Source organism: Diceros bicornis, chromosome 33 (genome assembly GCF_020826845.1).
Source record: "Diceros bicornis minor isolate mBicDic1 chromosome 33, mDicBic1.mat.cur, whole genome shotgun sequence".
Taxonomy (NCBI): domain Eukaryota; kingdom Metazoa; phylum Chordata; class Mammalia; order Perissodactyla; family Rhinocerotidae; genus Diceros; species Diceros bicornis.
The window spans coordinates 24,728,126-24,797,417 of NC_080772.1; the positions used below are offsets into that span (position 1 = coordinate 24,728,126).

General features: G+C 38.8%; 2 protein-coding genes across 6 annotated transcripts; both read right to left on the reverse strand.

Moving 5' to 3' along the window:
- Nucleotides 1-7,298: 7,298 nt before the first annotated feature.
- On the reverse strand, nt 7,299-55,301 carry C33H8orf89 (chromosome 33 C8orf89 homolog). 4 transcript variants are annotated; one of them, XM_058528880.1, is made up of 5 exons: nt 54,267-55,301; nt 34,173-34,339; nt 32,229-32,382; nt 29,255-29,310; nt 7,299-7,563 (listed from the first exon to the last, which is right to left on the reverse strand). In XM_058528880.1, exons 2-5 carry the CDS (start codon nt 34,297-34,299, stop codon nt 7,415-7,417), a joined length of 486 nt encoding a protein of 161 aa, XP_058384863.1. In that variant the 5' UTR covers nt 34,300-34,339; nt 54,267-55,301; the 3' UTR covers nt 7,299-7,414. The 4 variants fall into 4 exon arrangements, 3 of the variants coding, with proteins under 3 accessions (XP_058384863.1, XP_058384862.1, XP_058384861.1); XM_058528879.1 differs by lacking the exons at nt 7,299-7,563; nt 29,255-29,310 and adding an exon at nt 29,322-30,191 and having other exon boundaries at nt 54,267-54,419; nt 54,518-55,301; XM_058528878.1 differs by lacking the exons at nt 7,299-7,563; nt 29,255-29,310 and adding an exon at nt 29,322-30,191.
- An 8,973-nt stretch (nt 55,302-64,274) lies between these two features.
- Nucleotides 64,275-68,262, reverse strand: RPL7 (ribosomal protein L7). Of its 2 annotated transcripts, none has more exons than XM_058528884.1 (7): nt 68,201-68,262; nt 67,282-67,393; nt 66,803-66,969; nt 66,134-66,271; nt 65,900-66,009; nt 65,395-65,604; nt 64,275-65,059 (listed from the first exon to the last, which is right to left on the reverse strand). In XM_058528884.1, exons 1-6 carry the CDS (start codon nt 68,245-68,247, stop codon nt 65,396-65,398), a joined length of 783 nt encoding a protein of 260 aa, XP_058384867.1. In that variant the 5' UTR covers nt 68,248-68,262; the 3' UTR covers nt 64,275-65,059; nt 65,395. The 2 variants fall into 2 exon arrangements, with proteins under 2 accessions (XP_058384867.1, XP_058384866.1); XM_058528883.1 differs by lacking the exon at nt 68,201-68,262 and adding an exon at nt 67,989-68,059.
- Nucleotides 68,263-69,292: the final 1,030 nt, after the last annotated feature.

Consider the following 69,292-nt stretch of genomic DNA (forward strand, 5'->3'; position numbering starts at 1 on the left):
TCATCACCAACTGACCTCTAGCTCTGACATTCTTTCTCACAAAACAAGATGCTTCTCAATTCACGCTAGGTGCTGGGCACAGCGCCAGGCACTAGAGACACAGAAATGAGTAAGAAGTAATTTCTGCCTTTGAGAGCTCAAATCTCAGATATGCCACTTTACTAGATGTACGACTTTGTTAAGGAGACTGAGAAGAAGTGGCTAGCTCTGGAAGCCTCCTCAAGGAGGAGGGAGAGACCAAGTATGTCAAATGATGCTTGATAGGTCAAATAAGATAAGGACTGAGAATTTTCATTGGCTATGGCTACATGGAGGTTACCAGAAACCTCAACAAGAGCTGTTTTGGTGGAGTGGTGAGGGCAACACCCTAATTGGAGTGGGTTTCAAGAGAGAAAAAGAGTCAAGAATGTGGAGACTGAGTGTAGATCACTCTTTAAAGGAATTTTGCTGTAAAGGCAAACAAAGAAATGGAGCGGCAGATCACAAGAGGTTTGCTGGCATGTTTGTTTAAGACAGGAGATTTTGCAGCAAGTTTTTACACTGGTGAAATGATCAAGTCAAGAGGGAAAATGTTGATGATTTGGGGATACAATTGCTGGAGTGAGAGGAGATAGAGATGTATCTGGTGCACAAGTGAGGTGGCTGCTCTTAGGAGCGTGGATAGTAAATGCAGGCAGACTACAGAAGCAAGTAGGTTCATAGGTTCATAGGTAAGTGAAAGGACGTTCTCTTCTGATTGCTTCTATTTTCTCAACGAAATAAGGAGGAAGGCCATAAGCTAAGAGTGAGAAGTTGCAGAAAGACACTAGTGATTTGAGGAGAAAAGAAAAGGCGTGTAATAGTCACCCAGGGGAATGGAGTGGGAATGCGTTGACGGGGGATTGTAAAGTTGGCTTGTAGGAATGATTCAATGAGACGGCAGATGAAAAGCGTTTAGCACAATGCCCTGAATACAGGAGACACAAAAAAATTAGTTATTTTTTAGTTAATCTGCTGATGACCATGATGTGCCTATAAACCAAGTGTTTTGAGAACATGGAGGAAGTATCCCCTCCCAGGAGGACTGGGCAACAACATCCCCAGAGGCAGTGAATTAAGAGCTGGTCTCAAGGAAGGGAGGAGGAACAATGTAACAATTAAAGAACACTCTGTGCTAAACCTAGTCTACTACTGGAAGGAACTAGCTGGTGGCCTGTTTTTGTAAATAAAATTTTATTGGAACATAGTGATGTCCATTCATTTACAGATTGTCTATAACTGCTTTCATGCTACAATGTCAGAGTTACGTAGTTGCAACAGAAACTCTACGGCCTGCAAAGCCTAAAATATTTACTATCTAGCCTTTTACAGAAAAAAAAAGTTTGCAGATCCCTGGACATAGAATTCTATAAAGAGTGATTGTAGACCTAAGAAAACAAACTGGAGACACAGATAATATCATTACAGAATGAATAAATTAGAAACAGCAAGCAAGAAAAGAGATGTTGGCTGGAAACAGAATTGCTGACCTAGAAGAAATCGCTAAAATCATCCACAGCCAATGCCGCTAGAGGAGAAAAATACCCCACAGATTAAAGCCTTTGGAAAGAAAACAGAAAAATATTGACAAATCTTATTCTCCAACTCTCCAGATATTTAGAACAGATGAAGATGATCTCAAGAATAGCTGGTGCTCCTGAAGTAGAGAACTAAAAAATACGGAACAAAGCGAGTAAGTATTAATGATATACTAAAAGAAAATTTCCCCAAAATGCAGAAAGAATTGAATCTGCAGCCTTGAAAGAACACACCATGTTCCAGGAAATTTTAATCTAGGACGACCCACAGTCAATCAGATTCTCATTCAGTTTCAAGAATCAAGAAAATCTTCGGATATCCAGGCAGAAATTGCAAATAATCCACAAGGGATAGAAATTGTGAAGAATCAGATTTCTCCGTGGCAACAATCAGTGCCAGGATACAATGGAATAATGTCCATAAATCTCTGAAGGGAAGAAAAATGGTTATTTCAATCTCTTAATATTCTTCATCATCTCTCAACCTTAGAACAGTAGTTCTCAGACCTAGCTGCACATTTGGACCCCTTTAAAAAACTACCCGTATTCAGAGGCCACGCAAACCAGCTAGATCAGAATCTCTGGAAGTAGAGCCTGGACAGTGGTAATTCTCAAAAACTTACCAGGTGACTAAGTGCAGGTGATTCTATGGCAGGCTACTCAAAGTGTGGTCCGTGGATCAGCAGCATCAGCATCACCAGGGGGCTTATTGGAAATGCAAATTCTCTGGGCCAGCTTGGTGGCGCAAGCGGTTAAGTGCGCGAGCTCTGCTGTGGCGGCCCGGGTTTGCCGGTTCGGATCCCAGGCACGCACCGACACACCGCTTATCAAGCTATGCTGTGGCGGTGTCCCATATAAAGTGGAGGAAGATGGGTATGGCTGTTAGCCCAGTGCCAGTCTTCCTCAGCAAAAAGAGGAGGATTGGCAAATGTTAGCTCAGGGCGGATCTTCCTCACAAAAAAAAAAAAAAGAAAAGAAACGCAAATTCTCACGTCCCACCCCAGACCTATAGGAATCTGTATTTTAACAAGCTCTCCAGGAAATCTGGATGCCTGCTTAAGTTTGAAAAGGCTTGCAGAAGAATTTTTTTTTTAACATTTTTTTCACTTGATTGTTATAAAGACTTGCTGGTTCTGATATATCTGATATCAAGAAAATCTTTAGATATCCAGGCAGAAATCACAAATAATTCACAATGCAAAAAAAAATTGTGAAGAATCAGATTTCTCCATGGCAACAATTAATGTCAGCATACAATGGAATAATGTATGAGTTATTTATCCCATTTATCAGGGTTAATTATCTTTTGGTGTGGTGAGATTGTCCCTCAGAAGATCGAGGAATAACCCTTTATAAGTGTGAGTGACCGAGGGAAACAGAGGCCAACCCTAGTGGAGAACGCCATTCCAGTCCAGAGGGCTCTGTCTAGTACTGATGCATATTCCTCTGCAACAGTGATAGCATCTGGACACTTTTTTGTTAACTCATCTTTAGAAGACTTCAGGTAGGTTTTTCTAAGTTGACAAATGTTTTAGATCAAAACCAGAAGTTTCTTGCAGAGGAATTTTTTAAGAAAGAAGATCTCTTTTAGGAAAGAAGATCTAGATCTAGACTTAGAGATAAATCTAAAGATGGATCTGAATATAGATTTATAAAATATAATATTTTAAAATTAATAACATTTGGATTTTAGCAATGTCTTCAGTTTTAGGTTTCTTTTTCTTAAATCTGAGTAAAATTAAGTTGACTAACTTTATTTAAATATAGCATGCATAGAATGATCCCATTATAATAAAAGCATTTCTCTATCTATCTGTATACATGCAGAGAACGATGTTCACCTGATGTTATCTATGAGTGGTGAGATTTGAGGTGCTTTTTAAACCTTCTTTTTGTACTTTTCTACATTGTTGAAATTTCTAAAAATGTATATTATTTCTCCAAAAATACTAAAGTGATTTTTCCAGTAAAAAAAAAACAATAGTCAATTTATTAATCTGACAAAGATGTTCAGGATCTGTGTACCAACTCATGTCAACCAACTTCACAGACACTGTGAATCAGAATCACAATACATTAATTAACCTACCCATTCCTAGATCTGGGACATGTCATCCTCAGAAGGCATCTGCTTTTCGGTGCTTTTCAGAAGGCATATTATAAACTCAGGAGTCTAAATTACATATGAGAAAGTTGCTTGATGACCACAGAATTAGAGAAAAGGCAGTGAGTCTTCTTAGGAAATGTCTTTGAAACTATCATTGACTAATGATTTGTCTTTCACTGAAGTAATTATTCTTTGTAACGAACTGTCTTCTCACCCTAAAATCAGGACTTCATCTTCCCATCCTAAATATTTATCATAAGGTACAATTTCCCAAGATTATGATTGATACTGTTTACACTGGAGGAATTTCCAAATCACAAATGCAAAAGGTCATTTCTGGCAAGATTGTCTTCAATCTCAAACATAAATTTTAAATCCATGGTAGCTACAATATCAGAAGTTGACATCTCATCCTTATCTCTAAATCTAGAGTTTATCTTACTTGAAGGTGATCTGAGCCTTCTGTGTGCTAAATACATGCTGGTTTTTCTAAAAAATTCATGAGAAACAAAAAGAATAAATGCAATGTAAGGAAGTAGAGCCTGTGTTTTTTTTTTTTTTTTTAAGATTTAATGAAAAACTTAAGTAAAATTAAATTCAATCCAAGGCTAAAAAGGTGATTAATTATTGTCAGCCTATCTCGTTTATTAGAAAGAAATAAACATTCCTTTCTTGAATTGGCTTGAGTTGAACTCTTTCATAGGGCAGATGGGAGCAGGGGGGTCTTTCCACTCTGTTAGTATAAATGCTCAAAGATGTGTTAGTGTCATAACTTAAGAACCCAACTCAATAGTAAGAGATATTTTTCTGTGTATAAGTACTATCCTCCTTTAAATTTTAAGTAACTAAACCATAACGTGTCAACTAAGTTTAAGTTTTAAAAAAATTATTATTCTGTTAAGTTTATGTATATGGGCTTTGAATCCTAGTAGGTTAGAATTCTGGTTCTCCTATTGTCTAGCTAGAGACCCAGTGTAAAATAAAGACCCTTTATTTACAAAACAGGAATAATAGCACCGACCTACTTTTTGGGGTTTTCTTAAGATTTACAAATAATATTAAATGTCCAGAGTACACAGTAGGAGCTCAATAAATGAAATCCATTTGACAATCAAAGGTGTTTAGAAGTACTCATCCAAAAAAGAGTTCATGAAATTTTTGTTTCAGAGTACTTTTCCTCCTGTTTCCCATTTCTTAAATCATTGACCACACTTAGAGTGGGTGATCAGAAGACAGAAAAGGTACAGGTAATATCTAAATCATTCTTAATCAAAATTCAGATCTAAGTACAAACATATCTATTTAAGTTTGTTTAGTTATCCCCCTAGGAACTAATGCATCATGATAATGCACACAAACACATATTAAGAGTGTGTTTTATACATTGATATAAAGCATGCAAGGACATGGAATAATTTTCATTCTCCCACATCTGTGATGGTTTCTTTTTTCTTCTTCTATTTTTATCTTCTTCCTATTTCCTCCCATTCCTTACAAATTTGGGCTTCTTTCTCTACTTTATTATCAGAGAAAACACAGTCTTTGCTATGAAAATGTTTCTCAAAGTTCTAACTCTAGGCAGTATCATTTTCCCAGAACTACATAGCTTCTTTTCAACTACCTGTTTGGCAAGTGCGGACGTCCTGGTGGCGCCTTAAAGCGAATATACCCAAAGTTGCATTCATCCTCTTATTCCCCAAAACTAGCATCAACTCCTGATAACCTTATGTCTAAAATCGAAAATGAGCTGGTTTTGATTCTTCCTCTCTTCACACCCTGTATCTAATCACTTGATCTTAAGTCCTTTGCCTTCATGTCCTCATTATCTGGTCTCTCCTCCCCAGGCCTGTCTCTATCTTTCTACTGAGAGAGCCTTACCTCAATTTTTACAAAAACCTCCTAACTGGTTTCCCTACCTCCAGTATCCTCCCACTACAATCTAGCCTACAAATTATACCTGGATGAATCTTCCTAAATCACAAAAACAATAATTTACTTTCATTCTCAAAAATCTCCCATTGTGAACCAGAGGAAACTCGTGCTTGGCATCTGCTATTCTCTACCAGATAGTAAGTTATCTTTTTTTCGTGTGTGTGCGAAGAAGATTAGCCCTGAGCTAACACCCATTGCCAACCCTCCTCTTTTTGCTGAGGAAGATTAGCCCTGGGCGAACATTTGTGCCCATCTTCCTCTACTTTATATGTGGGACGCCTACCACAGCATGGCTTGATAAGCGGTGCATAGGTGCGCACCGAGCCCTGGTAGAGTGTGCAAACTCAACAACTATGCCACCGGGCCGGCCCCTCAAGTTATCTTTTGAGCCCTATCGCCCTCTATTCTCTTGACCTTGAGGTTGTATAAATGAATGGCTCCACAAAGCCAGATCTAGTTTTCACAGGTACTTTTCTTTGGGCTACACATTGGCTTTATAAATTTTAAATTAGTTACTTATTTCGAATTAGTGGCTAACATTTACACCTTGGAAAGTTCAACATAAAAATCCAGAGTCTGGTTTCGCACGAAAAGTGAGAATATTTGGCAACTTTGGGCCACCATTCATGCATGACACAAAGGGCTGAAGGTAGGCAGTGAGTTTCCTTTTAAATGGAGAAACATGCCCCAGTTTACCTTCACCTGATTGGTGTCACTCAATCCGGTCCTGGATTGGTGCCTGTAGGTATGTGAATTTATGACACTTGCCCTATACTCACTAGCTCTAGCCAAGTGCGTCATTCCCAAATGCATGGTGTGTCTTTGCTTATGTTATTCCATCTTTCAAGAAATGCCCTCTCTCTCCATCTTTCCTGTCTTTAAGGCCCATTTCAAACACTGCATCTTCCATGAAGCTTTCTCTGACCCTCTGGATGTTACTGCCTTGTTCTTGAACCTCTGTAACACTCTGTGGTTCTCTTATGGCCCATATCCCCCTCCACTGGATCACAGTCACTGGTATCCTTCATTCTCCTTGTTTCTCAGGGAGGTGTATAGACAAACACTTCTCCCCCACTCCTCAGGCTTTCTTGAGGAAGGGTTTTCCTCCTGACTGAGACCTTCTTCCTCCTCCCCACAGAGATGGAGTAAGCATCTCCCCACCCCTTTTCCCCTCCTGGATCTGCCTGTCTACACGGTGGAGATGCTTTGTTCTGCTTGGCAGTAAAGGCCCTGGTTCCGCAGGCGAGCCTGAGGTTGTCGGCACTACGTGGGCTGTACATTCGCCCACTTCTAAAGTTCAGTATTAGGAGGCCACTGTCGCCACACATTGAAGCCAGGATTTCCCTTCCAGGTTTTATCAGCAAACAAAGCTAAGATTTTCATCTGCTTGAATATTTATCTCACAACTGTTTTCAAACTCAGACAGGGAAAAGGAGAGGTTCAAGCTGGGTGCCTTCTAACCCCAACAATAAGAACTCACTGTTTCTTGAATCTTCTGCAGCTCCTAGCAAATGTCATTGTACAGACAGGCACTCAAAAAACATTTATCCAATTGAATCAAAAAATATAATCAATGTGCATAAAATTCATGGAATAAAATTTTTCTTATGCTTATGTCCCCGTAAACCGTAACTTAAATGTCTCTTTGTGATGTTAACAAAATACAAATTATTCTGTATGTAACATAAATATTTATTTCCTATTTACATTTCCATTTGTATGTAAATAATTGCACATCATATCACATATCAAAAAAAAGAAAAGAAAAAAATATAAACCTTAAAAGTCAGTGAAGAAAGATCACACCGTCTGATATTAATCAGCAGTCTCGTAGCTCTCGTTTCTTGCCCTTTTTTGATTTTCTGGTTGTTTCTTGACGAATGGTATCATACTCCAATATGGCCATTTTGGAAAGTCTCTGTAAGTATTGAGATGATGCTCCAGTGAGAGGATCGCTGAAGCCAGAACCTGTGAAGAAAAAAAGCTCAGATATTAAAATTAAATTAAGCCACATGAATGATATTCTCTAAAATACAGTGCAAACAAAATCTCCATTCATCAAGTGAACACTAAACACAACTAGTTCTTCACAGAACACATTCTTTGAAGCAGAAATGCCACTGCTTACTTTCTAAAATGACTGTGATAGCAAGTCCTCTCAAAAAATATTTGACTAAAAGAAAACTGTAATGCTTGTATTTAATTATATAAAACTAAATCTGTGTCTGTAATGTGCTTCTTAAAACATAGGATGGCTGTGGAATTTATTCCAAAGTAAGAGGCACAATCTCCATAACTAACTTGTTGCATACTTTATACGCTTATCAAGTAATTTTCTCCAAATAAAACCATTTCTCATATATGCTAAGTGAAGTAAAATAGTAAAATTGTAATGTAAAATAAGTCATTCACTAACCGAAACAGCATTAATCAAGCTTCTAGTATAGAGTGGTAGTAATAATAATAATAGATAACACTTAACTGAATGACCTCTCTATGTTGAGTGCTCTTCATCTATTTCATCCACACAACACTACGAAGTAGGTAACTAGTACTATCTTGGATTACAGATTTAAAAAAGATTTATTAAGGCTAAAAAACTTGCCTGAGGGCAAATACCCAGTAACTGTTAGAGGCAGGATTTGAACCGGATCCATCAAATTCAAAGTTTCTATGTAATTGCTACATATTGCCCTAACTATGTAAATATGTATAAATACTTCTATTTAGAAATACACAAGCCTTTGAAAATAATATAATGATCCATATTGCTTTAAAATACTATTATTTAACTTCAAACAGTTTCAAGTGTCAAAAAAGCTGTGTTCAGTTCTCCAACGTGGTTATCTTTTGTTTGTTTTGTTTTATTTGAGCGTGTAATATGAATGGGAAGTTGAGAGAGAGAGAGAGAGTCGAGGGAAAGAATACGATCAGGATTCCTGTTCTTAGCAGCACAGTGGACTCGACACCTAGAAAGACCCTCTAGCTACAAATTAACTAGATTCTAGACATTAAGCAAACCTCAAAAAACTTCAAAGAATTGGTATCATACAGACTAATGCAATTAAGTTGGAAGTTTTTAACAATCAGATAAATTAAAAATTATCAAATATTTAGACACTTTTATACACATTCTAAATTATTTATCAGTCAAAAAAGAAATCATAATAAACATTAAAAATACTGGTAGCTAAATGATAAAGAAAATATTACAAAACTTGTGCGATGCAGCAAAAGTTGTACATAGTTTTATACCTTAAAATTCTTATGTTAGAAAAGAAAGCTGAAAATTAACAATCTAGGTATAAGATATACATTAGGAAAAGAATAAACCCAAAGAATATGGAAGGAAAAAGATAATACAGAAAAGAGGAGAAATCAATGAAGTAGAAAACAAACTTACCATAAGAAAGACTTTTAAAAAGATAAGAGTTCTTCATTGAAAAGACTAATAAAAAAGGAAAGCCTCTGGTGAGATTAATCAAGAAAATAAAGCAGAAGGAACAAATAAATAATATTAGGAGAAGAGTGACAGAAGTACAGATAGAGCAAAGACTAAGCTTTATGCCAATAAATTTGAAAACTTAGATGAAAAGCAAAAAATTCTAGAAAATATAACTTACCAAAATTGATTGAAGAAGAATTAGAATGCCTTAAGAGTCCTAAAATTAAAATGATTGAAACAATATTAAAAGTTTCCTCCAGAGAAAACAAATGACCCAAATGATTTTACAGATGAATTCTATCAGACTTTCAAGAGAGAGATCATTCCAATTTTCGGGCATATCCTTCAGAGAGCAGAAAGACTGGAATACTCCCCAATTCACTCCATGTAGCCATTATAATCTTGACACTGAATCCAGACAAGGACAGGACAAAAAGGAAAATTAGTGGCAATCTCACTCATTAACATCACAGAAAATCCGAAACAAAATACTGGCAAATTAAATACGGCAGTACATAAAAAGATAGTAAATCATGCCTATATTGGATGTTTCCAAGGAATGCAACAGTGTCTTAACATTACAAAATCTACAAATGTTATATTCTTCACATTGAAAAATTAAACAGAAAATCACATGATCATCTCAATCAATTCAAAAAAAAATTGATAAAATTCAACTCTCATTTATAAAAATAAAAAAAAACTCTTAGCAAATTAAAGAGAACTTCTTTACCTTGATAAAGGATATCTACCCAAAACCTACAGCAAGCATCATTCTTAATGAGAAACATTAAAGGCATTTTCTTTAAAATCAGAGACAAGTCCAAAATGCCTACTGTTCTTTCATATTCACCATTGTATTGGTGGTCCTAGCCAGTTTAGTAAAATAAGAAAAATAAAGACATTGGATTTGGAGAAGAAACAAAACTGACATTATTCACAGACAATTATGATAATCTACATAGATAACCCAAAATTTTATATATATAATTATATATATATTACATTTTATATATATATATATTACATTTTATATATATATAACTGGAAATAATAAGAGACTTTAGCAAGGTGGATGGCTGTAAGAACAAATTGCAAAAATTAACTACATTTCCAAATATCTGCAATAGAAAGTTAAAAATTTTAATTAAAAAAGAATTGTGGCAGACTACTAATTATTCTTTCAAAACTTTATATTCTTTCTTCCACAACAGAATTTTAGCTGAGCACATGGCCATCCAGGTAGGGATTACATTTCTCAGCTTGCTTTGGAGCTAAGCATAGCCTTGTTAATAAGTATGGACCAGTGAGATATGAGTAAAGGTGCAACTTTCTGGTTATGTTTGATTTAAATTATAATCCTCTTACCCTAGATTTCTGTTCTTTCTTCCTTCCCTTGGCTGGGATTCAGACATGGCAATGACCCCCTTGCAAACAAAGACAAAACCCTACAGGTTGGTGAAGCAACAAGGTAAGATGACTCTGGGTTCCTGAATGACAAGACAGAGTAGACCTCACTAGCTTGGGCCACTCACCTTTGGAAATTAGAGAAAAATAAACTATCTTATTTAAACCACTATAGTGTGGAGGTCTTTTTGTTTCAGCAGCCTGGGCTGCTGTTAACATTCTTGTACATTTCTTTTGGTACACATGTGCACTCAGTTCTGTTGGGTATATAACCAGGAGTAGCACTGCTGAGTCATAAAGCATGTATTTTAATATATACTGCCAAAGAATTTTTGAAAGTCATTATACCAATTGACACTTCTACTGGCAGTAATGAGCATTCCAATTGTTCCCATCCTTCCTAGCACTCGGTACTGTCAGTCATTTTCATTTTAGCTATTCTGGTAAGTGTCTATGGAGTGTAGCTATTTCTGGTAGGTGGTATGGAGTTGTAATCTTAATTTTCTTGATAATAAATTATGTTAAGCACCTTTTAATACGCTACTGGCCATGTGAATATCCTCTTTTGTAAACTCCCTATTCAAGTCTTTTATTCATTTTTAAACTTACGTTTTCTTATTGATTTGTAGGAGTTCTTTATATATACTGAATATGAGTCCTTTGCTGGACATATATAATTGCAAGCACATTCTTCCACTCCACAACTTGCCTTTTCACTATATTAAATAGGTCTTTTAGTGAAAAGAAGTTCTTAATTTTAATGAAGCTCAATTTAATAATCTTTCCCTTTTGATTAGTGCTTTTTTTGTGCCATATTTAAGAAATCTTTGCCTGTCCCAAAGTCATGAAGATATTCTCCTATGTCAACTTGTAGATTCTTTTTCTTTCACATTTAGGTCTATTATCTATCTGGAATTGACTTTTGAGTACAGTGTGTGATAGGGGTCAAAGTTCATTTCATTCCACATGGATATTCAATTGAAAAGACAATCCTTTCCTCAATTCATTGTAGTGGCACCTTCGTTGTAAAATCAGGTGATTACATATATGTGAATCAGTTTCTGGATTCCCAATTCTATCCCTTTAGTCTAATTGTCTGTCCTTGCACCAATACCACACTGGTTTAATGACTATTGTTTTCTTATAAGATATCTGATAACTGATATCTGATAACATAAGACCTTCATCTTTGTTTTTACCTTGTTGTCTTTGCTCTTCTTATTCTTTGTATTTCCACATAAATTTTAGAATTGCCAGATCAGTTTCCACCTAAAAAAAGCCCACTGAGGTTTAATTGGGATTGCATGAATCTAGAGATCATTTAGTAGAGAATTGAGATCTTTAAATATTGAGTCTTCCCATTTATGGAAAAAGTATATCTGTCTATTTAGTTAGGTCTTTAATTTTTCTCAGTACTGCTTCATAGATTTCTGTGTAAAGGCCCTGCACAACTTTTATTATGTCTATTCCTAAGCAATTGAGATTGCTTGGTGCAATTGCAAATAATATCTTAGAATTTTATTTTGTAATTGCTTTTCCTCATTTATAGAGCAACAACTAATTTTTGTTTATTGACTTACTAAATTGATTATTAATTCAAATAATTAATCTAGAATGTTTTGGATTTTCTAAATATCCAATCATGCCATGTATAAAAAATAAGTTTTCAATCCATGTATCTTTAATTTCTTTTTCTTACCTTATTCAACTGGTTAAGGATCTTTAGTACAATGTTGAATAGGCCATTTGTCATTTTTATATCTTCCTCAGAGAAATATATATTCAATTTGACCATTTTTGGTCATTTTCTAATTTACATTTCTTTGACCATTTTCTAATCAGGTTATTTTTTTTTTGTTATTGAGCTGTAGAAGTTTCTTATATATTCTGGATATTAACCCCTAATCAGATATATGATTTGCAATTATTTTCTTTCATTCTGTAAGTTGCCTTTCACTCTGTTGACTGTTTCCTTTGATACGCAGAAATTTTTAGGTTTGATGCCATCCCATTTGTCTATTTTTTATTTTGTTGCCTGTACTTAGGGTGTCATATCCAATAAATCATTGCCAAATTCATGTCTTGAAGGTTCCCCGTTTTCTTCTAGGAGTTTAATAGTTTTGGGTCTTATGTTTAGGTCTTTAATATATTTTGAGTTGATTTTGCATATGGTGTAAAATAGGGTCCAATTTCACTCTTTTGCATGTGGATATCTAGTTTTCCCAACATCATTTGTCAAAGAGACTGTCCTTTCCCTATTGTGTGGTCTTGGCACATTTGTTCAAAATCATTTGGCCATATATGCAAAGTTTTATTTCTGGACTGCCTATTCTTTTCCATTGGTCTACGTATCTATCATTATGCCAGTACCATACCATCTTAACTACTATTAAGTATGTTTTGTAGTATGTTTTCAAATCAGGAAGTAGGAGGCCTCCAACCTTGTTCTTTCTCGATTGTTTTGGCTATTCAAGGTCCTTGAGATTCCATACGAATTCTAGGATAGATATTCTATTTCTGCAAAAAATGTCATTGGGATTTTGATGGGGATTGCATTGAATCTGTAGATTGCTCTGGATAACATGGACATCGTAACAATATTGTCTTTCAGTCCACAAGCGTGAGATGTCTTTCCACTTATTTGTAACTTATTTGATTTCTTTTAGCAATATTTTGTAGTTTTCAGTGTATAAGTCTTTAACCTCTTTGGTTAAGCATATTCCTAAGTATTTTATACTTTTTGATTCTATAGTAAATGCAATTGTTTTCTTAATTTCCTTTTCAAATTGGTCATTGTTAGTATATAGCAATACAATTGACTTTTGAGTGTTGATTTTGTATCCTGAAACTTTGCTGAATTTGTCTATTAGTTAAAACAGTCTTTTTTGTGGAATCTTTAGGGTTTTCTACATACAAGACCACGTCCTCTGCGAACAGAGATAATTTTACTTCTTCTTTTCTTATTTATACGCCTTTTATTTCTTTTTCTTGCCTAATCGCTCCAGTAGGAACTTCCAGTACTATGTTGAACAGTAGTTACGAGAGTGGGCATCCTTGCCTTGTTCCTGATCTTAGAGAAAATGATGTCAGTCTTTCCCCATTTTACTGTAATATTAGCTGTGGGCTTTTCATATATGGCTTTTATTACATTGAAGTAAATTTCTTCTATTCCTAGTTTGTTGACTGTTTTTATCATGAAAGTGTGTTAAATTTTGTCAAATGCTTTTTCTTCATCCATTGAGATGATCATGTGGTTTTTGTTCTTCATTCTGTTAATGTGATACATTATATTGATTTATTTTTTGTACCATCCTTTATTTTTTGAATCATCTTTGCATTTCAGGTATGAATCCCACTTGGTCATGGTGTACAATCTTTTTAATATGCTGTTGAATTCAGTTTGTTGGTATTTTGTTTAGGATTTTTGCATCAATACTCATCAGAGATATTGGTCTGTAGTTTTCTTTTCTTATTGTATCTTTGTCTGGTTTGGGTATCAGGGTAATGCTGGCCTCATAGAATTAGTTAAGGAGTTTTCTCTCCTCTTCAGTTCTTTGGAAGAGTTTGTGAAGGATTGGTATTAATTCTTTAAATGTTTTGTAGAATTTGCCAGTGAAGCCATCTGATCCTGGGCTGTCGTTGTTGCGAGGTTTTTGATAAGTGCTTCAATCTCCTCACTAGTTATAGGTCTGACCAGTTTTGTATTTCTTCATGATTCAGTCTTGGAAGATTGTATGTTTCTATCAATTTATCCATTTTTTTCTAGGTTACCCAATCTGTTGACACATAATTGTTTATAGTAGCCTCTTATAATCCTTTTTATTTCTTGACATCAGTTATGTCTCTTCTTTCATTCCTAATTTTAGCTATTTGAGTCTTCTCTCTTTTTTTCTTAGTTAGTCTAAGGGTCTGTGAACTTTGTTGATCTTTTCAAAAAAGTAAATCTTGGTTTTGTTAATTTTTTTTCTATTCTCTATTTCATTTATCTCTCCTCTAATTTTTATTATTTCCTTCCTTCTGCTAATTTTGGGCTTAGTTCTTCTTTTTCTAGTTCCTTGAGGTGTAAGGTTAAGTTGCTCATTTGAGATCTTTTTCCCTTTTTTAATGTAAGCACTTACTGCTATAAACTTCTCTCTTAGCACTGCTCTCACTGCAACCTATAATTCTTAATATGTTATGTTTTTGTTTTCATTTGTCTCCAGATATTTTATAAATTCCCTTGTGATTTCTTCTTTAACCTATTAGTCGTTTAAAAGTGTATTGTTCGCTGTAGGTTTTTTGAAGATACTCTTTATCAAATTAGGAAAGTTCTCTTCTATATCACAGTTGGCTAAAAGTGTCTTTAATCATGAATATTGAATTTTATCAAAATATCTTTTGCATATCAAAGTGAACATAAGAGACTTCTCCTTCATTCTGTTAATAAGACAAATGACACCAATTGTTTTATAATGTGGAACCAACTGCACATTCCTTAGACAAATCTGACATAATTGTGTCGTATTATCCTCCTTAAATATCGCTGAATTTGAGTTGATAATGTTTTGTTTAGAACTTTTATCTCTATTTTCACAAGACAGATTGGTTTATAATTTTACTTTCTTATAATGCCAAAGTCAGGTTTTGGAATCAAGGTTATGAGCCCTCAAAAAACGGGTCATTAAGTTCCCTCTTTTTCTATTCTCTGGAAGAAGTGATGTAACATTGCTTTTTTAAATTAAATGTTGGAAAAATTCACCAGTGGCACCCTCTGAGCTGAGAGTTTTTTGTTTGTGTGAAGGTTTTTAATGAAGGATTCAATTCTTTAATAGAGACAAGACTATGCAGATTTTCTTTCTTCTTGTGTCAATTTTGATAAGTTGTTTTTTTCAAGAAATTTATCTATTTTATCTAAATTGTCAGATTTATTGGCATAGTTATTCACAGTGGCCTCAATATCTTTTTAATATCTACAGGACATGTAGTAATGATTTCTTTTTCATTTACGATATTGGTAATTTCTGTGTCTCTGTGTGTGTGTTTCTCTCTCTCTCATCAGCCTTGCTAGACATTTATCAATTTTATTCAAATTTTCAAAAACTAACTTTTGGCTCTGTTGATTTTTCTCTATTGAATATTTGTTTTCTACATTGATTTCTGCTCTTTATTATATCTTTCTTTTATTATCTTTGGATTTAATATGCTGTTCTCTTGCTAACTTCTTAGGATGGATTCTTAAATCATTGACTTTAAGCCTTTCTTCTTTTCTAATACATGCACTTCATACTGTAAATTTCTCTATAAGCTATGGTTTTGCTGCGTTCCGCAAGTATTGATGTATCATATTTTCATCATCATTCAGTTCATATGTAATTTCCATTATATTTCTTCTTTGACTCATGGGTTATTTGGAAGTACATTTCTTAATATCCAAACATCTGTGGGATTTTATAGTTATCCTTAGTTATTGATTTCTAGGTTAATTCCACTGTGGTCAGAGAACACGCGCTATATGATTTCACTTGATATTTGTTTTAAAATCTACCATAATGATTGTGCATTTGTCTATTTCCTTTTCAGTTCCATTACTTTTATCTTTATGTATTTAAGTCTATGTTATTACAGCATACAAATTTCAGATGGTTAAATATTTCTGTTGTATTAACCCTTTTGTCACTGTGAAATATCATTCTATCTATCATAATACTTCTTGCTTTGAAGTCTATGTTGTTTGATGTTAGTGTAGCTACACAAGCTTTCTTTTGGTTAGTGTTTCCATGGTTTATATTTTTCCATCCTTGTACTTTTTTTTTTGGTGAGAAAGATTCGCTCTGAGTTAACATCTGTCACCAATCCTCCTCTGTTTTTGCTTGAAGAAGATTAGCCTTGAGCTAACATCTGTGTCAATATTCCTCTATTTTGTACGTGGGTCACCACCACAGCATGGCTTGATGAGTGGTATAGGTCCATGCCCCAGATCCAAACCCACGAACCCGGGCTGCCGAAGCAGAGCTGGACTTACCACTACACCACAGGGTCAGCCCCCATACTCATACTTTTTATTTTCTTGCCTTATATTTAAGGTGTGCCTCTTGTAAGAAGTATAAAGTTATTTTTCTCAGTCTGATAGTCTTTGTTTGTTAAATTGAAATATTTAGTCTACTTATATCTAATGTAATTATTATGTTTAATTTTATTTTATTTATTTTTATTTTTTTTAAAATTTTTTGTTTATTGCAGTAACTGGTTTATAACATTGTATAAATTTCAGGTGTACATCATTATACTTCTATTTCTGCATAGATTACATCATGTTCACCACCCAAATACTAATTACAACCCATCACCACACACATGTGCCAAATTATCCCTTTCTCCCTCCTTCCTCCCCCCTTCCCCTCTGGTAACCACCAATCCAATCTCTGTCTCTATGTGTTTGTTTATTGTTGTTATTATCTACTACTTAATGAAGGAAATCATATGGTATTTGACCTTCTCCCTCTGACTTATTTCACTTTGCATAATACCCTCAGTGTCCATGCATATTGTCACAAATGGCTGGATTTCATCGTTTCTTATGGCTGAGTAGTATTCCATTGTGTATATATACCACAGCTTCCTTATCCATTCGTCCCTTGATGGGCACTTAGGTTGCTTCCAAGTCTTGGCTATTGTGAATAACTCTGCAATGAACACAGGGGTGCAGTATCTTTACGCATTGGTGTTTTCATGTTCTTTGGATAAATACGCAGCAGTGGAATAGCTGGATCATATGGTAGTTCTATCCTTGATTTTTTGAGGAATCTCCATACTGTTTTCCATAGTGGCTGCACCAGTTTGCACTCCCACCAGCAGCGTATGAGACTTCCCTTCTCTCCACATCCTCTCCAACACATGTTGTTTCCTGTCTTGTTAATTATAGCCATTCTGAAGGGTGTGAGGTGATATCTCAATGTAGTTTTGATTTGCATTTCCCTGATAGTTAATGATTTTGAACATCTTTTCATGTGTCTGTTGGCCATCTGTATAGCTTCTTTGGTGAAATGTCTGTTCAGGTCTTTTGCCCATTTTTTAATTGGGTTGTTAGATTTTTGTTGTTGAGATGCATGAGTTCTTTATATATTTTGGAGATTAAGCCCTTATCAGATGTATGGTTTGCAAATATCTTCTCTCAATTGTTAGGTTGTCTTTTCGTTTTGGTGATGGTTTCCTTTGCTGTGCAGAAGTTTTTAGTTTGATGTAGTCCCATTTGTTTATTTTTTCTATTGTTTCTCTTGCCCAGTCAGACACGGTGCTTGAAAAGATGTTGCTAAGACCGATGTCGAAGAGCGTACTGCCTATGTTTTCTTCTAGAAGTTTCATAGTTTCAGGTCTTACATTCAAGTCTTTAATCCACTTGGAGTTAATTTTTGTGTATGGTGTAAGGTAAGGGTCTACTTTCATTTTTTTGCATGTGGCTATCCAGTTTTCCCAACACCATTTGTGGAAGAGACTTTCTTTTCTCCATTGTATGTTCTTGGCTCCTTTGTCAAAGATTAGCTGTCCATAGATGTGTGGGTTTATTTCTGGGCTTTTGATTCTATTCCATTGATCTGTGTCTCTGTTTTTGTGCCAGTATCATGCTGTTTTGGTTACTATAGCTTTGTAGTATATTTTGAAATCAGAGAGTGTGATACCTCCAGCTTTGTTCTTTTTTCTCAGGATTCCTTTTGCTATTTGGGGTCTTTTGTTGTTCCATATAAATTTTAGGATTCTTTGTTCTATTTCTGTGAAAAATGTTGTTGGAACTTTGATAGGGATTGCATTGAATCTATAGATGGCTTTAGGAAGTATGGACATCTTAACTATGTTAATTCTTCCAATCCAAGAGCATGGAATATCTTTCCATTTCTTTGTGTCTTCTTCCATTTCTTTCAGCAATGTCTTATAGTTTTCAGTGTACAGCTCTTTCACCTCTTTGGTTAAGTTTATTCCTAGGTATTTTATTCTTTTTGTTGCAATTGTAAATGGGATGGTATTCTTAGTTTCTCTTTCTGCTACTTCGTTGTTAGTGTATAGAAATGCAACTGATTTTTGTATGTTGATTTTGTATCCTGCAACTTTACCATATTTGTTTATTACTTCTAAAAGTTTTCTGGTGGATTCTTTAGGGTTTTCTGTATATAAAATTATGTAATCTGCAAATAGTGACAGTTTCACTTCTTCATTTCCAAATTGGATCCCTTTTCTTTCTTTCTCTTGCCTGATTGCTCTGGCTAGGACTTCCAATACTATGTTAAATAGGAATGGTGACAGTGGGCATCCTTGTCTGGTTCCTGTTCTTAGAGGAATAGCTTTCAGTTTTTCACCATCGAGGATGATATTAGCTGTGGGTTTCTCATATATGGTCTTTATTATGTTGAGGTACTTTCCTTCTATACCCATTTTATTCAGAGTTTTTGTCATAAATGGATGCTGTATCTTGTCAAATGCTTTCTCTGCATCTATTGAGATGATCATGTGATTTTTATTCTTCATTTTATTAATGTGGTGTATCACGTTGATTGATTTGCGAATGTTAAACCATCCCGGCATACCTGGAATAAATCCCACTTGATCATGGTGTATAATCTTTTTAACGTATTGTTGTATGCAATTTGCGAGTATTTTGTTGAGGATTTTTGCATTGATGTTCATCAGTGACATTGGTCTGTAATTTTCTTTTTTTTGTGTGTTGTCCTTGTCTTCTGGTTTTCGTATCAGGGTAATGTCAGCTTCATAGAATGAGTTAGGGAGCTTCCCTCACTCCTCAATTTTTGGGGAGAGTTTGAGAAGGATAGGTATTAAGTCTTCTTTGAATGTTTGGTAGAATTCACCAGGGAAGCCGTCTGGTCCTGGACTTTTATTTTTGGGGAGGTTTGTGATTACTGTTTCGATCTCCTTACTGGTGATTGGTCTATTCAAATTCTCTACTTCTTCTTGATCCAGTTTTGGAAGGTTGTATGATTCTAAGAATTTATCCATTTCTTCCAGATTGTCGAATTGGTTGGCATATAGCTTTTCATAGTATTCTCTTATAATCTTTTGTATTTCTGAGGTGTCTGTTGTCATTTCTCCTCTTTCATTTCTGATTTTACTTATTTGTGCCTTCTCTCTTTTTTTCTGGGTGAGTCTAGCTAAAAGTTTGTCAATTTTGTTGATCTTTTCAAAGAACCAGCTCTTGGTTTTATTAATTTTTTCTATTGTTTTTTTGGTCTCTATTTCATTTATTTCTGCTCTGATTTTTATTATTTCCCTTCTTCTACTGATTTTGGGCTTTGTTTGTTCTTCTTTTTCCAGTTCCTTTAGGTGCATTGTTAGATTGTTTATTTGAGATTTTTCTTGTTTGTTGAGATAGGCCTGTATTGCTATAAACTTCCCTCTTAGAATCGCTTTTGCTGTATCCCATAAATTCTGGCATGTAGTATTTTCATTTTCATTTGTCTCCAGGTATTTTTTGATTTCTTCGTTGACACAGTCGTTGTTCAGTAGCATTTTGTTTAATCTCCACGTATTTGTGGCTTTTCTGATTTTCTTCCTATAGTTGATTTCTAGTTTCACACCGTTGTGGTCAGAAAAGATGCTTGGTATTATTTCAATCTTCTTCAATTTATGGAGACTTGTTTTGTGGCCTAATATGTGATGAATCGTGGAGAATGTTCCATGTGCACTTGAAAACAACGTGTATTCTTCGGTTTTTGGATGGAATGCTCTGTATATATCTCCTAGGTCCATCTGTTCTAGTGTGTCATTTAAGGCCAATGTTTCCTTATTGATCTTCTGTTTGGACGATCTATCTGTTGGTGTAAGTGGAGTGTTAAAGTCCCCTACTATTATTGTGTTACTGTCTATTTCTGTTTTTATGTCTGTTAATAATTGCTTTATATATTTAGGTGCACCTACATTGGGTGCGTAGATATTTACAAGTGTTATATCCTCTTGTTGGATTGTTCCCTTGATCATTATGTAATGCCCTTCTTTGTCTCTTTTTACAGTTTTTGTTTTAAAGTCTATTTTGTCTGATATGAGTACTGCTACCCCAGCTTTCTTTTCATTGCCATTTGCGTGGAGCATCTTTTTCCATCCCTTCACTTTCAGTTTGTGAGTTTCTTTAGGTCTGAAGTGTGTCTCTTGTATGCAGCATATATATGGGTCTTGTTTTTTTATCCAGTCACCCACCCTATGCCTTTTAATTGGAGCATTTAGTCCATTGACATTTAAAGTAGCTATTGATAAGTATGTACTTACTGCCATTTTTTAACTTTTTTTTCCTCAGTGTTTTAGTAGTCCTTCTCTGTTCCTTCCTTCTTCCATACAGAATTGATGGTCTCTTTAGTTTGACCTCTGTCTGAAAGCTCTACTCTTTAACTCCCCTCCTCCCTCCTTTTATGTTTTTGATATCATATCTAACCTCTTTTTTGTGCATTTGTATCCATTACCCTCTTATCATGGAAATAGATAATTTTTCCTATTTGTGGTCTTCTCTTTTCCCCTTAAATCAGTCCCTTTAACATTTCTTGTAGCACTGGTTTCTTGGTGACAAACTCCTTTAATTTTCGCTTGTCTGGGAAATTTTTTATCTCTCCTTCCATTTTGAATGATAACCTTGCTGGGTAGAGTATTCTTGGCTGTAAGTTTTTTCTTTATAGCACTTTAAATATATCATGCCATTCTCTTCTAGCCTGTAAGGTTTCTGCTGAGAAGTTGGCTGATAGCCTTATGGGGTTTCCTTTGTATGTAACTTGTCTTTCTCTTGCGGCTTTTAGGATTCTCTCTTTATCTTTAATTCTGGACATTTTGATTATGATGTGTCTTAGTGTGGGCCTCTTTGGGTTTACCTTGTTTGGGGCTCTCTGTGCTTCCTGTACCTGGATGTCTGTTTCCTTCCTTAGGTTAGGGAAGTTTTCATCTATTATTTCTTGAAATAGATTCTCTGCCCCTTTGTCTCACTCTTCTCCTTCTGGAACACCTATAACATGGATGTTAGTGCGCTTGATGTTGTCCCAGAGGTCCCTTAGACTGTCCTCACTCTTTTTAATTCTTTTCTCTTTTACCTGTTCAGCTTGGGTAATTACTTCTAGTCTTTCGTCCAGCTCACAGATCCGTTCTTCTGTATCCTCTACTCTGCTGTTGAGTCCTTCTAGTGAATTTTTCATTTCCAGTATTGTATTCTTCATTTCTGATTGGTTCTTTTTTATATCTTCCATTTCTTTGTTGACATTCTCACTGAGTTCATCTATTCTTCTCCCCACATCAGTGAGCATCCTTAACAGTCTTAGTTTGAACTCTCTGTCAGGTAGGTTGCTCATTTCTGTTTCACTTAGTTCCTTTTCTGGGGTTTTGTCCTGTTTCCTTACTTGGAATGTATTCCTTTGCCTCCTCATTTTGCCTCTTTCCCTGCGCTTGTGTCTACGTATTAGGTAGGTCAGCTATGTCTCCTGCTCTTGGATAGGTGACCTTATGTAAGTGATGGCTTAGGAGGCCTGCAGTGTGCTTCCCTCAGTTCTCATTGTTCCAGGGGTGACCCCTATGTGGGCTACGTGTGTCCTTCTGTTGTGGCCTGTTTGCTCTCCCTGTAGGCACCCAGGGAGGCCGAGTTATGCTCCTGGCCAGCTGTTATAATGCTCAGCTGCTTGTAGTTGTTGTGGGCCCTTCAGTCTCTTTATCAGGTGTGGGGAGCCCCAGCACAGTTGGCTGCAAGTTCTAATACCACATTTGTGTTGCAGTATTTCTTTTAAGTGAGTAGGCCCCCCATGTGGCAGGTTGTTAGGCTCAGGGCCTTACAACTGCTATAAGCCTCCAGTCTTTAGATCTCTTGTCAGCTCTCTGAGGATTGCAGCTGGGTGGGGCTGGCCTCAGGCATGGGAGCACCCAATTGTTTCAGGCTTTGGAAGGTGGGGCAAACCCCCTATGTGGGTCCTTGAGGAGCACAAGTCTTCTGCAGCTGACAAGCCCTGCCGCTCACAGGTCCACACACACAGTCAACACAGTCCTGCCCTGTGTGTGCGACCCGACCTCCCGAAGCGGCCCCAGTCTCTCCATGGCGGGAGCCCCACACACTCCACCACCGCCCCACACTCTCCACCCGCTCCTTGTGCACGCCCTGCCCCACTGAAGTCGGCTCAGTTGCCAGGCTGCAGAGAATCCAGTCACCAATCTATGCAGGCCCACAAGTTGCCTGAGGGCTTGTTGTTGGGTGGGGCCAGTCTCTAGGGTGGGCCGCCTGCCCTGGCTGAGCTGGATTAAATCGGTGCTCTAGCGGGTGGGGCACACCCTGGGCTAGCAGGCCTCAGGGAGAACTCCAATGGCGTCTGTGTCAGCACACCCACACCAGGCCAGACAAATGGCCGCCGCCAACGTCCCAGTCCCTGGAGAGGTCTCACCTCTCACCGAGATGCACTCAGGGCCTATCAGGTGAGTCTCTTTTCACCAAAGCACTGTGCACCTTTCTTTCTGGTGATTTTAGGTTGCTTTCTGAAACAGGTGAGTTTGCACGTGGGCCCTTTAAGAGCCGGTTTTAATTTCCTTGTGAACCAGCTTTTCTGGGGGTATTCCCCAATGTTTTAGTAGCAGACAAAGTCAGATATTATGCCACTCGCCTCGATTGTGCTGGGTCCACAAAATGCCCACAGCGGGGGTGCTCCCCGGCTCAGGGGCCCGCTCCTCCAGGGAGGGCTGCGTACCTTTGGGCTGTTCCTAGGCGGCTGTGAGGCGCTGCAGCTTGTGAAGGCGGCGTTTTTCCTCTCCAGAAGGGAGTTTCTGCCTCTTCTACCTCAGTTAGGATTGTCCATTGTTGCAGGAGTTCCTCTTATCCAGTTTTCAGTTCTGTATCAGGGGTAATTTTTCCACGAGTAGTTGTAAATTGGCTGTGTCCGCGGGAGGAGGTGAGTTCAGAGTCTGCCTACACCGCCATCTTGACTTCCTCCCGTTATGTTTAATTTTAAATCTTCAATTCTGTTAGTTTTTTTCTATGTTCCTTTTTTCCTCCTTTCTTGCCTTCTTTTGAAATGATCAAGATTTTTTTATTATTCTATTATCCCTCTATTAGCTTGTTACTTGTATTCTTTTATTATTCTTTTAGTGGTTACCATACAGATTATCACATGTCTCTGACATATTACAATCTACTTTAAATTAGTTATTTTACCGTTTTTCAGATAATGCAAGAATACTTCAACATTTTAACTCCATGTATGCCCCATCCCACCTCTGTGCTATTATTGTCAAGTATTTTATTTCTACACATATTTTAAGCTTCATAAGACACTGCTACTGCTACTGCTTCTCATTCCTTCCCGAGTTGTTGTGCTTCCATCTTGTATCGTTACTTCCTTAATATTTCTTTTAGTGCAGCTCTGCTGACAATGAATTCTCTCAACTTCTATTTGAATGAAAATGCCTTTATTTCACTTTTACTTTTAAGGATATTTTCACTGGGTATAGAATTTAAGTTTGGCAGTTATTATCTTTCAGCCATCTTTGAAAATGCCATCCCACTGTCTTTTTCCTTCCATTGTCTACACTGAAAAGTCACTTGTATGTCTTACCAATGCTCCCTTGAAGGTAACATATCTTCTCTCCTTTTTTAAATATTTAGTCTTTTTATTATAACGTGGCTGCTGTGGTTTTTACTTATCTTTATCCTGCCGAGGGCTCATAGAACTTCTTGTATCTGTAGCTTGGTATTTTTCATCAGTTTTGGAAATTCTCAGCCAGTTTGTAAACACTGCTTCTGTCCCACTCCTCTTTCCTCTTATTCTGGAACTAGAATTACACATGTGTAAAGCAGTTTTATCTTATTACATAATGTCTTGCACACTCTGTTCTGTATTATCTATCTTTATTCTCCCTTCACGTTAACTGGGTATTTTCTAATGATTTATCTTCCATTTTACTAATCCTATCATCTGTTGTTCATTTTTCTTCCAACTGTATTAAGGTATATTTGATAAATAAAAATTGTAAATATTTAAGGTATATAACATGAGGACTTAGCATATGTATACGTTGTGAAATGATTACCACAATTAAGTTAATTAACACTTTCATCACCTCGCACTGTTACCCTTTTTTGGGTGGGGGGAGGTGAGAACACTTATGATTGACTCTTTCAGCAAATTTCATATATAATACAGTATTATTAACTATAGTCACCATGCTGTACATTAGATTCCCAGAACTTATTCCTCTTATAACTGGAATTTTGTATACTTTGACCAACGTCTCCCCATTTGCCTCAACCCCTAGCCCCTGATAACCACCATTCTACTCTGTTTCTGTGTTTGATCTCTTTTTTTTGTTGTTTGTTTTAAATTCCATAAATAAGTGATACCATGCAGTATTTGTCTTTCTCCATTTGGCTTATTTCACTTAGCCTAATGCCCTCTGTGTTCATCCATGTTGTCACAAATGGCAGGACTTCCTTCTCTTTTAATGGCTAAATAATATTCCACTGTGTATATAAACCACATTTTCTTTATTCATTTATCCATCAATGGACACTTAGGTTGTTTCCATATCTTGGCTATTGGGAATAATGCTGCAATGAACATGGGAGTGCAGATATCTCTTCAAGATACTGATTTAATTTCCTCTGGATATATACCCAGTAGTGGGATTGCTGGATCATACGGTAGTTCCAATTTTAATTTTTTGAGGAACCTCCATACTGTTTTCTATAACGGCTGTACCAACTTACATTCCCACCAACAGGGCTCCCTTTTCTTTACTCCCTCGCCAACACTTATCTCTTGTCTTTTTGATAACAGCCATCTGACCAGGTATGAGGTGATATTTCATTGTGGTTTTGATTTGTATTTCCCTGATGACTAGTGATATTGAGCATCTTTTCATGTACCTGTTGGCCATTTGCATGTCTTCTTTGGAAAAAGTCTATTCAGGTCCTTTGCCCATTTTTAAATTGGGTTATTCGGTTTTTTGCTATTGAGTTGTAGGAGTTCCTTACATATTTTGGGTATTAATCCCTTATAAGATATATGGTTTGCACATATTTTCTCCCTTTCAGTAGGTTGCCTTTTCATTTTGTTGATGGTTTCTTTTGCTGTGCAGAAGCTTTTTAGTTTGATGTAGTCCTACCTGTTTATTTTTGCATTTGTTGCCTGTGTCCTAGCATCTGTTAAGTCTAATCAACTATTGTATTTTTCAGTTCAAGAATTTCTATTTGATTCTTTTTTATAGATCTAATTCCTGATGTAATTTTTCATCTTTTTCTCTATTATCTTGAACATATTAAATATAGTTTTTAAAGTCCCTGTCAAATAATTCCAATATTTGGATCATTTGTAAGTTTGCTGCTGATGTCTATTTCTTCTCTTGGTTTTTGTCATTCTTCTATAAACCTATAGGGTTCTGGTTCATCTCATAGTTCTCCAGAGAGAATTTAATTTTCTTCTGGCAGGCAAGACTAGGTTTTAGGCTTTTGTAAAGCTAGCGTATTCTTGGTATGCCTTTATTTATAGTGTTTAGCCCTTCAGGAGTTTCAGCTGAAAGCCTGGGGTGTTTACCAAGGGCTCTCCCTGTTGGTAGGTCTTAAACTCCCACCTGTGTCTCCCCAGCAAACGATAAGCTACTGAAATCTCTGCTCACTTCTTTAGCATTCAAGAAGCTGTTTTCTGCTTGACATCTTGAAATATTACCCAGCATACATGCCACTTAGGAACAGACAAACATCTGTTGAGGAAATTGCTCACAGCATTTTGGGCTCACTTCTCTGCAGTTATTCCTCCAGGCTTTCAAGTCCTGTTGGAAATGGTTGCTCCTGACACCTTAAAACAGTTGCTTTTTAATATTTTTATCATTTTTATATTAATAATAAATGTATAATATATAACTTTTTATACTTTATATTATTTTTATATATTATAAAATATATTTTTATTATATTTTTATAATTAGATCTTATGCTAATTCTTGGTGGTAAAGTTTGTCTGATATAAGCTATTTCGTCATAGCCAGAGATGCAAGTTCTCTGGGCCGTTTCTTTGTTTTTGTTTGTTTGTTTATTTATTTTTTTTTGTGCGGAAGATCAGCCCTGAGCTAACATCTGATACCAATCCTCCTCTTTTTGCTGAGGAGGATTGGCCCTGAGCTAACATCTGTGCCCATCTTCCTCTACTTGATATGGGACACCGCCACAGCATGGCTCGACAAGCAGTGCGTCGGTGCACGCCCAGGATCCAAACTGGCAAACCCCGGGCCACCGCAGCGGAGCACACACACTTAACTGCTTGTACCACTGGGCCGGCCCCTGCGCCATTTTTTCAAAAGGTGTAACTATTGAAATAGATGATAGTTGCCACAGTGATCCTTTAAAAACTTAGATCAGATCACATTAAAATCATTCTTTTCTTAAAGTCATTCAATGGCTTCTTATTTCAATCAGAGTTAAATACAAAGTCCCTTCCAGGGCCCTACATGGTCAGATGCTCCATTACCTCTCTTACGTCATCTTCCACACTCCGAGATTAGCCACACTCGACTCCTGGTGTTCTTCCAACAGGTCGGGTACCATCCTGCCTTGGGACCTTTGCTGGCCCCAAGAGAATAACTTTTCCCCCCAGAGTTTATCTTCCTCACCTCCTTCAAGTCTTTGTTCAAATATTACCCCCTCAATTAAACCTATTCTGACCACCCTACGTAAAACTGTAAATTATCCTCTCCCCAGACCTCTTGATCTACCTTATCCTGTTCTATTTTGTTGTTGTTTCTATTGTACTTTCACCTTCTAATATAGTAAATAATGGGCTTATTTATTATATTTAATGTTTGTTGGCTGTATTCTCTCACAAGAATGTAAGCTCCACAAGGGCAGGGATCTTTCTTTTGTTGAGGGATGGACCCTAAGCCCAAGTACCTGGAACAATGCCTGGCACAGAACAGACACTCAATTCATATGTGGCAAGTGAATGAATGAACTGCCTTCTTGGGTGACTCTGAAAGAAAATCATCAAGTATTTACTGAAGACTCAATATGTGGCAAAAACTGGTGTAGGTACTGTAGGGACACAAAAGTGAATAAGACATTACTGGCCTGAAAGAACCATAAAGTTGGCCTATTGGAAAATAGGCAGGCAAATGTTCATGTAGGCCAACATGCAAAACAAATGTCTTTTGTTTGAATTAAAATTCATATTTTTATTTTATGCTGCCTGTTGATTACAGAAGTTATTTATAGTATATGGAAATTCATAGAAAGGAAATATCCAAGGAGAAGTTCATGAACATTTAACCTTATGAATTTCTATAGACTGAACTTGCAAAGCTGCTAACAAGTCAATTTTGACGGCTACCAACAACGTCGCTAAAGGTCTTACTTAGTAATTTTAGTTTTTGTTGTTTGTTTGGAGGTGCTCTGTTGACTCCATTATTCCATAAGTGCCAAATCACAGAAGTGATGAATGTACTGGAAGAAGAAACTATGATTATGATAAAAATAAAAATAAGAAGGGTTTAAAAAATGTTAAACTGGGAAGGAAATAATTGTTGCACATAGGTAAAGGATGAAACATTTGATAGTCTGAAGGAGAAGTAGCAAATAACGTGTGATGTTAAAGATGTTATGTTTACACCAGCAGTTCTCAACTGGGGGTGGATTTTGTCACCTACAGACATTTGGCAGTGTCTGGAGACACTGTTGATCACCACAACCTGGGGGGTGCTAGTGGCATCTAGTGAGCAAAGGTCATGGATGCTGCCAAACATCATACAACAGCACAGGACAGACCCCCACAACAAAGAATTATCTGGTCCAAAATGTTAATACTGTCACTATTGAAAACCCTAGTTTACATAATATCAACAAAAGACAAGAAAACATAATGACAAAATGGAAAACTTTTGACTGTATGGCTCAAGAATCTTTACCATTAACTTTGGGAAAATTACTTGAGGAAACGGCTAAGAATGTACTGGGGAACTTAAATGCTAGACATATGCGTTATGTCACACACTATATATGGTTCTCTTGGTATAATGTCCCCATGAATCTGTAATGCATGAAAGTAAAGGATGAGGCAGTTAAGTGTAGATACCAGAGCTGCTAGGAAATTCTTCATAATCTTGTAGACATCATTAAAAGTGCAATTACTTGGCTCAACATATTTTTCAATGTCTCTTTTTAAAAAACAAAATTCTGATGAAACATTAGAAATGTGGAAGTGAGAATGCAGATATTAAAGTTTCAAAGGACAAACTCATACTCCAAATAGGTGGAAATGCACCTTGCTGCTATAAACCCTCTTAGTCATCAAGGACTTAAGAATAAATCAACTTAAGAGTAGTTTTGGAACCCAAACTGTTGGCATATAGATAAGTTTCTGTAGTGGGATATTACAGACACACAGGATTCATGAAAAAATTAATTAGGAACTAAGGCTAGAAAGGAAAGTTAGGGCAAGATGGTAAAGGGTTCAACGTCAAGCTAAGGAGTTCACCCTTTAGTCTGTGGGTAATGAGGAGTCATTGTTTTTGAAGGGAGTGATGTGATTAGAGGCCAAGGTTTTAGGTTTTTATTGCAGTGTTGAAGGATTTCAAAGGCTAGAATCTCAAAGCAAGACGAGTTTGCAGGTGACTGTGATGACGATCATGAGACATGACGAGGGCCTACCCCAGGGTCCTGGGATAATAAAGGTATGTATATATTGAACACAACATCCACTAAGTTTATAAAATAAACAAAGCTTAGAAGAAGCATTAACAAAACAAAGACAATTAAATCAATGGAAAGAAAGGAAGTTAAATACTCAATGCGCTAACAAGACATGTGGTTGGAGAAGAGATGAGCTAGCTCACCTTTGCATTTCTCCTGAAGTGGTACCACAGTGCATGTCTCCCTAGTCTTCTTCATCCTAAAATTATAGATTATCATAAAATCACTTTTATATAAATCCAGGGTAAGTAATTTTTAAAAATACAATAAGAGACAAGAAGCACACTTTCAGTGAAACTCACTTGTTGAAGGACATCACATGGAAATTAAATAAACATTCAAGAAAGAAAACTCCTTCCATCACAACTAACCCAATCAGAAGCAGATATGAACCAACTCAATATCACGGTTTTTGCTAATAAATTTTACCAGTGGATGAGAGTTATGACCAACTTTTCCCATCTTTATATTCACTTATCTTTATCTTAACTCTCATTAATCACGATTCAGGGGATGCTGAGTGGAAGGGAATCAAGATTAGATTAACAGGGTAGAGCTGGATATGCCAGATACCAACTACCACTTATTTGTGTACTTTTTACCTACTAATCACCACAATCTGAATTTTGTCATAATTAACTTTTGTTCCTACTAGAATAAACCTAGATAATAAGTAGGTTATTATAGGAAATATGTCATGATTGAATCTGCTGTGGGTGAGATAATCCATAAGAACTCCAAATTTTGTGTAACTATATTAAACTTTAGCAGTCTGTGGAACTTTTAAATGCTCTTCACCTCTGGATTACTATTTTCAGTTATATTACCAAAGTGTGCCTTGAGAGTCACTGAAAAATTCTGATTATCATTAAAGGAATTTGAGAAAACATGAGGCTTTTATTGGTTTTAAAATCAAATATTCATATGAGGAAAAAAAAGGGGAGTAAGGGATTGGACACAAGACAGACAGAAGTGAGTACTTCCCTGCTTTGCCCAGGCTGTTCTTTCACAGGGCGCTGTGCAATATGCAGAGGAGAATAAAATACTTGCAGGCAACTCGACATGTTCTCACTGGAATGGCTAAAATAAAGACACTTCCGTCAAAGACAGGGAACAGAACTAACATTTACGTTTGCCAAGCACTTCATAAACGTCATGGCACTTAGTCACCACTCTTCCACTTTATCTATGAGGAACACTTGTCATCATACAAATATAATATATTCAAATTAGCCTTCATTGACTCAAGTCAATGTAAAATGTTGAGGAATCATTTCACAAATAGCCAAATTGCAAATGAAAAAAATAAACTGAAATGGGGTGAAAACAGTAGGAAATAAAATGAAGACTTAAAATTTAGAAGCAGAATGGGCGAATTCAGGGGGGTGCTTTCAGGGCTTCCAATTTCTTTAAGATGATCACATGCATTGAAAGAAGGGTAACAAGACGGGTCTGTACTGACAGGTCTATTGCCAGGGGCAGCCCTGCACACTCTTACCCGGCCCCCCCCAAAGGGCACTGTGACTCCCGATGAAACTGACACGAGCTAGCCGAGCGTAAGGGATACAGGTGTCTTGGTAATGATGGAAACTCACTGTCCTTAAGCAAGTTTTATATTCTTGTTTCCAATGGTCCCTCTTCCTTCTACATCCCTACCATCCCTCCTCTTGAACTGTCACCATCTCCTCTACTAGCAACTCATTCTCTCCTCCCATCTCTGATTCTGCCTTATTTCACTGTCATCTCACTTCAGAAAGAATAATTTTGCTTTTTATATTTTTATAGCTTGGCAATCTGTCCTCGGATAATATGAAAAATGATAGGAAAGGCTTTATGTGTGTTATTGCTCATCGTGGTGTTATTTACAAAATTGAAAAAGTCAAAGCAACTTAAAAGTCCACTTAAAAAAACTGAACTTTTTACTTTTTTTACTTAATGTAGACAGTAAAGACTGTTTGAAGATTATGTAGTGACAGGAAAAAATGTATATATGTGATATTAAGTAAAAAAAGGCAGAATAAAAAATTGTAAGTACACTAAAATAAAAATCCATGAAAGTGAAGAAGGATAGCAGAGAACACCCAACAATAAAAATGGGTATGTTAGGATGGGTAACTATCAAAGAATTGTTTTTCTTTTTTCTCCCAAACTTACTGCAAAGTTCTTAGTTATTTTCATAATTTAGATAAAAACTATTCACAACTTTTCATTTTTAGTATGTTTTAGTTCTCTACGTATATTATCAGAATTCATTTTAAGAGTAATTAGCAAGAACAATAATACTAGTAGAAAACTCAAGAAATACATTCTGAAATTCTAATACCTGTGTGCTATATATGACTTGAAAGCCCTTTATGGCAGGAGATAGTATAAAAATATAAATTCTCTCCTAAAGAGAGTTGCAACTCAGACTGCTATAAATGGTTCATCTTTTTTTAGGCAAAGAGAACAAGTACTAGACATTTGACAAATATCTGATGAATAAATAAATAAACCAAAGTAGAAACCAAATAAAATACAAGACTGTCTTACTAACTAATTTATAGAGCTCTTTAGAGAAAGAAGTTTTCTTCTAATGGTATGTCAGCCAGTCTGATTTATAGTAGGAAAGGTATTTATAATAATGTTTTTAAACGCCAGTATTCAAAGTCAGTGGGGCTTGTCTGACTGACAAACTCATTTCTGAGAGTCAATGCAGGGTCTTCATTAGACTGACATCTCATTTAGAATCTCCCCTCACACTACTTCAGTCAAGCTAGAAATGAAACACAGGTTCTATACTTGGGGTAACAAAACCCATTAATATTGCATAAAGTTCATTTATTTTTATTTATAAAAATTCCAATATTCTCATGGGCAATCTACACCATGGCAATAAAGATTTTTAAAAGGAAGTCCTTAAATCCTTTTCTTGCAATGTCACTTGAAAACTGAGAAAACTGCCTACTTGCCAAACTGAATAAAACCACTAACTTAGATTAAAAAAATTAAATCCTTTATGGAAAAAAATTAGTAGGCAAGAAAAAATTAGATTCCCTAGCCAGAAAAAACTCTACATTCAGTAATATTACTACAAATAAACACTCAACAGAAGCGAATTGCATGGAAATGATCTACCTGACTGGGGGCATCTCACGATCAGCATGCAGCAGTCTTTCATGAAGCTCTAGCGGAGTTGAACTTACATTTTTTTGGCAACTTTGCAATCCTGGTAAATATGGCATTTTGACACATTCTTTGAACTCTTTTAGACCAAATGCTGTGGTATATTCTAATTAAAAATAGCATCATAATTATCTGCATTATTTCTTGATTAAATATATATAACTTCTTTTACTACACACTAAAATGCATAATAAAATATAGTAAATCTGTCATTAAGTAAAGAAAATTAAGCTACTATAATTTATCTAGCATCATTCCCAAGAGAATAGCTTTCAATTCCTAGTACAGGGACTATAGGGAAGAGTTGATTAAGGGGCTGATTAAGAATTAGAATAAGGAAAAGGACGGTGTCACAGATCTCCCACAGATGTCACTGTCCTCTGCCTTTATTATTTTATATAATGAGAATTCCCAGAATATTAAATACCTTCACATCGAAATAGAGTTTAAAAGCACTTTCAAGAGTCTTGTATTATCTGCTACTTTAAATCCACCTTCCTGTTTTATGTAAATAATTAAGAGGCATAAATACACGATCATCTAAGCTAGCAATGAGAGATAAAAGAATTCTATTTTAGGCATTGATTTTAATTTTCTCTCCGCAAAATTCCACACCAAATCTATGAGCAGCAACATTGAAGCATCAAGATTGCTGCTTCTACTGACCTCACATATCATTGGACAAAGAGATTGTCAAATTATTTTTAAGACCTTCAAAATGAAGGCAGTAAATGGAAAGAGCAAATTAAGAGATTAAAGGGTTGGGTAATCTTTAAACTAAACATAGAGAATTGTTTTTAAGCTTCCTCTACTAAGCAAGTCTAGCACAGAAATAAAAATAGCATTTAAAAGGACTGGAGTTACATTAAATACTCAAAATTCTATTTTGCAACCTTTGATTTTTCCTCTTTTGGGAAAAAAACAGTTTCTCTTGATCAAAAAACATATAGATCCTCTTTTCAACAATTAGATTTGTTGGTAGGGGGGTGATAAACTTGTGTCTTCTGAGTACCGTTAACGGGAATCTAGCGAAAAAGTTGAAAAAATATAGCAACACACTCAAAACCAGGAGTAATGATATGGTTGGGGAGTTTGAATTTTGCTATTTTCAAGAATTATATCTCCATTAATAAAGTTGAAGGCAGGGCCGGCCCCATGGCTTAGCGGTTAAGTGCACGCGCTCCGCTGCTGGTGGCCCGGGTTCGGATCCCGGGCGCGCACCGACACACCACTTCTCAGGCCACGCTGAGGCCGCGTCCCAAATACAGCAACTAGAAGGCTGTGCAACTATGACATACAACTATCTACTAGGGCTTTGGGGGAAAAAAATAAATAAATAAAAATTAAAAAAAAAAAAATAAAGCTGAAGGCAGAACTCATGATAAACAGGAAATACAATTATAATTTGAAATTAAGGGAGAAAAGCTATTAATACACTCCTATACATGTCAAAAGTTCTCAAATTAGTCTCTATTGACCAACTATAGAAGATATTTTCCACATAACTCACTCAAAAAATAAAGTTTTGGCTAGAATTATTAATACAAAAAGGTACTGTTAAAGATTTGGGTTTCTTAATATATAAAAACCAACTTTTAGGTATTTAAAAACAAAAACAATTTATGAAAAGTAGTATGATCCAACAGAGACAGTACTGAACTGATATCAAGAGAAGTAGTTCTTTAAAATTTGTTTGTCTCCTGAGTTACAGAATTACATTAAGTAAATTGATTTTAATTTGCTTCCATTTTTCTTTTCCATAAGCTTACGATATTATTCTTTCATAAATGTTAGAGAAATTATAAAATGTTTCTTGACAGCTTAATAAAATACACATAAATTCAAGGCACTATTTCTATATTTTCTTAAGTAAAATAAGAGTAAAAATGAAGTTACCTTTCCTCATCTTGTGTGTTGCTAAAACTGCTTTCCTCCAACTACTCTCAAAGAGAAAACGACTGTCAAGGGAATTTCTGGTGACATTAGAAGTCTCAAATTTGATTTCAGGAGATAGCACTGGCATTTTTTTTCCTTCTTTCAACGATGCTGGTGAAAGTGAGATGCTACTCCAGATTCAGGACACAAAATACAAAAAAAAAAAAAAAAAAGGTATTTCAGAGATAAATATTTTTTCTGATTTGTTTTCCATCATGCAGATTAAATGATAACATAGATTTAAATGAAAAGTTTACCCATAACATGTAAAAACATATTCGTGGGATTTTAAAGCAAGAGGCCTTTAAGAATATAGATTAAAATATAGTAAGAATCTTTCCTTTTAAATATTTTAATGAATTCTTTCAAATTCTAGGTTACAGATACTTGGCGATATAAAAAAATTTAAAGTCCAACAGCAAGTTATTATGTACAAGACAGCAGAATGCTTAGGAATCTCTCAAAAATATTACCATTATACACCATGACCAAGTGGGATTTATCTCTGAGATAGATGCAAGGATGGTTAAACATACAAAAATTACAGTAGTCCTCCCTTACGTGTGCTTTCGCTTTCTGTGGTTTCAGTTACCCGTGGTCAAACATGGTCCAAAAATATTACGTGGAAAATTCCAGAAATAAACAATTCATAAGTTTTAAATTGCATGCTGTTCTGAGCAGCTTGATGAAATCTCACATCATCACACTCCATCTCACCCAGGACATGAATCATCCCTTTGTTCAGCGTATCCACTCTATATATGCTACCCTACCATGAGTCACTTAGCAACTCTCTAGGTGATCAGATTGACTGTCCTGGTATCACAGTGCTTGTGTTCAAGTAACCCTTATTTTACTTAATGATGGCCCATAGCGCAAGAGTGATGCTGGCAATTTGGATATGCCAAAGAGAAGCTGTAAAGTGATTCCTTTAAGAGAAAAGATAAAAGTTCTCAATAAGGAAAGAAAAAAAATCATATGCTGAGATTGCTGAGATCTACAGTAACTTTTATTACAGTATATTGTTATAATTGTTCCATTTTATTATTAGTTATTGCTGTTAATCTCTTACTGTGCCTAATTTACAAATTAAACTTCACCATAGGTATGTATGTACAGGAAAAAACATAGTATATAGAGGGTTTGGTGCTATCCATGGTTTCAGGCACCTGCTGGGGGTCTTGGAACAGATCCCCTGTGGACAAGGGGGACTACCGTAATTAATGTGATACACCACATTAACAGAATGGAGGATAAAAAAATCACATGATCATCTCAGTAGATGCAGAAAAAGCATTTGATAAAATTCAACACCCTTTCACGATAAAAACTTTCAACAAACTACGAATAGAGAGAAATTATCTCAACATAATAAAGGCTATATATGAAAAGCCCACAGGTAACATCATACTCAATGATGTTAAAAGTGAAAAAGTGAAAGCTTTTCCTCTAAGATCAGGAACAAAATCCAAAAACAAGATACAAAAATCAACAAACAAAAATCACTAGCATTTCTAAACACTAACAACAAACTATCTGCAAAAGAAATTAGGAAAACAATTCAATTTACAATAGCATCAAAAAGAATAAAATACTTAGGAATAAACTTAACTAAGGGAGTGAAAGACCTGTACACTGAAAAATTACAAAACACTGATGCAAGAAATTAAAGAAGACACAAACAAATGGAAAAATATTTCATGTTCACAGATTGGAAAACTTAATATTGTCAAAATATCCATACTATCCAAAACAATCTACAGATTCAATGCAATCTTTATCAAAATCCCAATGGAATTTTTTACAGAAATAGTAAAAACAATTCAAAAATTCACAGGGAACCACAAAGGACCCCAGATAGTCAAAACAAACTTGAGAAAGAAGATCAAAGCTGGAGGCATCAAATTTCCTGATTTCAAAATATATTACAAAGCTAAAACAATTGAAACAATATGCCCCTGGCATAAAGACAGGCCAATGGAACTGAATAGAGAGCCCAGAAATAAATCCACACATATATGGTGAACTCATCTTAACAAGGGTACCAAGAATATACAATAGGGAAAGGATAGTCTCTTCAACAAATGGTGGTGAGAAGACTGGATATCCACATGCAAAAGAATGAAATCGAACCCTTATCTTTCACCATACACGAAAATCAATCAAAATGGATTAAAGACTTAAATCTAAGACCTGAAACTATAAAACTCCTAGAAGAAAACATAGAGAAAAAGCTTCATGACACAGGTCTTGGCAATGATTTTGATTTGACACCAAAAGCACATGAAACAAAAGCAAAAATAGACAAGCGGGACTACATCAAACTAAAAGCTTCTGCACAGTAAAGGAAGCAATCAACAGAGTGAAAAAGAAAATGACAGACTGGGAGAAAATATTTTCAAATCATATATCTGATAAGGGGTTAATATCCAAAATATATAAGGAACTCCTACAATTCCATAGCAAAGAAAACAACAACAAATAACCCTATTTAAAAACGGGCTAAGGACTTGAATAGACATTTCTCCAAAGAAGATATACAAATGGCCAACAGTTATATGAAAAGATGCTCAACGTCACTAACCATCAGGGAGACAGACATCAAAACCACAATGAGATATCACCTCACACCTGTTAGGATGGCTATTATAAATTTTTTTAAAAGACATGTATAGGTTAGCACATAGAGAATCGAAACTCTTGTGCACGACTGGTGGAAATGTAAAATGGTGCAGCCACTATGGAAAACAGTATGGAGGTTCCTCAAAAAATTAAAAATAGAACTACCATATGATCCAGCAATCCCACCTCTGAGTATTTATCCAAAAGAATTGAAGTCAGGATCTTGAAGAGTTACTAGCCCTCCCATGTTCATTGCAACATTATTCACAGTGGCCAAGATGTGGAAACAACCTTAATGTCCATCAAGAGATGGATGGATAAAGAAAATGTGGTATAGATATACAATGGACTATCACTCAGCCACAAAAAGAAGGAAAACATGAAATATGCAACAACATGGATGAATCTTGAGGACGTTATGCTAAGTGAAATAAGCCAGTCACAGAAGGACAAATACTGCATGATTCCACTTATATGATGAATCTAAAATAGTCAAACTCATAGAAGCATAGAATGGTGGTTGCCAGGGGCTGGGGGAAGGAGGAAATGGGGAGTTGCTAATCAGCAGGTATGAAGTTTCAGTTATGCAAGATGAATAAGTTCTAGAGCTCAGCTGTACAACATTGTACCTATAGATAACAATACTGTATTGTACACTTAAAAAAAATCTGTTAAGAGGGTAAATCTCATTTTAAGTGTCTTACCACAATAAAATAAACATTAAACAAATTATTACCAGTAGAAAATGCATTTGTGCCTGAAAAAAAGATAATTTCTATACTCCATGGAAAATAAACATGTTCTCAAGACAGCCATTACTTTTATTCTAAACACAGACACAAAAGAATAATTAATCATGTATCTGGCTCATTTACTATACATTCAATTCAATCATATGTACTAAGTGTCATTACTAAGCTCTGAAGAGAGTACAACCATGAGCAAGAGGCTGCCCCTACTCTCAGGAGAACGACAACCACCACTACAGTTACTATTAATTGAATGCCTATTAGTCCATGCTCCTTCCTGGGCATTTTATATTCATTTTCTCCAATCTTCACAACAAAAAGATTAAAGATATCCAGATTCAGCTGTGCTCATTCATTCATACAAAATATTATTGACTGAGGGTTGATTCCATGCCAAGAATTGCACAAGACATTGGGGAAACATGATAAACAAACAGTCCTTGCCCTGAGGAGCTTCCAGTGCAGCAAGGGAAACCCAGACGAGGGAACGGACAGTACGGTGTAGTAAGTGCTATGAAGGGAAACAATAGGTACGCGGCGCTGGAGCCCAGAGGAGGCGCGCCTCACCTAGCCGGGCGTCAGGGAAGCCTTTTGGCAGGAAGCTAACAAAGCAAAGGCGTCGGGGAGGGGAGGGAGGAGATGGCTCCTAACAGAGGAAAGGCGTGTAAAAAGGTGGCGAAGTGAGAGGGAACATGGCTCACCAACGTAGTTTCATGCAGCGCGAGTGTGCACGGGGGTGTGTCTGTACGCATGGGTGCGCGCCAGCACGGAAGGAGGGGCAAAGGCGAGGATGTGGGCGCAGAGACAGGAGAAGGTGAGGGAAAAGAGAAGAAAGAGAAAGAAAGAAGAGAAGAAGAGGGAGAAGGAGGACAGAGGAAAAAGGAGGAGGAAAGGAGGGGAGACAAAGGTAGCCTCAGCGATGAGGGAGTGGTGAGAGGTTAGCGTCTCCTAGGCAGCCCATGCCTAAGGAGCCAGCTCTGGCAAATCCTGGAGAGGTTATTTATCGTAACATGAGAAAATGAGATAAGAATAAGGGGAGAAAAGTCTGGATTTGGTGATGAGATCTTGGGTCTGCTCTGAAACGGCAGTGTTGGGAGTTAAAGGCGAGCGTGGAAACCAGACAATTACGGCTCCAGAGTGGGGTGAGAAGCATTAGGAAGTGCACTCGCGGACTGCAAAGAGAAGGGACAGTCACAACCTCAGCTCCGTGCCCAGGGCCCACTTGGGCGTCTCCAGCAGGACCTGTCAGGTCCTTGGCCCTGAGCCCCTTTCCTTGGCTGCAGCAGGCTCAGAGGCTCACACTGCTTCCCGTCCTTCTCAAGGCTCCCACCACTCTCTATTCCTGGGCTTGATCCTCCTTCCAAGCAAGAGACAGAAGAGTGGTACATTCTTTGATGCTCCGGAACTCTTGATTTCATAGGGTTTATTGCTCAAGAGTTGAGAAAATAAGACAGCCATAACAGCAACAACAATAAGGAAAATGACAACAAATCTAAACTAAAATATAGAGTAAACGGCAATTTCCAAAGTCTTAAAAGACTCTTAGAATCACAAACCAGACTCCAGTCTCTTTTATTTGTGAAGGTGAAGATGACCAGACAGCTTTCTCTCAGCTTCAAGGCGGACCCTCCTCTTCCTTCTTAGAAGTCTCTCTTCCAGGACAGAAGCAGCAATCGGGGACTAACCGTAAATGCCTCTCGGGGCAATTTATCAAACCAGCCAGAGACAACTTTCTTAAGATGGAATTTTTGGGGAAAAGCTCACACAAGGAGTACATGAGGGTTTATCATACTATTATCGCTACACTGTTGCGTATGTTTGAAATTTTCCATAATAAAAAGTTAGAGGGGAAAAAAGCCCACAGCTGCAAGAATGTACAACTTAAGGAATGTGCTGAAATAATAAAAAACCAAATGTTTTTGATCTGATGTTTCCTGAAAACATGGTCACTACTGAATTCTAGCAGAAAGAGAAAAATTAAGGACACTTTATGGGACTGGAAAAAGGGCTGTTAAAAAAAAAACACATGTACAAAGAGATAATAAAAAGAACAAAGTACACACGTGCTAGGGCAGGCCATAAAGAACTCACTCAAAACAAATGCTTTCTCGAATTAACAGGAAAGAGACTCAGGACTGAGATAAACTAATTGTTTAAAACTAATAGCTGTAAAATAATGACTACATTTTCAAGGCATTCTAAAATATGGGTGTATTTAAACATTTTTTGTATTAAAAATATTCCAAATGTTTTTAAATTAAGATTATCTTTTTATCACCTAGTGTAGAACTAGAAGGAAATGTTAATTAAATGCTTGTTTGTTGTTGTGTCAATGCTGATGAGAGGATTCTGACTCCTAGGTCCCTGTGGGCAGCAGAGCAGAACCCTGCCTGGTCTCTTTGCACCACCCTCTCATCTTCTGGGGCTCTATCAGACAATGTTCTACTGCCATTCATAGGGTTTTCACAGCCAATTGTTTCAGAAGTGGGTGGCCACGTCCTTCTTCCTACTCTGTCTTAGTCTGGAAGCTCCACTGAAACCTGTCCACCATGGGTGACCCTGCTGGTATTTGAAATACCAGTGGCATAGCTTTCAGCATCACAGCAACATGCAGCCACCACAGTATGACAACCAACAGATGGGCAGTGTGGTTCCCTGGCCGGGAAACGAACTCACGCCTTAGTGGTAAGAACACTGACTCTTAACCACTAGACCACCAGGGCTGGCAAGTATTTGTTCACTATTATTTATCCATCCATTCATTCATTTAACAAAAATGTACTGAATGCCAATCATATGGCAGGCACTAAGGATGCAATAGTGAACCAAACCAGACAGGGTCCCTGTTCTCCTGAAGCTTAGCTGGGGGACTCAGACATTAAATAAGCAAATAAATGAACAAGGTTTATTTCACATAAAATACAATGAAAGTGAGGTCAAGTCTCATTATTTCTGAAAGTTATGTTCTAAAAAGTCACCGTGAACACTGAATTAGTGAATATTAAACCATTGCTCCTAGGGGAAATACAAAGATTAGGGTCCTATGAGCCTCTGGTCACAACATTTTCATCAACTGATCAACACATAACCTTGTTTTAGGCATGTTTCTGTTTAAAAACACCTTATTTATATAGTTGATTCATTAACATTGAACTCACAGCCAACAGCAGGATAACCAATGCCTGAAGGAAGCTTATCTAACACATATTTTCTCCATAAGACACAGCACAGTCTTCTTGCACTGAGGAACAAGATAGTATTTTAGCACTATACTTCTGGGCTATTTTAAATAGTGAAATCACCAACAAAAAGCACAAACATGTGAAAGCATGGCACTGAACAGACAGGATAAAGGACACTTGCTTACAGTATGAGAGCTGAAACCGTGTTTGACCTCAGCTGGGAACTGTGGGTCAGGCGACTCGAACTTCACCATTCTGCACACATCTGCAAGTGACCAGGAACACACCACAAGTACTGATTTCAGAGTTACAAATAAATTTTAATGAGTAGGTGAATTAGCAGATTAGAATCTATGAATAACGAGGACTGACTGTAATTCATCATGGCAATATGCCAAGGAGCAGGAAGTATTTCAGATTGGGTGGCTAAAGAAGGCCTCACAATTCTACCCAACATTCAAAGAAGACTTAATACCTATCATTCTGAAACTCCTCCAAAAAATTGAGGAGTGGGGGAAGCTCCCTAACTCATTCTACGAAGCTGACATTACCCTGATACCAAAACCAGACAAGGACAACACAAAAAAATGAAAATTACAGGCCAATATCAGTGATGAACATCAATGCAAAAATCCTCAACAAAATACTAGCAAATCACATACAACAATACATTAAAAACATTATACACCATGATCAGACGGGATTTATTCCAGAGATGCAGGGATGGTTCAACATTTGCAAATTAATCAACATGATACACCACATTAATAAAAGGAAGAATAAAAACCCCGTGATCATCTCAATAGAAGCAGAGAAAGCATTTGACAGGATAGAGCATCCATTTATGATAAAAACTCTGAATAAAATGGGTATAGAAGGAAAGTACCTCAACATAATAAAGGCCATATATGACAAACCCACAGCTAATATCATCTTTCATGGTGAAAAACTGAAAGCTATCCCTCTAAGAACACGAACCAGACAAGGATGCCCACTCTCACCACTCCTATTTAACATAGTACTGGAAGTCCTAGCCAGAGCAATCGGGCAAGAAAAAGAAATAAAAGGGATCCAAATCGGAAAGGAAGAAGTAAAACTGTCACTATTTGCAGATGATACAATTTTATATATAGAAAACTCTAAAGAACCCACCAAAAAACTTTTAGAAGTAATAAATGAATACAGTAAAGCTGCAGGATACAAAATCAACATACAGAAATCAGTTGCATTTCTGTACACTAACAACGAAGTAGCAGAAAGAGAATTAAGAATACAATCTCATTTACAATTGCAACAAAAAGAATAAAATACCTAGGAATAAACTTAACCAAAGAGGTGAAAGAGCTGTACACCAAAAACTATAAAACATTGCTGAAAGAAATTGAAGAAGGCACAAAGAAATGGAAAGAAATTCCGTGCTCTTGGATTGGAAGAATTAACATAGTTAAGATGTCCATACTTCCTAAAGCCATCTATAGATTCAATGCAATCCCTATCAAAGTTCCAACAACATTTTTCACAGAAATAGAACAAAGAATCCTAAAATTTATATGGAACAACAAAAGACCCCGAATAGCTAAAGGAATCCTGAGAAAAAAGAACAAAGTGGAGGTATCACACTCCCTGATTTCAAAATATACTACAAAGCTATAGTAACCAAAACAGCATGGTACTGGCACAAGAACAGACACACAGATCAATGGAATAGAATCAAAAGCCCAGAAATAAACCCACACATCTATGGACAGCTAATCTTTGACAAAGGAGCCAAGAACAAACAATGGAGAAAGGAAAGTCTCTCAACAAATGGTGTTGGGAAAACTGGATAGCCACATGCAAAAAAATGAAAGTAGACCATTATCCTACACCATACACAAAAATTACCTCAAAATGGATTAAAGACTTGAATGTAAGACCTGAAACCGTGAAAATTCTAGAAGAAAACATAGGCAGTACGCTCTTTGACATCAGGCTTAGCAACATATTTTCAAGCACCATGTCTGATGGGGCAAGAGAAACAACAGAAAAAATAAACAAATAGGACTACATCAAACTAAAAACTTCTGCACAGCAAAGGAAACCATCAACAAAACGAAAAGACAACCTAACAATTGACAGAAGATATCTGCAAACCATACATCTGATAAGGGGTTAATCTCTAAAATATATAAAGAACTCATGCATTTCAACAACAAAAAATCTAACAACCCAATTAAAAAATGGGCAAAAGACCTGAACAGACATTTCTCCAAAGATATACAGATGGCCAACAGGCACATGAAAAGATGTTCAACATCATTAGCTATCAGGGAAATGCAAATCAAAACTAAAATGAGATATCACCTCACACGCTCGTCAGAATGGCTATAATTAACAAGACAGGAAACAACAAGTGTTGGAGAGGATGTGGAGAGAAGAGAACTCTCATAGACTGCTGGTGGGAGTGCAAACTGGTGCAGCCACTATGGAAAACAGTATGGAGACTCCTCAAAAAATTAAGGATAGAATTACCATATGATCCAGCTATTCCACTGCTGGGTATTTATCCAAAGAATGTGAAAACACCAATGTGTAAAGAAACATGCACCCCTGTGTTTATTGCAGCGTTATTCGCAATAACCAAGACTTGGAAGCAACCTAAGTGCCCATCAAGGGATGAATGGATAAAGAAGATGTGGTATATATACACAATGGAATACTACTCAGCCATAAGAAACGATGAAATCCACCTATTTGTGACAACATGGATGGACATTGAGGGTATTATGCTAAGTGAAATAAGTCAGAGGGAGAAGGTCAAATACCATAGATCTCACTTATTAAGTAGTAGATAATAACAACAACAAACAAACACACAGAGACAGAGATTGGATTGGTGGTTACCAGAGGGGAAGGGAAGGGGGCGAAAGGGATAACTAGGCACGTGTGTGGTGATGGATTGTAATTAATATTTGGGTGGTTAACATGAGAACATGATGTAATCCATGCAGAAATAGAAGTATAATGATGTACACCTGAAATTTATACAATATTATAAACCAATGTTACTGCAATAAACAAAACAAAACAAAAAAGAAGTCCTCACAGATGCTAGATGATCTTGAGCTGAGATCCGAATGGACGAGACATAGCCAGAGATATCTGGAGAAGATGTAAGGAGGGAGAGCATTCTCCGCAAAGAGAATAGTGAGTGCAAAGGCCCCAAAGCCAGAATGAGGCCAGCGTGTTCTAAGGCAAAAAAAGATCTGTGTGTCAGCACCTATGTGGTCCAATAGAGTAGTCACTAGCCACATGTGGCTACTGAGCACTTGAAATGTGGCTGGTCAGAATTGAGATGTGCTGTAAGTGTAAAACACACACCAGACTTCAAAGACTTTATGTGGTAAAAAAGATTATAAAATGTCTCATTAATAATTTTTATATTGATTGATTGATGTTATGTTGAAATGATAATTTTGGATATGTTGGATTAAATAAAACAGATTATTTAAATTAATTTCACCTATTTTTACCTTTTTAATGTGGCCTCTAGAAAATTTAAAATTACATATGTGGCTTGCAACAGGGAGAGAGGTGTAAGATAAGGTTGCAAAGATAGCAGGTGTCAGATATTTTAGGGCTTTATAAACCACAACATAGAGTTTGGATTTTGTTCTAAGTGCACTGAAAATCCATCAGAAGGTTTTGAGTAGGAAAAGAAACATATTGGAATTGGGTTAAAAGTAAATCTCATGTAAAAAGGTGCATACAGGGCACTGTGGAAGGACAAAGGGAGTGGTTAATTCTCAAGAAAGGCTTCGGGATAAGTCTTAAGCTATGTCTTTTTTTTTGTGTGTGTGAGGAAGATCATTCCTGAGCTAACATCCACGCCAATCCTCCTCTTTTTGCTGAGGAAGACTGGCCCTGGGATAACATCTGTGCCTATCTTCCTCCACTTTATATGGGACACCGCCCCATCATGGCCCGACAAGCGGTGCATCGGTGCACGCCCGGGATCCGAACCCGGGCCGCCAGCAGCAGAACGCGTGCACTTCACCGCTACGCCACGGGGCAGGCCCCTTAAGCTATCTCTTAAGCTAAGTCCAGGTCAGGGGGAGTGAGTCAGGCCAGCCCATCCCTGGGCGGTGACATAGAGGCATCAAACAGATTGCTCTTCAAAGGGATGCAAGCATTTAATGGCTAAAGATCTCTTCCATGACATTCTTCAAAGAATCCTAAATCTGTATCTTCCAGCCTCTCTTCTGAGCAATAGGCACATATAAATAACTGCTTATTAGGTATCTTCACTTGGATATCTCATGTTTCCCCAACAAAGTCTGTTTTCTTCAGTATTCCCTAACACAGTAATGACATCGCCATCCTCCAGTTGCACAAGGTAGAAACCTAGTAGCCAACAATGATTACCTCTCTTGCTCCTAAATCCAGCTGTTCAACCAGACCTGTTGGTCTTACTGCCTGAGTATCTCTTAATCTGCCCACTTCTCTGAATCTCCACCCTAGTCCAAGCCACCCTCGTCACCTTCCTGGATTGCTGTATTAGGTTTTTAACTGCTCTCCTTAAATCCACTCACAGTCCCCAGGCTAAAATTCAAATTTCAAAATCCTGATGAAGGTACCTTAACTTTTGTTTTTTCATATCTCCAGTCACCTGGAGAAGAGAAAGGAAATAGAGGAAGGGGAAGCAGAAGAGCTACAGCCTTTCGGCCGGCTCTTGGCTCAGCTGTTATCACTATGGAGCTGGCAAACTGTCTTCTGGGCTTTTCGGCAGATGCGTGGACGCGCTGGACAGTTCCTCACGGAATTCTAAGATGGAAGAAATCCATGAAGATCTTCTATCTTAGGGTAGCTTGCTCCAAGTTTTTATCCACTCAACTGGGGAGTCATCATGACATAGAAACGACAGCCAGAATACTAGAGTATTTATTCCAGGTGCTGGACCCTTTGCCCTAGTCAGGGAGTCGATCTTCCCCTTGGGCCTTCACCAATGCGCACTTTGTCTAATCTGAGACTCCCAGATATGTACTCCGGGACCTCAGATGTTCTTACTTAGATGGTAATGTGGACGCTATCCACTATGTTTAAAAATTTACGCTTCATATTTTAATCTGATGTCGTTCTCAGCAAGCACCTTAGGTGGTTCACAGAGGTGAATTTATGGATGTTACATATTATATATGGTTCTAGTGAATACTGATAACATCTAACTTGAAGATGTTCACACACGACATAACATACTCCTATAGGAAATTTCTCCAGCACCCCTGAACCAGTGCAGGAGAAGTTGCTGGAGTGTCCCCTGCTTTCTACCTTACCCCTTCTAATTAACCCATTTGCCACACTGTAGTCTTAGCGATCTTTCAACAAAGCAGATCTCATCGTGTCACTCAGCTGCTCAAAACCCTCAGGGGCTTTCCACCGTTCTTGGGTTAAAGACCAAAATCCTTAACGTGGCAAACAAGATACTGACTGGCGTGGCTTCTGTCCCCCACCACCTTCTCATCCTTGTCTCCCCCTTGCTTTATGCCGGCCACAGTAGCCTTCTTTAATTTCAGGTGGGAGTTGGGAGGTAGGGCAAGCTCTCTTCTACCTCAGAGCCTTTGGACATATGGAACATCTTCTTTTATCCTTTGCCTAATTAACTCCTTCTTATCTTTCAGATATCAACTCAAATGACATTTTTTCAGGGAATCCTTTCCTAATCCCCAAGAATAAGTCAGGGCTTTCTGTTGTATGATAATAGCATCCTGTCATTTTCTGCATAGCATGTATCATAGTTTATAATCATGTATTCATATGCGAGTATTTAATATCCATCTCTGACACTGGTCTCTGGATAAAACTCCAAACTCTATTTTGCCAAGTCTATTTCTGCATACAGCACTGTCCAGGAACTGCTCCCGGACTTATCTTTGCAATCTCGTCACTAGACAGTTTCCCCTCCCCCATACTCTAATTCAGGGGTTAGCAAGCTACTGTCCCCAGGACACATCCAGCCTGACACTTGTTTAGTAAATAAATTTGCACTGGAACACAGAAACAAGTGCCTATTTGTTTACATATTTTCTATAGCTTCCTTTGGCCTACAAGAGCAGAGCCAAGTAGTTGCAACAGAGACTCTATGGATCACAAAGCCTAAAATATTTACTGTATTTTATAAAGTTTGCCAGCCTCCGCCCTAATTCATTCAACAAGCACCTGTTGAGTACTTACTAGGTGTCATGCTAGGGGCAATTTCTCAAATTTAAAATATATATGTAATGGGAATTCTATTTTCTTTCCCAACGTATCATATCTTGAGGCTCATGCACCCTATTTTGGAGACCACAGCTATAAGTAATAGGAGCTGTTGAAGGATTAGAACCAAGATTTCAAAATATTGCTTTAACTTTAGCAATATTGGAAGACAGACGGGAACAAGGAGGCCACTTAGGAAACTACTGCAATCATCTAGGTGAATGGTAGTGAGGGCCCAAACCAAGGAAAAAGCAGATGAGAGACAAGCTGGATGGAGGTTAACGAAGTAGCATTAGAGGCCTGGGAACTGTGGATGACTGGTGGGATTCACAATGTTGGGAAGAGAAGATGAGGAACCAGTCTGAGTGAGAAGAGAGATTCAGTTGTGGATAAAACAAGTTCGAGATGCCAGTGTGACATTCACAGAAGGGGATGCCCAGAGGTGGGAGTGGGTTTAACCAAGAGATACAGATTTGGTAGTCATCAGCATAGTTAAAGCCTTGAGAATAGCGAAGGCTGTCCAGGATGAGTGCAGTGTGTAAGTGAAAAGAAGAATAAGAACAAGCCCAAGGGCACCAATATTTGAGGGATAGCCAGAGTATAGGTCGACCACAAAGAAGACTGAAAAGGAATGGTTAAAGAGATAGAAGAACCAACAAAAGGGTTCCAATAAAAACTAAAGTTTTAAGAAAAAGGAAGTGAGGAACAATTTCATTAGAGAGAAGCATAATGTCAAAAGAGCTATATTTCAACAAGAGAGACTCTTGAGCATGAGTATAGTCTTTTGAGGATGAAGATAACTAAAAGGGAGAGACTGAAAACACAAGAGAGGAAAATAATTGATTAAACATTCTCCTGGGGTAGATGAGAGAATGAGAATCAAGAACATCTGCTTTTTAAAATCAAAGATAAAAAATAAACTGTTTCTATTAAACAATAGCAGACAGAATAAGGAAACATCACAAAAATACAATAACTATATATTAGTTTGTTAGGGCTACCATAACAAAGTGCCACAGACCCGGGTGGCTTAAATAACAGAAATTTATTGTCTCACAGTTCTGGAGGCTAGAAGTTCAAAATCAAGGTGTTGACAGGTTGGTTCCTTCTCCGGGCTGTGAGTGAAGGATCTGTTCCAGGCCTCTCTCCTTGTCTTGCAGATGACTGTCTTCTCCCTATGTCTTCACATTGTCTTCCCTCTGTACATCTCTGTGTCCAAAATTCCCCTATTTATAAGAACACTGGTCATATTAGATTAGGCCCACTGTAATAACCTTATCTAACTTGATTACCTCTGCAAAGATTCTATCTCCAAATAAGGTCACATTCCAAGGTTGGGTTTAGGACTTCAACATACGAATTTAAGGGGGACACAATCTAATACATAACAATATATCATAGCCAATATAAAATATGTGTTGGAGACAATTAAAAAGAAAACAATGCCACTTAAACAAGCAGACGTAAAATTTATTCACTGCCTCCAAACCAATTTCTAAAATACAAAAAAGGATAATATAGCTATAATTGAGACCTCCACAATTCCATATTATAATAATAACTGTTGATATTCAAAGTAATATTTGACGGGAAGACTCTGAAAAGTCTTCTGTATCAAAGACACCACTAAGTTCAGTAAGATTTTAGTATCAAATGCATTTAGCATATACTAATCCTTTAAAAATTGGAAATCCATGGTAGCTCCCTGTATTATTTTGGCTTCAAATGACAGAAAATCCAAAATAAGTGGCTTAAACAATAAGATTTTCCCTCAAATACAAGCCTGGAAGGATATCCCAGGGCTGGTGCCAAGGTATTAGGGACCTAGGCTACTTCTATCCTACCGTTCCACCACACTGAACATACAGCATCTACTTCATAGTTCAAGATGACTGAGTAAATGAACATTTATATTGGTGCTGATGGGAACAAGGACTTTCAGTGTGAGACAAAAAGATACAGATTTAACATCAATAAGATTAAGTAAAAACCCCAAAGTCCCAAATATGAATTGGAAGTATGACTTTTTTTGTTGGTAGTGGTGGTGAGGAGGATTGGCCCTGAGCTAACATATGTTGCCAATCTTCCTCTTTTTGCTTGAGGAAGATTTCCCTGAGCTAACACCTGTGCCAGTCTTCCTCTATTTTTTGTATGTGGGACACCACCACAGCATGGCTTGATGAGCAGTGCGTAGGTCCGCACCCGGGATTCAAACCCACGAACCCTGGACTGCTGAAGCAGAGTGCCTGAACTTAACCACTACGTCACCAGGCCAGCCCCCAGTATAAGACTTTTGTCTTAAAAAAAAAATGAATCTGGAGGCCAGCCCCGTGTCGTAGTGGTTAAGTTCAGCGTTCTCCACTCGTGTGGATCCCAGGCGCAGACATATACCACTAATCAGCCATGCTGAGGCAGCAACCCACATACAAAATAGAGGACGACTGGCACAGATGTTAGCTCAGGGCTAATCTTCCTCACACACACACAAAAAAATTGTTTCCTAGCTCTGTCCACTGAACCTAATAACTAGATTGTGGTCCCATTCCTGACTTAAAAACAAAAAACAACTAGGGCTCCTTGAAGAAATAGTTGATTCCAGGTCTGTGGCAGGAAATGTACAAGATGAGCTTAGAGTATATTATTATTATAGAAATCTAGGAATTTATAAAAGACAACTACAATCATAGTATTCACCAACTTGAAGAGCCTCCAACTGACCACAGACGAGAGTATAAACATTATAATAAGAATATCAACTGCAATGAATTGAAATACATTAAATATATATAATACATAAATGCACAATGATACTTTCAAAAAAAAAAAACCCACCTCACTGATCATCTTTGTAAGGTATTAAAGAATCAACTTGATTTCAAACCCAGTATATATAAGGAAAGAATCAAGTATTTATCTAAATGCACGATGATGGAGAAGTTTCTCTTCACAGAGTATCCCAGCTAATAAATGAAAGAATGATAGTATTAAAATATCACAATTTTGCAAACCTTAATTAATTAATGGATCTTGGCAATTGTGATGGTTAATTTTACACGTCGACTTGGTTAGGCTCTAGTACCTAGCTAGTCAATTAAACACTAATCTAGGTGTTGCTGTGAAGGTATTTTGTACATATGGTGAACATCTACAGTCAGTTGACTATAAGTAAAGGAGATTACACTCAAAAATCTAGGTGGACTTTGTCTAATCAATTGAAAGGCCTTAAAACAAAACTGAGTTTTCCCTGAGGAAGGAAATACTACCTCAAGACTGCAGCATCAACTCCTGCCTGAGAGTTTCCAGACTGCCAGTCAGCTCCCACAATCACATAAGCTAATTCCTTGAAATAAATCTCTTTACACACACAAACACACACACACAGCCCCCCACACACCCATACACCCCAGTTCTGTTTCTCTGGAGAACCCTGATGGATACACCAATGATCATCGATGGCAGCTCAGATCATAAAAGGAGACTTGACAGGATGTACCTCCTGATGGAGCAACACCTATTAAGTATTCTTGCCAAACACACACACAAACAAACAAACCTGACTCTGATCAAGCCTTTAAATCTAACTGCCAATTTAGAAGAAATACAGGGGACAAAGGAACATATCAAAGGGCATCATGGGGGCACAATCAGCAAAATCAGATTGTGGAGTTTTGACCTGGGACAGGTTACCTGGTTCTTTCAACCAATAAATTGTTACAAATAAATCGAGAAGTGGGAGGGATAATCTATGGATTAAGAGAGATTTAAGAGACATAGCAAACAGTTGTAATGTATGGACTTCATTTGGATAAATTGTAAAAACAAGATACTTTATGAGACAATCAGGGAAACTTGAACACTGACTAGATATTAAGGTGGGTTAATATTTAAGATTTAACACTAATTTAAGATGTAATAGTGGGTTTTGTTTTTAAAACAGTGGTTTGAGTTTTTAAAAGAATTCTCATCTTTAGAGATATATACTGAAATATTTATGGATAAAATGATACAGTGTCTGGGATTTGCTTCAGTATAATGGGTGTAAGAGGGGAGGGGAGGGGTGAGAATATAGATGAAACAAGATAAGCCGTGTTGCAGCTGAGGGACTGGTATACCGGACTTTATTATAGGACTCTTTCTACTTTTGGTTATGCTGGGTGTTTTCCAGTTAAAAAAATACAGAACTGAACTCCAGCTTACAGGAAGAAGGAAGGGAAAAGAGAGAGGCATCCTTCCTTGCTTTAAAGTCACTTCCCAGAAGTCACACACACAATTCTGCTTACATCCCATTGGTCAGAACTTAGCCACGTGGCCATGGCAAGCTGTAAAAGAAAAAGGAAAATATAGTCTATTCTGGGCATTATGTACCCAGCTAAAAATCAGGGGTCCTTTTACTAAGAAAGAAGAGGGAACAGACACTGAGAGAAAACTTGAGCAGTCGCTGCCACGCTGACTAAAGCAAAATATCTATTTAAAAATTAGAACATGTCATTCCGTTCCTCCACGTCTGATAATATAATACATGATATACTTAACACTGGTCCATCAGAATTTGAGCAAAAGGGATCATGGGTATGACAGATTTTTGGTTGTTATACCACAATTCTCCCTAAAAAACTGACAATAAGTCATTGCTCTCCTAAAATTTAAGGCAAGATGAAAACTTGTCAGGGAACTATAGGTCAAATACCACTATAATAAATCACATTGTAACAACAGTCTGTGATAAGAGAATTTTCCCAAGCCCAATACAATAGACAAAGTTGAACAATCATTACAGTATGATCAGCATTGATGGTAAGCAGTGGCAGAGCACAACAGCCCCTTCCGTGAATGTGGGCCACACACTCTTCCAGGCACCCTCGGCTGCCCCATGATAAATTCATCCACCCATCCAACCTTTCAGAGCACGTAATATATGTAAGTAGATTTAAATAATCATCTATGAAGTGTTCCTCTAGACTGTAGGCTCAGGTACTGCGGTCTGCCTCCTTCAATGAGGCAACATCAACAACCAGGCTCATTAAGAGGATCACACGATATAATCACTTACTACAGCACCTGAAACTGAGTAAGCATCAAAAAGCTTTAGCTTTTACTATATTGTTCTTCTAAGATCAGCACTACTCAGCAGTTTAAGCATATTGCTTTAAAAGCAGAATGCTTGAACAAAAAAATTTAAATGTAATAAAAGGAGGCTTCAAAATAGAGATCTGGTTAGATCTATCTATATTTTTGAAGGTATTGAGAAGAGGTGCCTGTGAACACACTGAAGCAATGCAAGGATGTTAATGGAAAGTTGCTTACGTTAGTATAAGAACCTTCATTAAGAACCTACAACAGCAAGAAAGTCTTTAATTTCTTAGTGATGGGGAACATGATCGTTCAGTGAAATGAAAAACAACTATTTAAAAATTTTTTGTTTTTATAAACAACCTCAGTCATTGAAGGAAAAATTCAATCTTATGGAAGATTCCTGGAAGTGGAATTGTCCATAGTCCCCCATCTCCAAACCAAAATCTAAAAATGAGGAAGGGAACAAGTGAAAGTCATTGAAAATTTACTAATCCCTACTTTTTCAAAGTCAGGTCTAGATATCTATAAAAAAAAAGTCTTACTGCTGTCTGAATTGAGATTCTGACTTGAGAATTAAAGGACTGGCTCACAGAAATCACTGATCTATAGACCTGTAAGAGACCTCATTCCCTAAGTTTTGAAGTAAACAGCTGAGGTTCAGGAAAGTTAAATGGTTCGTCTCTAACATGTACGCAACATGGAGCAAAAACATAGCTATTAATTTTATCAAATTCTCTTTTTTTTAGGGGGGAGGAGAGATGGATGAGGGAAAGGAATTAAAGAAGTATTAAGTTCGAACAAAATTAAAAATAAGAAGCATGCAAAATATTAGAGAAAGAAATTTTAAAACCATATGTAAAATTCCTATCTGGACGTAAGTATTTCCCATTTCCCAAAATTCATAAGCAGTTAATTTGCCAATTTGTGTTTAAATATTCAGCTCACAGGAGGAGTTATATTTAAGCATTCCCTAAGTTAAGAACCTCCCAGCCTATGAATTAGGAAATGAAGAAATAATCGCAGCAATGGCTTCTACAACCATCGCCATCCACCTACACATCCCAAAGCCCTTTGTTACTTTCCCATTCCCAGCTGGAAAAAAACATTAATTTTCTTGTTAAGCTTTCTGTGCCTCAGTCGCCCTACCTAGGGAACTAATAATCTCTGACTTACAGGGTTATTGTGAAGTTTAAAGGTAACTTAAGAAAAGCACGTAGCTAAATGCCTAGTACACTGCTTTAATTCTCAAACAAGAATCTTCAGACTACAGTAAGGTATCTTTAGACACAGAAAGAAATGATAGTTACTATTATCATAATCATCATAATTATTATTTAGGCCAAGAATCAACGAATTCCTGGGGTACAGGAGGTACTTCTCAACTCAATGCCTCTTCTCTTCCTCTTCTCCTTTCAGGGTGAGTGTGCCACCCTAGACCTCGCCTGTTCTTTTTCACATTGCCCTGTTCTTGCCTTATGGTTTCCATGCCTTCATCTCCTTGAATATTATAAATTTAAATTCTTTCCATGATGTTCTATTATTTTCTATTTTGTGGTACAAATCTTCCATTTGCTGCATCTGCCAAGTCTCCTTCCTTGTGGTTCCTTATATGATTTGTCATCTTTGACTGTGAGCTCATCTTTATTTTATTTTTATTTTTTTTTATAATTTTATTTTATTTATTTATTTTTTCCCCCCAAAGCCCCAGTAGATAGTTGTATGTCATAGCTACACATCCTTCTAGTTGCTGTATGTAGGACGCGGCCTCAGCATGGTCGGAGAAGCGGTGCGTCGGTGCACGCCCGGGATCCGAACCAGGGCCGCCAGTAGTGGAGCGCGCGCACTTAACCGCTAAGCCACGGGGCCGGCCCTGTGAGCTCATCTTTAGAGAGATTGCTGTCTACAGAAGTCCAGTGTGCACTGAGCTATGGAAACTTCACTATACATCTCTGTATATGCTTTCCATTGATCTCTGCCTGGCCCTGGGTTTGAGAGGTATCAGATAGTTAATATGCCAATTTCTCGGATTGTGGTCCCTGAACCATGCAGCAATGTGAATTCAGACCCCAGACCTGAGCTGGTACAGGGTATGAAGCTCTAATATCTAGCAGCTGACTTTTTTCCTAAATAGTTCAAATGGATGGCAAGCTTCCTTGCAGCCTCCTCAGGCCAATGGCGGGTATTTTTCTACTTACCATCTCTGTGTCAAGGTACTTATGGCAGGTTCTATGTTTCAAGGGATGCACTAATACATATCCATTCTCACGTGTTCTTCCTTCAATGTGATGTTGACGCTCCTTCACCAAGAGGTGAGGTCTGTGTTCCCCTCTCAGAAACGAACTTCCTCACTAAACAAAATGCAGTAGAAGTGACATTGTGTGATTTCCAAGGTTAGGTCATAAAATGTGATATGATTTCTACTGGCTCTCTCTCTCGGGCCACTCACCTTTGAAACCCAGCCACTACTTTCTGAGGAATCTAGGTGACAGAAAGAGGCCACCATTTAAAGGTTCCAGCTGACATCCACAGCTCAAGTCTCAGTCCACAGCCAGCATCAACCACCAGACATAGGAGTGATTGAGCCTGCAGGTGACTCCAGCCCCAGGCCTTCAAGCCTTCCATCCAAGACCCCAGACATCGTGAAGCAGAGCCAAGCTGTCCCTGCTCTGTATTATCCGAATTCCTGACCCAAAGAATCCATGAGCACAATAAATGGTTGTTTTGCACCCCTAAGTTTTGGAGAAATTTGTTATGCAGTCATAGTAACTGGAACAGTACTCCTTTGTGACTTTCAGCTTTCGGCAGATGCTCAACAGTGGCTTCCTATGTGAACATTCCTTCCTTTCTGGCACCTGGGGATTTCCTTCTCTTGGTTCCTAGCTCAGCCACATATCCATAAATTATTTTAATATATTTTACCCAGCATTTGAAATATATGGAAGCAGAATGGAATCCCTTCCATGTGAGCTCACTCTGTCACACTGCCCAGAAGTTCCCAGAATAACTTTTCAAACGGTGACATAAAGAATTGAGGAATTTGGGGGCCGGCCCGGTGGCATAGCAGTTAAGTTCACACCCTCTGTTTCGGCAGCCTGGGGTTCGCAGGTTCAGATCCCGGGCACGGACCTACGCACCGCTTGTCAAGCCGTGCTGAAGCGGCATCCCATATAAAGTAGAGGAAGATGGGCACCGATGTCAGCCCAGGATGAATCTTCCTCAGCAAAAAAGAGAAGGATTGGCAACAGATGTTAGCTCAGGGCTAATCTTCCTCAAAAAAAAAAAAAAGAATTGAAGAATTTAATTTCTTTTATATACAAAGATACTTAAAAATCAAAAAGAAAGCAAACCCTATAGAGTATTTATTAAAGAAGAGATAACTCATTACAGAAAAAATACAAATGGTCAATAAATTTCATCTTCACTAGTACTCAGATAAAAGCAAAAGAACATAATGAGCTACGACTTTCTCCAATAGGTATAGGAAATAGGCACTCTTACAAGGTTTCAGTGTGTGAATTGGTACAATAGTGCCAGACAGCAATCTAGCAATATATATGTCCTTATAATTTTATATGCTTTGACCCAGCAACTCCACTTCCAGGAGCTTATCCTGAAGGAATAATCATTGACACATAGAAATATTTATCTTCAAGGATGTCAATCCTATATTCTTTACAATAGAAAAGAAAAAAGGCTGAAAATAACTCAAATATCAAATAGCAGATGGTTTTAGCTTTGTTTAAACTAAAATAATTATCAAGTGAACATACAGGCAAGTTGTACATTCATCGAGAAAGCTAGTTATTTATTTATCCACAATGTCAGTCATCGTGCTAGGAGGTGAAATCCAAAAACGATTAAGATACAAAAACGTACAGTCTACTGGGAGGGACAAAGTAAACAATTACAGTTCATTATGATAAATATTAATGATAAAGCTATGTTTAAATTCTGCAGTACAACAGAGCCTTTGCTAATCTAACCAGATTAGGGAAGTAGGAGAGTTCTGCTTTTGTTTTTGAGCAAGGAATGATCAAGCTAAATCCCACCAGTTTTGATAAGCAGAAATTAACTATGGCAGAGAAGGCTGAATGTCTACTGAGATTCTTGTTCCTCCTGAGAACAGAGTTGTTCCTAGGAAGTGGCTACTTCCCTGTGATTGGAGTGAATATAACACGTAACACTTTCTGCAAGAAGCTTTTAAGAGGCAGGTCTGCTTTCTCTGTACTTTCTCCTTCCCCTCCTGCTGGCTGTAGTCAGACAATAGTGAAGTCTAAGGAATGGCAGAGCCATGGTCCTACTACCAACTGAAGAAAGCTGCCTGCTGACCAGGAAAATTTGCCTTGGAATTGTTATATGAGCAAGAAATAAACTTCTACATGTTACATTGCTAAAATGTTGAGATCTGTTTGTCATTATAGCTAGCAATACACTAATACATGCAATTTTTTATTCCCAATGTATTAGCTCACTTACTCCAACATATTCACTGAGCATGTACTATGTGCAAGTCATTGCGCCACGTGCATGACAAATACAAAGATGAAATAAATAGAGACTCTGCCTTCAAAGAATTTCCAGTCCAAAAGGAAAGGCAGTAGCCACTCACATTGTTATAATATAAGGCTAAGTGTGACATTACAGCCTTCGGGGATGGGGATGGAGATATATATTTACATATAGCATATTAGAGGAGTTAAAAGGAGGGTGATATTACCTATACATGGAAATTCAAAAAAGACTTGGAAGAAACTAGAAAATGATATTTAAATAGAATTTAAGGGGCTGGCCTGATGGTGCAAGCAGTTAAGAGCGTGCGCTCTGTTTCGGTGGTCCGGGGTTTGCAGGTTGGGATCCCGGGCGCGCACCGATGCACCACTTGTCAAGCCATGCTGTGACGGCGTCCCATATAAAGTGGAGGAAGATGGGCATGGATGTTAGCTCAGGGCCAACCTTCCTCAGCGAAAAAAAGAGAAGGGTTGGCATCAGATGTTAGCTCAAGGCTGATCTTCCTCACAAAAAAAAAAAATAAATAAAATAAATAAATAGAATTTAGGCAGAAATGTGCATAGAGTCATTCCAGGAAAAGATACAGATGTGAAAGGTGCCATGGAGAACAGAGAGAGTGGTTCAGCACTGTGAGAAATAATGACATACAGATTGGGGCAAGATCACAGGCAAAGTCAAATGCCAGCCAAAGGGGTTTGTACTTTCTTCTTTGAGCAATGAGAAGGCACTGAAGGTTTTTGAACAGAGAGGTGGCATATTCACAGCTATGCTTTAGGAAGATTAATCTTAGAGACTGGAGCCAAGGTAAGAGGCTACTATAATAGTCTAGAGTGCTTAAAGGAGTAGCAGAGAGAATACAAGCCTGACCATTGAATTTAGGAGGTTCAGCAAAGAAAAAGGAGTCAAAGATGACTGAGGCTGTGAACCAGGGTGACTAAGAAAATTATAGAACCATGAATTAAATAAACATAAAGTGCTAGTCTGGGGGTGGAGGGCAGCAAGGAGCCCAGTTTTAGATAAAATGAAGATAGGACATTCAGGTGGAGATACTTACCCTGTATCTAAGCTGTGGGAATTGAGGATTACAGGTTTGGTCGAGAGATGAAAATTTTAAGAGTTATGTATTTACTGGTAAGAATTAAGGCCAGAGACGGATTAAAGTGGCCAAAAGAGATCTGAGAGATAGAAAGAAGCCAGATTCCCTTAAAATAGACGAAAAGTAAGAAGATAAAGAGAAGGAAGAGACGTGACTGGCGAGGCAGATGATCCAGAGGAACCAGAATCGTAGGAGGCACTGGACCATGTCCAATTCTGCAGGATTTTGCAGAGAAAGGAACCACCAACAATATTGTAAGACCAAATACACAATCTCATTTAATCCTCAAACAACCCGATGAAACAAAATTCCCAGCCAATTACAGACCAGGAATTCAGACCCGACAAAGAACACAAGCATTGGAGTAAAATGAAGCTGGATTCTAATCTTGACTGTGCCCTTCAATAGCTGCATAACCACAGGGTCATGAAGAAAATAACACTGACTCTCACAGGGTTAGTGAGGATTAAATTTTAAAATGCATGTAAAGTGTTCAGCACAGTGCTGGACATGTAATAAACACTAAGTGGAAGCTATTGTTTAAATTGCTTTTAAATGACAGTAAACACAGGTTTTTTTCTCACCACAGCCTATTGACGGAAATGTAAATCAGTAAAGACTTTTTGGAAGGCAAGATTCTACATCTGACCCAGCAATTCTGCTTCAAGGAATTCACTTTATAGAACTGTTTCCATGTGTAAGAATGTTCATTGGTGCATTGCTTGTAATAAGGAAAAATTGGAACCAATCTTAAGGAGGAATGGTTACATAAATTATGATACATCTATACCATATAATCATACATCTACATGATGCATCATGAAATATGCAACGCAGACCTAAGTAAACTGATATGACAGGTATTCTCCATATCTTCTTAAGTGAAAAAGGTAATTTCTCAAAAGAATCCCTATATGATTTCACTGATGATCAAATAACTAATGAGAAAAGAATGGAAGGATAAACACTAAATTAACTCTAAGAAGTGTTACAAAGTAAATAGGGCTTTCACCTCTAACTCTACATACTTCAGTGCTGTTTGAATAAGTACTGACTATTATAATGTAATTTCAAAAATGTAAGAACTTAAAAACGAAATGTCAGAAGCATTTTTGAAGAAATGCCATTGTAATGAGAGATTTAAACCCACAATCAGCGATGTACATTCTTGTGCTTCTGAGAGTCCAATATCCTGAAAATGGTTGCAAAATTGCATTTGTCTGCAGAGGCTCCACAGTTTTCATGTCTATGACCCAAAAAGGTTGTAGGGGAAAATGACTGGTACACTAGAACAGACTTCCTGCATTACACAAATCTTTTCTAGTATTTTTAAGCCCTCGTGAAAAAAGTAATACATAAAGCATAGGTAAATCAGAAATGGTACAAAGCAAAATTGGCAACGAAAACCGGGCCAGAGCTCTCTAATCCAGACGGTCAGCGTCCCCAGTCCTGGCCCACAGGGCTGGGTGCAAGTGAGGAAGAAAGGGCATTACAGTGGCAGTCAACCGCAGAAAGGAAACACGTTCTCCCCGCTCTTCACGTTAAACCCCGGGGAGGCTGACCCTGACCCTGTAAGGTCCGGGGAGGGGCGGGGGGGCGAACGTGTAAGGCACGTCCACTGGAGAGGGGAACGTGAGCGGTGCGAAAGGACACCGATCTGGCAGGCAGGCCTCTTTCCCGGGTTCACTCCCATCTCTCTCCTTCCCGCACCCCGCCCGGCAGCCCACCCGGCCGCCCCGCCAGCTCCCCCCGAAGTGTGTCCAGAGACTCCCTGGAGTGACCCATGAGCCTCACTCGGAGAGCTGCCCCTTCTCGGGAGGGGGCGGGACCAGCTGACCTCGGGGCCCGACCTCCCTTCCAGCCTGACCCGGCGCGGCCCCCCGGCCGTCCGGGCCCCCCGCTCCTCCTCGGCCGGGCTCCTCCGGGGACCGGCCGCCCGCACTCACTGTCCGCGCAGCTCCCCCGCGGAGGGGAGGGGCTCCTTGGCGCGCGTGGCCCGTGGCGGCGGCGGCGGCGGCGCGCGGGTCTGAGGCTCCGGCAGCGGGCTCAGCGGGGGCAGCGGACAGCGCGGGAGCCAGCGGCGGCCCGGCGCCGAGCCGAGCCCCCGGCCCAGCCCGGCCGCGGGGCGGAGCGGGCCGCGGCGGCGGGGCGGGCCGGACGGCCGCGCGCTCGCCCGGGCGCCGCTCTCCGGGCGGACATGCTCGGCGGCCGGCAGCCCGGCGACGCTCGGGAGCGCGGCGCGCCCGCCGCTCAGCCCGGCCCGGCCCGCCCGACGCGCGCCGGTTGCTAGGTGTCCGCCGCTTCCGGGCCGCCGTCCGCAGGGGAAGGCGCAGTTGGTGCGCCGCGCCACCGTGGCGCTCGGGCGGCCAGGAGGCCTCTAGGACTCACTAGACAGCCACTAAAGGCTCCCACCGCCTTCGGGGTCACTGCTGCAGGGGGTGGGACGCGAGGAGGGGCCTGAAACAAGGCTCGGTGAACAGGCGTCAGTCGTGACACGAGGTCAAGTGGGGCACGAAAGTTGTGCCGTGCACCACAGGGTGGGCACTGGGCAGTTGGACAAAGTTGGGGATGTTCAGTTCTCTGGGTTGCATTTTTAAGATTCCAACTAACCAGGTTCTCCAAAGTACTGATGAGTCTGGACCTTTCCAACAGCCCAGCAATACCTGACTAGCCCAATCTTAGCTAAGGGACACAGTCATCCCCGAGTTCCCTCAGCATGCTCACTCGAATTCCACGTTCTATGCCTCCTTTGTCTAGGTTCTCTGGTGAAAGGCTGGGTGTGTGTCCCCTCTCTAGCTAGGAAGCCTAGCACCCTGACTTGCACAGCAGGATCTCAGCATCTATACTTTTGCCAAATTGTTATAAACCCTCTGCCTTCATTTCCTGACCCCAACTAGGGCTGCAAGTTTAGCCCCCTCACTATGGTTTCAGATGCCACAAAACTCCTGAAACTGCTCTCAGCACACCACTTTTCTGTTTTCATTAAGCTTGATACTAACTTTTCCTAGCTCCTCTGGTCAAGAAAAACCAACTCAAATTAGGTCTGGAACCTACTACTAGCCCCACCTCTTAGCTATGCCATCCTAGGGGAGGGAAAGTTAACCCTTCATCTAAAAAAAGGGGGATAATGGTATACTTACCTAATATAATAGGCTGCACATTAAAACCACATGGAGAACTTAAAGGGAAAAAGTCTGGGGCCCATCCCCAAACCAATTAAGAATTCAGTTCCAGGGATGCAGTCAAAGTGGAGAACCGCCAACCTAGGATTCCGTGGATTAAGTGCACACTAGCCCTCAATATGTGATCACATGCTCATTATTAAATGGTTTGCTCTCGAGTTTTGCTTTCACATCCTCTTGGCTATCACACCCTCCACCAGCACTCTCGCCCAGCTCTATGCCTTGGTTCCTGATTTTCTATCACCAGGTGCCCAAATTCTACCTCCTTTGTGAAACTTCCCACTCTCCCAGCACAAACCGTCTCCCATATTCCCCCAACATGTTGTTCTATTTTCACGTACTACTATCCCTACACAAAACTCAATTTTTTCTGAGTTCTCCTGAGTAACAAATACATGTATCCATATATCTACATTCCAGCCCCCGCCCCTCCTCTCACCACTCCCCATCCAAATCCCCAAGGACTACAACATACCAACTACTGGAGAGTCAAACCTTTAAATGGCTATTGCCTTGAGCTTGATTCACTCAATCAAAAAAGCACAAGGCCTGCAATGCACCAGGCATTGGTCTAAGCACTAGAACAGAGAAGGCTAAGACTCAAACCTTGCATATACGCCAACCTTGAGCAGAGGCAGGCAAAAGCAACAGATAAGTAATGGGAAAAAGTATTTCAGATAGTAAGAGATGTTATGAAAAAACAGGGTTCTATGAAGAGATGTCTCAGAGAAGACCTCTTTTTCCAGAATGAAAAAGAAGCCAAGTACACAGACCTGAGGGCTGAGTGTTCCAGACACAAGATTACAAGTGCCAAGACCCTGCATTAGAAGGTTGTCATTTTTGAGGAAGAAAAAAATATAGCTAGGAACCATAAATTAAAGATCAAATGGCCCTCTCAATTATTTCCCTGCCCTAATTCCCCGCACCTGTGAATATGCGCCCTTACGTAGGGACTTTGCAGATGTACTTAAACTAAGGAATTTGAGATGGGGAGATTATCCTGGATTACCTGGCTGGCCCAATGTGATCAAACAGGTCCTCGTAAGAGGGAGCAGGAAGATCAGAGCCAGAGAGAGATGATGGAAGGACGAAAGCAGAGACTGCACTTTGAAGATGGAGAAAGGGGCCACAAGCCAAGAAATGCAAGTTGCTTCCAGAAACTGGAAAAGGTAAGGAAATGGATTCTCCTCTAGAGCCTTCTGAAGGCAGGCAGGTCTGCTGACACCTTGATTTAGCCCAGTGAAACTCATTCTGGACTTCTGACCTCCAAAACTGTTAAGGCAATAAATCTGTATTTTAAGTCACTTAAGTTTGTGCTAATTTGTTACAGCAGCAATAGGAAGCAAATACTTAGTGCCTACCATATTTATATGTCAGGTACTGGGTAGGATAAAAAAGGCTGGCCTTAAGTTTACTACTGAAGAGAAGGGAGGCACGTGTACAAGAGCAAAGTCATGGCTGGTTTGCTACCAAATCTGTAAAGAAAAATAGTAGGGGCAGAAGGCTGTCAATCTTCCCCTGGAAGTGGTCTCCAGACACCTCAAGAGGCTGTCACACCTTAGACATCCCTGTAGCACTTATCTCACGTTATCTGTTAGACATGTCTGTCTTGCCCATTAGATGGATGCATGAAAGCAGAGGCTATTTTCACTTGTAGCCCCTCCTAAGCGCTCAGTACATTACACAGTAAACAGCATTTACTTAGCACTTTGAGCCAGGCACTGCTCTAAGCATTTTACATGACCTGACACATTTAATCTTCATTAAAATGCTATGAAATTAGGCACGACTATTTTCTCCACTTTGCTGATAAGGAAACAGATTCAATGATTTATTAGCCCAAGTTGTTAAGTGGAAGCTGGATATGAACCCAAGCTGTTTGGCTCGAGCAGCACTCTTAATCCAGCCTATCACAAGAGAACCTTCCAAGATAAGGGATACTAGGTAACACGGGCTAAAGGCCACCGAGCGCCACGCACACCTTCATGGCACACACCTTCATGAAGACTGGGATAGCTAGGGCGAGACCTAAGAAAAGGCTGCAACTTTGAAGGGTACAAATGGAAACACACATTTGTGAGGTGAATTTTCCTCAGTAGGACCTACTTACTGTGTGGCCCAGACTTTCAGAACAGCTGGTTAGCCTTCTAGTGGATGGCCCCTCGCAGAAGGCGACACTTTTAGGAGAGGTGGGTTTTCTGAGTAAAATAAGGTGTTAACCTGTATTTCAATAGGTTCTAATGGTTCACAAACTATTTTCATGCCCATTATTTTTAGTCCTCACAACCCTGTGCTGAAGGCTGACTGATTATCCCACTTGACTCCTGGGAACCTGACAGCATGCTTTTTTCCACTTGTCCCCACTCTGAAACTGCCTAGGTTCCTTAATTCTGAAGCAAGTGCTGTCGAGTTCTCTATGGCAATCCTAGATGTCTGCAACTCCTCCACACTCCCAAACTCTCCCATACATTTCCCCATCCTCTGGTCGTCTGGCCCCATTTGGAAACTAATTTACATAGACGGAGTTGTATTGCCAGGACTGAAAACAGCAATGTGTCTGCAGAGGATGTGTATAGCCACAACACTTTGTCTGCTTCTTTATCCTAGATATTCCTACAGAATCTTCCCATCCCTCACCAGTTTCAAAAGCTTTGCTACTTTGGGTGATGTGTCAATGTTCATGGATAGTAACAAACGTACCACTGAACGTCAATAGTGGGGGAGATTGTGGGTGTTTGGAGACAGGGAGTATATGGGAACTCTGTACTTTCCACTCAATTTTGCTGTGAACCTAAAACTGCTCTAAAAAAAAGTTAATTTTTAAAAAAAGCTTTATTAAATACCACCACCCCATATATAGAGTACCACTTCTATTTACTACTATCCAAATTCCTACAACACTTAGTTTCCCCCACCCACCCAGGCTTAGGTAGTTAGCAATATGCCATCTGCACAACTTTATTACAATAACTAAATATTCTTTCTTCTGAGCCACTTCTACCTTTCAGGATACTGGATGCATCAAAACTGGGGGCGGTACTCTATCTACCAAAGCAGTAAGACAAAATATGTAATTTCAAAACTTATACTGAGGCTCCACCTAGAGATTAACGTACAATTTTTTGCATATTCAACTGGTTACTAAGACACTAAATTTCTTGCAAAACATTGATAGACTCAGACATGTAACAATTATTTTATAAACTAAAGAACCTTCTTAATTTTTCTCCAGAATTCACTGACCCTAAACTCACTAATCCAGAGAAACAGCTTCCAAGATCAAAGAATTTAAAGAAATTCTTAAACCTACTTGTCTAGCAACTTTCAAATACTAAAATTAATGATTCTGGTACAATATGTCAAAAAAATTAACAGGGCATCTGTTTCGTACTGCATCATACTCTTGGCACAATTAATGAGGACTACAAAAACTTCTACTTTTACTATATGAACTTCACGTTACACTCTACAGTTAAAACTTTCAGCTCACTAAGACTAGGTGAGATGATACAAAACATACAGCAGTGTTATTTATGAAATACCAAAACTTTCTATTTCAAGTTTTCATTCATTAGTTTTATAATGAGTGCTTTAGATGCTCCAAAATAACTTGCATCCATGGACACAAATTTCATTTCTTCCCTCATAATATACACAATATGTTATGGAATTATTAAAAACTCACCTAAATATGGAAGATGCCAAATAAGAAAAAGAACATAAAAATGGAATGCAAAAGGAAAACAACATGTTTACACAGTACTTTATAGGCAAACCAAAGTCTGAGAAAATGGAATTTCAGCCACAGAATTTATTTTTATTTGTGAAATGAACTTTATTACCTTACCTATAAATCAAGCATAAAGGCCTGTGAAATAGGCTTTCTTAGAATAGTTCCATTTTGGTTAACTCAATGGCACAATTAAAAAGTGAAAAATGAAAAAGTAAGATTTCTTCTGCGTAAAGAAAGTCTTTAATAAACCCAACGAATGTTTTCCACAAGATAAAAATTGTACCCTAGTTTTCCATGCAACAGGCTGTTGATTTGGCTTACTTTTATCACATACCAAGATTTGCCACAATAGTTAAGGGACAGCAGAGGCAGGCTACCACAAAGTCACCAAGACAACAATACATTTCAATTTGAAAACAGTCACTCTTTATTTACTGACCAGATTACAAAAATAATCGCGGTAGACACCTGAAAGGAAAAGGAAAACAAAAACAAAAACCCATTAAAGAAACCACCTTAATATTAATAGCTAAGAATTAACATAAATCAGGGAATTATAAGGAACTACCAATTCACTTTCCATTTTTAAGTAGAAAAAAAATAAGCCTTTTCTTCCCTCCATAAATGTCCTCAAAAGGAAGGAGTAACCAAAACAACTGTAATCATAAGATGGTTGATTTTTTTCCCCACTAAAAATATTGATTAGAACGCAACTAAACCCTTATCAATATTTAATGGGGAAAGTTTGAGATTACCACCACCTTTAGTATTAAGTAAACTTCTCTCAGGATGCAGCTGCTCACCTTAGTTCATCCTTCTAATAAGCCTATTGATCTGGTCTTCCCTGTTGCCAGCATCTCCACCTTCCACAAAATGGGTGGTCTTTTTCTTCATTCCACCTCGTGGAGAAGATAATTTGAAGGGCCATAGGAAATTGTTTGCTTCTTTGAAACGTTTTCCAACAGTATAGATCTCATGAATCAGATCCTCCATGCAAATAATGCCGAATTTACCTGAACATTTTAAGGTGATTAAATTGTTAATGGTTCAATGTTATTCAATTTCAAGGCATTCAACAAGCACAATTATAGGCTGTGACAGAGTTAAAAGCAATTTAAGAGTACAGCAACAAAGATTTATTTATAAAGATAAAGTTCAAGCCAATGAAATCACACCTTACATTTTTCACAGACTTAACCATTATAGAGAATGTGGGAAGGTTCATACTAGACACGTAGGGTCATAGGATGCCATAAAAATATCCACCTTGTCTAATAGCACACTTCTCCCCAAATATGCAGAACCTACCCAGAGATCGAGCAATCAAGGCGTTATCTGTCAGGGCAATTCGTTTCTTGTTAATTTTGCCATAACCACGCTTGTAGATCAATTCATTTACTGACTTCAGGTTTGGGTACCTGAAATATGAAAAACAGACATAAATGGCCAAAGAATAAGGTTATCACTATTAAAATACCTAAAATTCATTTTGCTAACAGATCCCATTTACCAAACAGAAATCAAAGGAACAGACAGACTCACCCCCACGCGATATATGGTTCCACAATCCTCAGCATGTTGATTGAAGCCTTGTTGAGCTTAACAAAGGTGCCGTTGAAGATCTGGCGAAGGCGAAGAAGCTGCAAGACCTTTCGGACCTTTGGGCTCACACCATTGATGCTAGAGTGAAAACAAGACCAAAAAATCATTTGACTTTTATCAGAATTTTTATTAACAAAAGACAGGAAACTAATCATGATTTTGGACAACCCAAATCCAACCTAAATAGATAGGAATCCTCTCATGTTAAAGACCACTGGCATTTTTCCTTTAGTTAGCTAAATTATTCTCACTCTCCCAACTTGTCTCCTCCCCAAGTTTCAACACATACCTTTGACATTTAAAGCTTGCAGGCACCCTTATACCATTTCCTAGTTTTGTCCGCCTTTCTGTTATAGCTTTTATGAGGCTACATTTTAACTGCTTTTGGAGTTAATCTCCAGGACACTGAACTGGATTAGAGAATGGATAGAGACTTTGGGCACAGGGCTTGCAACTAAACCATCAAAATAACTCCCCTGGTTCTAGCTACCCCCTTCAAAACTTTTATTCCAATATTTCAGAACCCAGACCCCCAAAAGTAAGGTGAAGTTTTCCTGAGGTTGCACAGCTTTCCCTTTAAAACCAGAATGCAGTAAAAACTGAACGTACCCTCTGATCCTGATGACAAACGCCAATTTGGGTTCCGCAGGTACATAGAAGTTGCCAGCTTTTCTTGCCATCCTAGCCATTCGGATCTCAGTTCTGTACATCTGCCTATATTCCTTGTGGTAATGCTTAGCTTTTTCATAAATAAGCTTCCTCCTTGCCTTTCGAAGCTGGAAACCAATTATCAGTTATTCATCTGCTTTTTAGCTCCCAAACACAATTAGCAACACCAGTTCTCAAAAAAAAAAAAAAAAAAAAACAGCAGCAGCCTTCTCCTGAAACTTCTTTCTTGCCACAGTATGTATTAACATTCCAAGAGGCAGACGACTACCTTCATTCGAGAATGCCGCCTTAAGGAGCTAACCCAGCTCACTGGTACAGCAGGTGAAGCAAGCAAGTTACGCTAAGAAGATCCACCTCATTTCCAATCCCGACTACACGGCCACTTCTTACGTTCAAGTGTCTCAAAAGAGTTTACTCACCATCTTTTGGGCAAACTTCTTTCTCAGGCGCTTGATCTTCAGCTCCGCGAAATTCTTTCGCTTTTTCTTAAGGGTTTCTGGCACAGCAGGAACCTTCTTCTTCTTCTTGTCTCTGGCATTAGCAAACAGAGCGTTATTAATCGTTGACAGAGCTCACGGCGCGGCATTACTCCCCCTCTGCACTGAGCACGCTTCGTGGTTCAGACCAACTGCTGTCACCGGCTCTGAACGCCTGCATCTTTAGCTGCTCTAGCACTCGAGCACGCGACGGCGTGAAATGCAGGTTTCAGAGCATTTCTATGCCAATACTCTTCACCTTGAACACGGACCACTTACACGGCAGTCACAAAGACAACAATAAACTCACATCTAATCCACGACGAGTCCCGGCCTCCCACAGAAAAAACATCCACAATCAAGTTAACAAAACGTATAGACGGAGACTGCCGCAAGACACTCTCTCTAGACTCCTAACGAGTCTGAGCGCACGAGGGCTGAGGAGTCTCAAAAAAAGCCCAGAGAAAGGCAACTACCACCCTGGTTGTAGTCTCACGGTCCACACGCGGAAAGCAAAGGCCTGACGGCGCGGAAGGGACGCCTGGGGCAGCCAAGTGCCGGCTAACGACGAACCCAATGCAGAGCTTGCGCCTCCCTCAAAACACGAAGGACTGGACAACCGGCGGGTTCCACACACACTCAGTTCTCACTTCTCGTCCCCGGTATCTCCACCACCACCTCGGCCCCAAGGCCGCCTGCATTCCATCTTAGCCTGGGGCCACCGCTACGGTCACAGAGCGTCACAAACACACAGATAAGTGGACAAAGATACGGGCTACAGTGCGATCGGGGGAAAGTCAGACAAATGGTTTCTGGTTTCGGAGATGGAGAAGGATTCTGGGGAAGACGAAGAGCGACTTACTCTGCACCCTCCATGGTTCCAGCCGCAAAAAGAGGAAGTTGGCGCATGCGCACTGTCCACTTAAAGACGGCGACAGTGAAGCCCCACGACTCATAGGTGTCCCAGGATAAGCCAGAAAAGAACTCAGAACTGAGAACTCGTCTTGCAGACGCAAACTTAAAAACTGCCTGGTTCAGGCTCTTATGATTAAGTTTCAGGTAAAATTTGTTTGGGAAAATGCATGCATTGATTAGACTCTTTAATCAATATGACAAGAGCAAAGAGTGCTGACACCCTGACTATTCGGGGTCCTAGTTCCTAGGCTGCGTGGACGGGGTAGGCTCGAATTCCATCCAGTAATGTACGCAAATGACACGCCGCACTGGTGCGAACTACAAATCCCGGCATGCATAGCTTCCATTGCCCGCCCGGCGGGAGGGCAACGCTTGACCGGGAGTGGTGATTCCGGCCAGGGAAAATGCGAGCCTTTTGACCCACGTTCCACAGGGCTAGCTGCGATTCTAAGTCGCTCCCGAGACCCCGCTTTGGACCGCCTTCTCGGTTCTCTGCCAACCCTCGTCTCAGACCGGCACCCCCGTTGCCGCGCTGCCGAGGTCCTTCTCTTCGCTTCGCCAGCCTGCAGGGCTGTCTTCCGCAGCGCCTGATCGCAGGCGGCGCCGCCAGAGTCCCCAGGTTAACGAAAGCGGAGAGACACGGACAGGCGAGGACCGGACGGTGGGAGGAGGATGGCCGGGGCGCTGCCGAGCGCAGGGCCGGGCAGGCGGAGGCCGGGCCACCCCACGGCAGGGGGCGTGAGCCGCGAAGGGAGGTGCGACGAGGGCTGGAGGCTGCGGCCACGGCCATGTGAGAGGGGCTGCCCCGCCGCGGTTCGGCGGACGGCGGGCGGGCGGGCGGGGGGCTGGGCCGGGGGCGGGGTGCGCCCGGGGGCGGGGAGGGCCGAGCGGAGGGAGGGCCGATGCCGCCGCCGGCTCTTCCCGGTCGCGGGTTATATAGCGCGGAGCGTGGAGCCCGCTCAGAGGCGGCCGGGAGCGCTCCGACTTGCCAGCGGCTCTGCGCGGCGGGGCGCGGTGCCCGAGTGACAGCCGCGGGGAG

Bases quoted from the DNA above. Each gene is read 5' to 3' on its own strand.
- C33H8orf89 (XM_058528880.1), bottom strand. From the start codon at position 34,299: ATGCCAGTGCTATCTCCTGAAATCAAATTTGAGACTTCTAATGTCACC. The intron at 29,311-32,228 runs GTAGATCATTTC...CTATAATTTTAG, and splicing joins CGTGAGATGCCCCCAGTCAG to GATGAAGAAGACTAGGGAGA. The intron at 7,564-29,254 runs GTGAGCTAGCTC...TTTTCTTCACAG, and splicing joins ACTTCAGGAGAAATGCAAAG to GTTCTGGCTTCAGCGATCCT.
- RPL7 (XM_058528883.1), bottom strand. From the start codon at position 68,044: ATGGAATGCAGGCGGCCTTGGGGCCGAGGTGGTGGTGGAGATACCGGG. The intron at 66,272-66,802 runs GTACGTTCAGTT...TTTTCACTCTAG, and splicing joins TTTGTCATCAGGATCAGAGG to CATCAATGGTGTGAGCCCAA. The intron at 65,605-65,899 runs GTAGGTTCTGCA...TAAAATGTTCAG, and splicing joins CTTGATTGCTCGATCTCTGG to GTAAATTCGGCATTATTTGC.